The following is a 72,089-nucleotide window of genomic DNA, read 5'->3' on the forward strand; positions in this document are numbered from 1 at the left end:
AAAAAAAACGGTAAGCTGAACGGTCATAAATACGGATGGATATAGCCTATTTATTTTGGCAAGTGAACGCGCTTTCTTATTGTTGTTGTTGGTTTGGTTCATTTTACTTTGCTTTTCTGCCACATTTGTTTATCGCGGAAATGAGGATGAAGGGGCCTTACAAAGAATATCCATGTCAAGGCCGAGATTCGAACCCATCACAAGCGCGAATTCTTGTTCCTATGTGTTGTACTGTCAGTGAATAATGAAATAATTTGGAATGAAAAATGTTTCCCAGAATGTAAGAAGCCAAATGAATATTATTGAAGAAACTACAAAATAGTGTATTTTGTTTCCAGTTTATCCCCCCTTTAATATATTGAATTTTAGCCACCTCCCATTATTTTTTTTCTACCTGTATAGATTTAATAGCGATAATAAGTACCTTATGGAAGTCATGAGGGACAATCATAAAACAGATAACTCTAGACTCCGATTTTGCAGTGCCCTACAGATGCACTGAGAAGAAATTATTTGTATTTTTTGTAACTTTGCTCTTTCATCACTTGAAATAATTTCTGCCATGACAATGAACATAGATTCAATTAAACGAATAATGAGTACACAGGCCAGTGCTCGAACCCTGATTCTTCAGTAACGACATCGTAAGATGGAGGAATTAGGGAAATGAAGTAAAGCAATCTCTTTCAAAAAACATTAATCATATATAAAGATGGTGTTTCAAAAATCAAAGTGAAAAATACCACAGGAAAAACGCAGTGTGCTTTACCGATACCCACGTATCCGACTGTTGGCGCTTTTCTCTCGTTTTTGTTGTCGGCAGACGTCCGTGGGAGAGTGGTTATTACATCGCGCTACGACAGCACGGGTTCGAACCCCGAGCTGGTAATGTGTGTTCTTTGTGTGTGTCCTTTCATCAATTTTATCATATCATCTTCGCGATTAAACAAATGTGGCAAAATGCGACGCTAAGTAACAAAAATCAAATCACATCATCGACTGATTGTTTGATTTGGTTTATTTTACTTCATTTTCTGCCACTTTTGGCTAATCGCGAAGATGATACGATAAAATTGATGAAGGGACTCACAAACAACCATGGCCAGGCCAGTATTCAAACCCGTAATTTCTGGCTTAGTAGTCAAATCATTTTTTTCCTAAAGGTGGGGAGTTACATGTACTTCTTTCAATAGTCATTCCTTAATTTGCAAGCTTTTCCCGCCTTTGACGTTCTTTTTTTTAGGGATGGGATTGACCCCCATCAATCCCCCTTTGGGTACTCCACTGATTGCTACTCCAAGTGTCGACGTCACCGAAAGTCATTGGAGGTAAATTACTTATACAGAAAGAATATTGCGGTGTGTTTTATGTAACCTTGAAGTAAAAAAAAAAAAAAAAAAACATTAACACAGCCTAATTGCTTAGTTTAAACCAAGGCCTCCCCGATGTAGCAGTGGTATCGTCGTCGCCTTGTAATCAAAGGGTTCCGGGTTCGATACCCGATGGAAGCACTTGGCACAGTGGTTCGGATCTCATTTTAAACTGTAGGTCCAGTCCCGATTAGCCTTACTGTGCATAAAGTGGACTTAAAACACCAAATCCATAGTTTAAACCACTAAGCAACGAATATTATCCAATTATTCAATTACCACCTCTGAATTTATGAAAAATTAAGCTTTCATTTTAAGAGCGAAAATTATTATAAGGACATTTTTCAAAATTTTAGGTCAATTAATACCACTCAATTATTGAAATTAATAACTGGGAAAGCAGTTATGTTGCCATTTCTTTAAAATTTGTAATAGGAAAGGTGTAAAGAGAGTGATTTAAAGAACGAGGTAAAAGAAGTATCAGCTTCTCACATGTAATTCTATAATCAATAAAGGTTTTCATTTGGAGTCGTATTGTTTATTTACTGTATTAATACACGTCTTATGGTTTGCAGAGCAATACATTATTCCTGCATATGTTTTCTTCAATGTACAATCATTATTGCAAAATGCCCTGAAGCTCGACTTCTTAGCAGGCGAAATCAAGGTTCCTTTTGAATACCTGTAAAATTAAACAGGGTGAAATGGCAATCGTATATTGAAATTAGAGTAGTTCAAATTTACACTGGAATATAACTGAAAAAATATCATTTCTTCTTCTATAAGAACCATATTGAGACCCATTTCATTCATTGCTAAGAATGCTTTAAATTTTCGGACAAAATACGACGAACGTCTCTTAATATTTAATAATTTCATAGGATCATATAAGGTGAATAACAAATTTGTATTAATGTTTAGAAATATATTAGGTTTATATTATTTTGTCTCAACTTCTTAACCACAAAAGCAGTCATCTAATTACATGATAACATTATATTACATGTATAGTTATGTATAATATAAATACAATTTCTTACATAATAGAATGCAGCATTGAACAGTATTTATTGATTCGGTTTTAGCTTTTGGACTATTAATTTTCCCAATAGAAAAATTAATTACTTTCTAAAATAGAAGTGAATGAAATAAAAACGCAACATCATTATACAGGGTGGACCAAAAGTCGCAATACATAGGAACAATAAATATGTTGTGATAAGAAACAATGTATTCATATAATATGCTCTACGTGGTTACCATTGGTTTGCATTTCTATTCTCCCACTCTTGATGAACACGCATTAGAAAAGAACACGTTAAAATATAAATAAATATGGTAACTTATAAACAAAATTTTGTTTTGCTATGTATTGCGACTTTTGGTCCACACTGTATGTATGTTCTGTATATTTTTTTAGGGAAGCTTCAACAGAGCATTCCCTGGCATTCCTCGGCGGCAAGCAGCTCGGCATCAGAGTTTGCCATTCCCGGTGAACGGGGTTCGCGACAGTCGCACGCTACAGTCTGTTTTTTTCGCTCTCCCTGCCTTCGCTCTCTTTCCCTTTCTGTTGACGTTGCAGACTGACGCCAGTATAATCCTTCCTCGGAAGTTGCGTTGTGTCGTGTCCGTGTGTTGAAGATTGTGCCTTAATATGGCAGCACAAGAGTTTACATTACAACAAAGGATTTTTCTTCTCGAGTGTTACTTCGGAAAGAGGAATTGTGGAGAAGTGCGACGACGTATTGCAACGAAATTTCCTGGTGTTCCCGTTCCCCATAGGACCACTATATTAAACCTCGTAAAAACGTTTAGAGTAACAGGGTCAGTTCCGAATAAAAGTGGAAAGAAAAATGGGGAAATCTAAAAAATAAAGTATACGAAGACATTTCGCACACCATCCGTGAATTAAGAGAGAGTATTGTACGAGAAATCGGGAGAATTACAGTAGACGAACTTGCACGTGTAAATGCCAATTTCCTTCGGAGATGCCAGGAATGTGTTGCAGCAGAGGGACATCATTTTCAACACCTTCTGTAGTCAAGGTTAGTACACAATATGAAAACTGTAATTTTAATAGCCGACTCTAGCGACTGTCGCGAACCCCTTTCACCGGGAAAGACAAGCGCTGATGCCGGTCCGCTTGCCGCCGAATCTCGTAGCGAATGTCAGGAATGTCTGTATGTTCAGGTTTGTAAGAGACCGAAAAGGAAGGTCATCAGGAGTTGTCAGTAACCCTTACACTCTTGTGTAGACTTTGTTACGATAAATTACATTTTTGCTGTGTGGAATAAAACAAAAAATCAAACTAACATAAAGCTCTCATGAGCAAACTTTCGTTTAGCAGATGTCCTAATATTGTTCCAAAGTACGTTTCTAAGTCTCCTAATGTACATACTAAACAGAAATTTTTAAGAAAGAAGAATTTTGAAATGCCCCAAGCGTACGAAGAACTATTTTCGCCCACCATCTTGCTTTGCCACCTGTGGCGTAGCGCAGTTTTCGGTGCCCCCTTCCACAAGAAAAATATTGGAGGCCACTTAGTAAAAAAAATAATAATATAAAAAATGCTATAATGGTGTGGGCGGACATGCAATAGTTAGCTAGTCCACCTCTCCACCAGTTGTGCAAGAAATAACTCTTGTCCCCAAATACCGTGCCTGCCAATTTCTTTTATCAACTTATGTATCAGTGGTGTAGCTTCTGTAAGCTAAACCCGGATAGTACGAATTACTGAAATATAAATAACTTGAAGAAAAATTGGAAATATTTTGTTTTTCTTCAAAGCAAGCCAGTTTGGGGAGACGCTTCATGCGCCAAAATATGTAGTGCATCGCATGATATTTTGTATTCAGCCCTGAAAGCCACCCCTTGGGCTGGGCCAGGCCAAGATTCAACTGAAAAGTCGCTCCCATTCGCCCTAATACTATACAAACAGTGACTAATACGTGGGTTGTAAATTTCAAACTGGCAACACTGTCATGAAAAGTGACAACACCGTGCATGTGCTATCAGGCAGAGAGTAATGGCAGTCGGGGCCATGTCGATGTGTGGAGTGCCAAAAGTGGTCGGTGAAGCGAGTGCTGTGGTGTATGTACGAGGTTGAAATGAACACCATTTTGTTCACTGCCCTAAAACACGTTTGCCAAGGTAAGACAGCGATTTTGGATCAAAATCCAGGTGGTACGTGCTAACAATGCACGAGAATGGCATCAATACTTGCATGAACCCTGTAGCAACAACAGCTCGAACTGGACCCAGCCTGGTTAGCGTTAGTTACCCAGAAACGCGCACGTAGCAGACACGCCACTCGATTGGTCCGCCATCTTCACCGGGATCCCCCTTCCACAAACGTATATACACCGGGTTGACGCTCAGAATTATACAAAACTGGATCAGTGAATCGGTTAGTTCGTATGAACTTTCCAGCCTGATCATTACCAGTGCGTAGTTGGAGATCGGTTAGTTCATTGAACTCTCCAGTCTAATTATTGCCTATTTTTGTTGGAGCAAGAAAAGGTTTATTATCCATTTTGCCTTGACTCATCTCACTCAACAGGTCGCTAGGTGTCGTGGCTTGTCGCGAGTTGATAGCTTCCTGGAGATGAGGCCTCGCTCGAAAAGGTTTATTATCCAGAACTGCACTTCTACCCTGAAGATGCAAGCTCTCGAAAGCTTGGAATCAGTTCCACAACTCACCTGGTCGATAGCCCGAGAGAATCTGTTCATCATTCGTCGCCAAGAAAGCTTCAAGTCTTACTTCAATACGTTAATGGCTGCACAATGATGACAATTTCGAGAACCCGGCATAATGCAATTTTCCTCATCTTGAGGTTGTTCTTACTGACGCATCGCAACCTCATAGTGAAATGCACTTACCCATTTCGAGGGAGGGGTCACATGTCAAGCTACGCGGGCCTAATTTTGTCTGCGGGGGAGCAAGTACCAGAATAAACGCATCAATAATAATAATAATAATAATGTTAATAATAATAATGTTATTATTATAACATTATTATTGTTATTATTGATTTGCTTTATTTTACTTTGCTTCTTGTGCCACTTTTGGCTGATTTGCGAAGATGGGGATGATGAAATTGATGAATGAACACTCACAAACATCCATGCCCAAACCGGGATTCAAACCCGGGACCAACATTATTATTATTATTATTATTATTAATAGTAGTAGTAGTAGTAGTAGTAGTAGTATCAAAGATGTTACTACCCTTGTAAATGATGCAAAAAGGGGTAGAAGTTGCCGCTTAAGCATTTGTGTTCGAACTCAAAAGATTTCAGTTATTTTTCAACACGTTCAATTTAACAATAATAATGGATTGATTGATTGATTTGGTGTTCTAAGTCCACTTTATGCACAGTAAGGCTAATCGGGACTGGACCTACAGTTTAAAGTGGGATCCGAACCACTATGTGCCTTCACCGGAAGGGGATGACGCTTCCACTGCGCCATAGAGAAGGCCCTAATAATAATGGAAAACAAGCACTCAAACTATTTTTTGAAAGACAGAAAATGCTTGATGAATGCATTCTAAATATATTTTTTTATATACATTAACATGTATAACTTTCATGCACGATATATGTTTCACATATATGCAACATGGAGCGTATTCAAAGTTTCTTTAATACATATTACATACAACATATATTATTTAAATACATCACACAACCAATTCATCCGTCTCACAATAAAGCGACAGCAAAAATTACATAAATTGTTTCTCAATAGCTCCCTTTCCTGAAAACAATTTTCATGCATTTAAAACAAAAACAATTAAGACAGGTCTTATTTCTCTGTCTGGAAATTTACAATGCATTGGAGAGGACAAAAATAAATTGCGAGCGATGCGAGCAAGAAAATTTTTGGATCCAATTTTTTTGCAGGCTGAAATCAATATTGATTTAATACGGTGCAAATACTTTCACGGGACGCCAACGCATTCTCTCTTTTACAATTTTTGTGCCTCCCCGATGCTGTAATGGTAACATCGTCGCCTTGTGATCAAGGAGTTCCGGATTCGATACCCGGTGGAGGCACATGGCACAGTGGATCGGATCCAACTTTAAACTGTAGGACCAGTCCCGATTAGCCTTTCTGTGCGGAATTCAAATCAATCAATCAATTTTTAAACTTATTTTCATTTAGATCGTTTGCCACCCAGGGCCAACTCCAGCAGCCCCTATTTGCCCCGGTCCTGGACTTGATAAGACTAAGAAAAGCAGCCATCGCGAGAGATGCGAGCAAGAAAATTTTACGAAAAGTATTTTTATTTGCATAAAATTTGAAGTTGTTGGCGGTAATTGCCCCTGCAAGTACACTTGGCCGTCAATGTTTGCCCCCCTAGAACTCCGTCCAAGGCTGGGGGGGGGGCAATGCTCCCCGCTGTGGTTGCGCCACTGGGCTGAGCCAGTACACCTCTGCTTATTACTGCAAACATTGTCTTATGGCATGTTACTGGAAACCCGCTCTATCATTTCCCACATGTAATTCGTAAAGTCATTTGTGGTTCCCTTTAACTCCTGCAATACCACTAACTCTGTAAATAAGCAGTTTGCGAATTAACGGGCCGGGGGGGGGGGGATTTCCCTGCACAAGTAATTGTATCCTCGGCCAAAGAAAATTAATGTTATCCCTGCCATGTATGTTTTTATACACCCAAACAGAGAATGAAATTGAAACCATATAAAATACCATTTCTTAACAATGTAACAAATAGGGTGAGGAGGCAGTGAAATGGGAAGATTTAAAAAAATCACAAAAATAGAGACAGCAAATATTATTTTTTTGAACATGAATGTACTGTAGTATATGAGTTGAAATTACTAGTGTACCTAAAAAATGTTCATCTTTTTAATATGGTGTCAGTAAGATTGCGTCCTAGGTGTTGCATTGTTGGAGTCTCAGAGTAAATCCGCCCATTACGGTTCGTAGCATCTCCAACGGAATGTTGTGGATCTCTTGCCGAATTCGCTCCTTCAAATTATCCCTGGTTCTTGGAGGGTTGTCCTTGAATACTTTGGATTTGAGGTAACCCCAAAGGAAAGAGTCAGGAGCCGTCAAATCGGGTGAACGGGTAAGCCACTGAGTATCGCTGATGAGACGGCCATGAAATGCGAGTCTAAGCACATGCATAGACACTCTGGCAGTATGGCTAGTTGCACCATCTTGCTGGAAGAGTGTTTCTTCATCTGGGTCATAGTCATCGAGGACAGGCAAGAAAAGGTTACCAATATGTCAGCATAACGTCATGGGCGGATTTAATCTGAGACTCCGACAATGTGTGCAAAACCAAGGACGCCATCTTATTGACACCATATTAAGAAAATGAATATTTTTCAGGTACACTAGCAATCTCAACTCATGTTTAAAAAATAACTAATATTTGCTTTCTCTATTTTTTGTATCTTCCCGTTTGACTGCCTCGCCCTATACAATTGAAAAATCATTTGTGTCCATTAATGGTCATCAAGGATTCCCTGTTAAAAGTATGGCCTTTGTATCCTCGGCCAAAGAAAATTAATGTTATCCCTGCCATGTATGTTTTTATACACCCAAACAGAGAATGAAATTGAAACCATATAAAATACCATTTCTTAACAATGTAACAAATAGGGTGAGGAGGAGTGAAATGGGAAGATTTAAAAAAATCACAAAAATAGAGACAGCAAATATAATTTTTTTGAACATGAATGTACTGTAGTATATGAGTTGAAATTCAGAAGCACACCATTCTACAACTGAACAACTAACCAAACTAACACAACAGGAGACTGGATTGATTTTTGGATTGATTTGTTGTTTTAAGTCCACTTTATGCACAGTAAGGCTAATCGGGACTGGACCTACAGTTTAAAGTGGGATCCGAACCACTATGTGCCTCCACCGGGAATCGAACCCGTGACCCCTTGATTACAAGGCGACGACGCTACCACTGCGCCATTGGGGAGGCCAACAGGAGACTGTTTTCCACTCAAGTTTCCATGGCATAGTGTATTAAAGTCTTCACAAGAAACATGGACATTAAGATTCAATTTTGGCAACAGACATTTGGTCAAGTTTTTGGTGTTACTAGTTCGATAGCTCTTTCTGTGTATGACTTTGTGTATATATATATTGTGGAACGATTCAAGGGAGACTCTGTAAAAAGGTAAAATCTCTCTACAGACATCAGTGCTCGGTCAAGCGACAATTTACAACACAAGGCAACATGAGGTGCGACTAACTACCGAATTCTAGTGCCTTGTTCTTTTAAGCTGCTGGCAAATACATCCTAGCTGCATGGTCAGCACTTCCGTATTTGTCAGCCGATGACGGGTTTGAACCCAGTAGTATCAAAGAATGCCGTGTCTCCTGACATCATGTGTTTCCGCTATATGTGGAATGTTACCTTGTGTCGTAAATTGTCGCTTGACCGAGCACTGATGTCTGGGGAGAGATTTTACCTTTTTTTCCAGTCTCTCTTGAATCGTTCCAATATATACACACACACACACACACACACACACACACACACACACACACACACATACAGGGTGGCTCAGAGAAACGGCGCCAAACGTAAAATGCACGAATAATCACAGGAGAAAATACATTTAATGATGGATATGCATGTACATAGTATGCAATTCAGCAATGGTTGCAGGACGTGTGCTGTACACTTTACTTTTGAGATGTCCCCACACAAAGAAATCGCAAACACTGAGATCAGGGGATCTCGGAGGCCATGAAATGTCACCGTTTCGTGAAATGATCCGCCTTCCAAACAATTTGCGAATCGCCTCCATCGACTGAAGAGCAGTATGTGACGTGGCTCCGTCCTGCTGAAACCACATGTTGTCGGTGTCAAGATGTGCGTCGTGCAACTTCGGTGCAAAGAATGTTTCAAGCATAGCAACATATCGATCTGATGTCACTGTTGTTGCAATGCCTTCCTCACTTTCAAAAAAAATAAGGGCCGAAAACACCATGACTTGACACTGCACACCATACTTAACCTTGGTGCTATGTAATGGACGCTCGTGAAGCTGACAAGGATTTTCATGTGACCAGTAACGGAAATTCTGTTTTTTAACATAGCCGCCAAGGTGAAAATGGGCTTCGTCAGACATCCACAAATTGTTAAGGAAATTGGCGTCCTCGTTAACCTTAGCCGACGCCAATTCGCAAAACTTGTTACGCAACACAGGGTCTTCAGGATGTAATTGCTGCACAATCTGTAACTTACAGGGGTGAAACTTCATTTCATGCAGTATTCTTTGTACGCTTCTTCTACTACACTGTAGGGCTGATGCATGTTGTCGAACGGAGCGGCGAAGGCTCCTCTGAATGGTAACTCGAACTGCTTCAATATTCTCTGGTATACGTACTGTTCGAACTCTACCTGGGGGCTTCTTCTTCAACGCTGAACCGGTTTCTTCGAAATTACGCACCCATGTTGTAATCGCACGAGCCGATGGGACACGAGCATGACGTCCTAGCTGGTAATGCTGCCGAAATATTATTTGCGCTGCAGTCACACTATCACCGTTCTTATAAAAAGCTTTCACAGCGAAAGCACGCTCCGATGCTGCATCATTACTAAATGGCAAAGCAGGGAGTCGTAACGTAACGAAATGGAACGGTATATTTAATTACGGTTTCCGTTACGTTACAACCTGAAACAGAATAACTTTTTTCGTGAACAGAAACGTTACCTCAGTTATATGAACATTACGTTACAGGTGTGCATAACGGTACCGAACCATAACTGATCTCTAAAGGAGTAGGTCTTCACGTGACACTTTAACGTTACATCTATTGCCGGCAACCAGTAACGTTACAGGGTAAGAAAGAGGTTCGTCACGTATTGACTAGTAACTTTAGTGTATGTGGAAAGTGATAGTAACGTTACAATTAACCAGTAACTTAATTGAGGTCACGGCTGTAAAAACGTTACACTCCTTTTTTCAAAGCAACAACGTTATTTATAGCTGGTATCATACAGACGTTCCGATGTGCAATACCGTGTCCGATGCCGTGTTCCGGAGAGAATAACATAGGTCTCTCGTATAATTGTGCTCGTTACTTTTGTAACGTTACAGTTCTTTTCCTCCACAAAAGTCTGTTTCGAAAAAGTGATACACATATCCGTTACGAATAGCAAATACCGTTATCGAAGGCGTTTTCGAAGAAGCCTCATAATTATGATCGGCAGCATACTAACATTACAGTACTTTGACCCCTTGAAAGTCACTAAGTTATAATACGTATTTTCGTTTTGGATGTCAGTGAAAAAATTAAATTGTAAAACAAAACGTTTGAAAACATGCGTAAACAAGATTCGGCGTGACAAAAGTTCTGGTTATTGGTTTGATTTGATTTAGTTTATTTTACTTCGCGTTTTGTGCCTCGTGCCTAATTTGCGAAGATGGGGATGAGTGATGAAAGGATGAAATTGATGAATGAACATTCACAAACAACCAAGCCCGACCGGGATTCGAACCCGGGACCCTTGGCGTCGCAGCGCGATGTGCTAACCACTTTTTTTTTTTTTTTTTTTTTAATTAAAAGGAAAGCCCCCTAAGCGGAAGCTTCCCCCATCACATTCACTCATATCATTTCATTCACATTTCTATTTCAGGACTTTTTCAGGACAGACAATCACAAATACCCATGCCTTACCCGGGACTCGAACCCGGAACCCCTGGCGTTGTAGCGCGCTCTGCTAACCACTTCGCCACGGAGGTCGACACCACTCGGCCACAGGGTCGGGCATTCTGGTTATTGGAATGTACTATTAACTATGTATTTATCACAAATATATTTCTTTTCTGCATACTTAATCGCTTTATGTGAATTTGTTCTAATTTGATTATTTATGCAAGATGAATTTTAACATGTGCTTTCACTTTATACGATAGAAAAGCAAACGTTTGTTGAGGGAAAACGTTTATATCTATCTCTCTCTCTCTCTCTCTCTCTCTCTCTCTCTCTCTCTCTCTCTCTCTCTCTCTGTTTACATGGATTACATCATTTTTTTTAAAAAAAATACAGTTTTTTGGCGATGAGAATGATTCGTGCTTAGATTAAGTTGCTGAAGGACGAAACATAAAGGACCAACCATGGTCGAGCCAAAAAACATCCGTGCCACGCGTTCGTCCACCTAAGCGAGAGGCAAGTTTTCTCCTATCGGAAGACGAAAAATAATTGCTTGTTGCGCGACCTTGAGAAGGCGAACCGAACTGATAGCAGCAGCACCATGCAAAATCGGAAAATCTGAATCCTGAAACTTTGTACACGTGACCTTCGATCACGAAACATCCGAGTAGACAACGCCTTGGGGCTATATGAAAGGCACTTTTGTCAAGTAGAAAATGCGTAGAAACGAAATGTTAGATGGAATTGTTGTACGAAACAAACGAAACCGCGTTTGTGCAACAGGTCTTTAGCTAGACAGGGCCATTGGACTCTCAAGAAGGCAAGAATTGTATGGAAAGTGATTCTCAAAACTAAGCGAATAAAAGGACAGTATATTTTATCATTTACAAGGGCCCTCATCCGCTTACAATTTTGAAAATTACTTTCAGTAATTCTTGTCTTCTTGGACTGGAGGTGAATTAAACTTTTTGGTGTAGAAACAGACAGAACGCCCGCCTACCTACCACGTTTGAAAGAAGGGCATAGACAGACAAGAAAGTAATTTTCAAGAACGCAAGAACGGCAGTCGACATGGACATTGAGCAACGTGTGACTGAGAAATACAATCGGAACAAAGTACAAGATTATTCAAGAAACAGTAATTTTATAAAACTTCCTATCATTAACTCAAACTCAGTTCATCCTTTTATCCTCTTTTGTTTGTTATACTTTTGTATTATTATGTTTTATATCGCTTTTCTGCCACTTGTAGATAATCGCGACGATGAAGATGAATGATGCTCATATTAAATCTATGAAGGGATGCTTACAAAAAAAAACAGCCATGCCCAGATGTCTACTCGAACTTGAAATGTTTGGTACCGAGTGTATGAGTGGATCACTAAACGACTTCGGCCTTCGAGGCTACGGTTTCAGTTGCAACATGCAGTATAATTACGTTTCTACTACTCTGAATTGACCAAAGCATGTGGTATGTATCCTTCATTTTACTTAAAAAGCCCCCTTGATACATGTGATACTACAAATAATTTCAGGCATACCCTCGAATTCTGATTGCCTGGCACTTTTTTTTTAACTAAGTAATGAAGTGACGTTTATATTCATATTAAGCCTACGACTAGCTCGAACTAAAAACTCTTGTGAAATACTGTGTATATGTTATCCTTGGGAAGTGAGGAACTTCATATTTTGCTAAGAAAATATGTATGAAAAATTATATTTGTAGCTACTACTTGAAGAATTCAAATTATTATTATGTTGGAATTTCAATTTACGTATACTCTGCATATAATGTGTTATCGGAGAGGAGTTTTTGTCTCGCAGTCAATTTATTTTTAGTTGAGGAACTCGAGAGTAAGTTGGAAATATATAATGACCCACGTTGTGGTGTGCTGTTCGATTAATCAGAATTGGAGTGAGAGAAATATGTAGTTAACTTCATTCAACACGTCAATTTGTAACTGTGAATGCAAGTTTTCTTTGATTTAGCAGGATATCAGTTTGCTATTGTTGTAAGTAATAAATGGAAATATATATTTTTTCTGCTCGAGTAGGAATCCGCAGCCGTTATCCAATCAATCAGTTTCTGTGTGTGAAACTTCTGTCTAGGAAAGCTACATACAATTTGCTTTTAATAACAGCAGCTTCAAAATAACCTATCCATTCTTGTCATGCCAAGTAATGTTTGATTTTGATTTGTTATATTTAACTTTGGTTTTATGCCACTTTTGGCTAATCGCGAAGACGAGGATGGGTGATGAAATGACAAAATTGATGAAAGGACATCACAGAGAAAATAATGCACAGGCTGTGATCCGAACTCGGAACCTGTGGCGTCTTATTGCACTGTGCTAACCACTCCGCCACGGAGCTCTGCAAAGTAATGTTTGACCATACATTGTTCATGAAATAAAAACATAACATATACAGTGGCTCACATTAGTAATCAAATACGTAGCATCTTGCTGCATTTCTTCACAATATTTGAAAATTAACAACATGTACATAAATATAAACGATGGTGAAATATTTATACGCATTTCTTAAAGTTATATGTAACTTTTTTTTTTTTTAATTTTGGGTGCGTCAGCACTTAGGCTATTTTGCACCCGCCACGTTATACGGGGTGCAGCCCCTTACCATAACAAATAACATAACAGTAATGCCTCAGGTTAAAAGCTGAGGCTGTAAAGAGGCACTCAGCGCATATGGCAGAAAGCAGTAGAACACACAGAATTATACTGGCCATAGGGCCAGTCGCCAGAGTCTCGTTAGTCTGCAAAGAGCAGTCCAGGGTGTACTACGTGGAATGAAGTTGAGGATTGGATGTAATACGTGGAAGGTCACCCCCTTACACCCCTGTTACGTTTTCAAATCTGAAAATAGTTATTTATGTTTGGGTGTGAAAAAAGAGATCACTTTAATATTCAGACAAATCGTGAAAGCCTTCTGTTTCTGTTAAGCTACGTTTCCATTCTGACAAGTTCCAGACCCATGACGCGCAACATGTGCCGGCGCATGTTGCGCGTCATTCAGTGCACTGTTTCCAATTCAAAACTACTTCTGCAAAATACGCCCGCAACAGCACCGGAGTGCAGGACTTGAGTGTAGCGTTGTTCCCTTGTGCTTTAGAGTAGTCAGTGTTTCTTCTCTTGTATTGTAATAATTTGGTAGTGATTTAACTTGTGTAAAGATGAACAATACAACTATGGCGGGTTTTGTGGTTATGGCAGGCGCGTACCATGAACTTGTAAAAATAAGAGGCGAAAACGACCTAGATGGTGGATTAGAAGTTTTCTAGCGAAAAGAAATTCGGAAGGAGCATATAACTCGTTGATGAGACTTACGTCTTCAAAGTGGATACGAAAACTTTGTAAGAATGACTGTAAGTGATTTTGCATTGTTATTAAATCTAAATCTTGTTGGACCACAGATTGTAGTCGCGTCGTCTGTTTCTACTCTAGTGCGCATGCCCCAGGAACTTGCTGCAGGCTGTTTCCATTGTCCGCGGCGCATGTTGTGCGTCTTAATTGTTGAGGCAATTTTGTCCCCAGCACTTGCGACGCGGCATGTTGCAGACAGTTTCCATTTCAACAAATGCTTGACACATGCAGCGTCGCATGCCGCGCGTCATGTTGCACGGCAAATTTGTGGTAATAGAAACGAGGCTTTACATAGTTTTTTTTTACTGATCAACTACAGTGCGGGGAAGGAACAATTGATGCTACTTCCTGACTACATTTGTTACCAGTAGCTGCATTGCTCCCTGACTGAAGTACGAGAAAAATGGGTAACAAAAATACAACATTTGACGAATGGCAGCTATTTATTTTTACCGTACCTAACCAAAGGGTACAGGGAAATTGAAAATGGTAAGTAGTACATGTCAGCGTACCGTGGGTGATGCAATAAAACGTAATGAAAAGCAAAATGAGGTAGATTCCGTATCTCAGAAAATTCAACCAAGAGAAATAGGAGAACGAAATGAACGAGCTTCAGTATAAAAAATCAAGACCCTTTCCTCATCCCCACCCCCTTTCCAAACCAAGAGCTCCGAAAGCAGCTGTGCAACTTGGAGCAGGCATTGGGACTGCTGTACGGTTCAGTAGCGTTTCGTCCGAAAGCGAAATTTCTAGAAAAATGCTACAGTTCGTCTGCGACGGTTTAATGAGTTGCGTTTCGTTCGAGCCTGGCTGATGATGAGTCACACCTTGACTAACCACTGGCAGCGATGGAATTGGTGACTAGTATACCTCGGTTTACAACTTTTAAAACTACATTGCATAGACAGCAGAGTGCAGACTCAAGACAAATTGTCGAGAGAGAGGTCCCGGGTTCGATACCCGGTGGACGCACAAGTGGTTCGGATCCCAGTTTAAACTGTAGGTCCAATCCCTATTAGCCTTAATGTGCATAAAGTGGACTTAAAACAACAAATCAAATCAAAACAAATCGTCGAGAGGAAGTGAACTTGGATCTAGAAATTTTAGTCATGGCAGATGGCAACACTTTCTTACTATCTGACAACTACGAAGGTGAGATTTGCAATTTCCAAAGGGAAAGAAATATTAAAACAAAAAAAATATATTTTCTTCGATGGAGCATTTAAGAGTGTTAGCAAGAGTTTGCTTCATTAAACACTATTAGGATGGTAGCCCTCGGACGAAACGCTACTTGGTCAGGTAAGCGTAAGTTGCCTGTTCCTGGAATTCGGACGCGAAACGCTACGCCACGTGCTGTACACCTGGCGGTTCAGAAAGCGAAGATGAACATGAGCGACGAATGCTGAAACTCATGAAGGGACACTCACAGAGAACACTCATGTGCATGTCGGGATTCGAAACCGGGACCCCTGGCGTCGTAGTGCGCTGTGCTAACCACTCTGTCACGTAATATTTTTTTATTTACTCATTTTTAGCTACTTCCTTTTAAACTAACTAACTAACTAACTCTAGCTTTCTTAACCCCGAAGGTTCATGGCTGCAGCAACACAGGCCTTCATCTGTCCCTATATTGAGCAAGATCTATATATTCTTTTCCATCCCTACCGATTTCCTTTAGGTCCATCTCAACGTTGTCCCTCCATCGTCGTCTTGGCCTTCCTATAGGTCTCTTACCATCAGGTTTCCCAACAAGAATCCTGTAAACTCCTCTTTCCTCTCCCATTCGTGCCATATGGTCTGCCCACCTAAGTCTTCTTGATTTAATTAGTCTAATAACATCTGGACATGAATACAAATTATGTAGTTCTAAATTATGTAACCTTCTCCACTCACCTGTCTCCTCATCCCTTTTAGGTCCAAAGATTTTCCTAAGGACCTTATTTTCAAATACTCTCAATTTATGTTCCTTTCCTCTTTCAATGTAAGGGACCAAGTTTCACACCCATATAATACGAGCACTACATACAAAATTACTGTTTTGTATATTTTAACTTTTAGTTTCTTAGTTATTAAACTAGAAGACAAAAGTTTATGAAGAGAGAAATAACATGCATTTCCTGAATTAAGCCTACTTTTTATTTCCTCTTTAATATCATTGTCATTTGTTAATATTACTCCTAAGTATTTGAATTTGGAAACTGGTTCAAACGAGTTGTTATCAATAATTAGATTTTGATTATTACCTAACAATTGGTTTCGGCCTGTAAGCATATATTTACTTTTCTCTTTGTTAACTTCCAAACCTATCTCTTTAGCAGTTTTGAAAAGTATTTTAGCATTATTCTTAATTGTATTTATATCATCCCCTAATAAGTATACATCATCTGCATATGCTAACAACTGAGTCACACCATTTAATTTTAGTCCTTCGTTTGTTTCTGTTACCTTCCTAACAGCATATTCTAAGGCAAAATTAAAGAGCAATGGATATAATGAATCTCCTTGTTTTAACCCATCATGAATTGTAAATCTGTCAGACACATAAATACCCACACGAATTTTACTTTCTGTTTCACAGGTGCATACTTTTATCATATTAACAAGCTTCTTAGGTATTCCAAATTCGACTAATATATTATATAATTTATCTCTTTTGACCGAATCATATGCTTTTTTGAAATCAATGAATACCTGATGACATTTTGATTATATTCCCACTTTATTCAAGTGACTTCCTTTTACCTACGCTAAAAAAATAAATTTAAAAAAATGAATATTAGTCTTTTTTTCAACATGTCCATTGAGAAAGTAAATGATCTGTCCATTTTTTATTTTGTCAGGAAACCTTTAAAGTTTGACATTATAGTTATTGGACCTTTGTCGCCATTGCACTGAAAGTTTACATCATTGCAAAGGTTGATATATCTATCTACCAGATAGAACAATGGAATTGAATGAGATTAGGTAGTTGTTCTGTAATGAAGATAACACAATTCCATTATAACTTTGTCATTCGGTAAAATAATCGATTACTTTGATTTCACTATTATTCAAAATGTATCTATCTGTTAAAAGCAAAAGTAAAAACCGAAGTCCACCATGCCAGCAACACTACTACTTCTAAGCAGCTCCCACAATTGACTGAGGTTAGAATGAAAGTTTGTCTTGTTTTAAGTTCACTTGTATGCACAGATAGGCTAATTTGGAGTGGACCTACAGTTTAAAGTGGGAAATGAACCACTGTGCTTCCACCAGGAATCGAACCCGGTTAGAATGCAAGTGGTTTCTCATACTCAGATGGCAATTGTAGTTGATTGAGGGAAATTGTAGGCTGCAATTGTTTCATCTCTTATCATCTGATGTCTACATACAAGCAATTTGGTATATTGAGTGTGTTTTTCGTTCATCTACGCAATATGGCAGCAGCCACGAGAATGCAAACTCAAGACAAACACACAAATTTGGAAGTAGTAAATACTGTATAGATGAATGAACAGGGCAAAATTTAAATTAACACACAAGTATTGCTTTCGAAAATCTTAGCATGCTGTGGAGCAAATTGTGGTTTTGCATTAAAGGGAAGACACGCGAATACCACTACTCACTCGTGCATGCAGTGATCGAAGTGGTAGTTTGTAGTTAGGGTGAAACGAGCCTTGGAAATCGGTCGGGAAGTTGTTTGTTATTGTTTCACATAATTTGTAGGTAGTCACATGTAGTCTGAGAAACAGAAAAGTCACACATACAAGAACCTTGCTTGCAGGCCACGGATAATAATCCTGAGGAAGTGGCGCACCAGCTCCTATTTTCCAAATTTTGGCATGTTAGGTGTTACACTAGATGTGTCATTTGGGTATGATACATTTTTATTATAGTCCTGTGGAGATTCGAACAGTGTTCTCGGCTTGCGAGCCAGCTTAAATCGGCGTTAGCGTTAAATGTTTCGAGGGCATACATTGCTCCCATCATAAGGTAGAGAGCATCCTGCTTAGAGCAATGTATGCACTCCATTAGTTTGAAAAAATCTAAAATAAGAGGAATTCCTATCCCTGTTCTCGTGTTGATATTTCCTGGCAAATAAGAGGCTGTCGCGGTCTATTGCCGCGCTACACATTGAAGAAACAATGCTTTCTAACGACCGCCATGTTGGGCAGATTTCAGTTGTATATTGGCATTTATCTTATTTGTATATTTTCAAGTTAAGAACTTGGATTAAATTATTTATAGTTAATTGTTTTTATAATTCATGTATATATTACGTTTCTTTATATTTTATAATATTATTCACTTTTTTTTTTACTTTCTTTTTCGCGTATTTTTGCAACATTTATTCAGAATTTATAGGATCCCAAATAATATATGCAACGTTTTCATTGTTTTTGAAGCACAAGTTAAATACATTTCTTCTTAATATCGATTTTTGTTCAACAATGTACAAGATTGAAGTAATTTGTCTTCCTTATAAACTAAATCTGTATTTAATCATTTTTTATGTACAAGGGCAAATATGATTTATTTGATAAAATCAGTTTAGTTATTTCTATATAGTTTAATATTGTAATATTATAGCAAAGTATTTCTCCCTCGTTTTCAATAAAATATCGTATTCCTATTGGCTGTTTATGTTAGGAGTAGGGGAACCACGCTTCGTGTTCTTCTTGGCGATGTAAAAACTTCCACGTTGGCATTTTTAATTGTTGCTAACCTTAACTTTAGCTTACTATCGCTAATTAACATTGATGTGTTATATAAATTATCAGTTTTTCTTGTGTTATTTTATGTTATGAGTTTGTATTGTAAGTTAGAACAATCTGTTATGCTGCACCTCGCGCTTGAGGTAGCAGTCGAGGTCTTGCTATTAACTGTGAAGGCGGTGCGCGGACTCTCGTGTTAAATAAATTGCTTATGACTGCCTGCGAGCGTGCATGACCCAATAAATTATAACTTTTAACTTGTGCGAATCAGTATATACGCGCGCGATTCGTGATTAAAGATTTTGGACATTTTAATTATAAAGTATTTGGAATTTTATTTACTGTCACGTGTCGCAATTCGGTGGTTTTCTTTCTGGAGGAAGGGTGGATCGTCTTAATCCCGATCCCTGGGTGAGAACTGGTGCTCCCAACTGATCAGCCGGAGCAAGGAGCGGTGTGTTGCCAATTCGGCATAGCCTGGAGTTGCGAGTGGTGGCACGTTGCAGATTTATACTCCGAAGTCGATACCAAAGGTTCATGGACGTCTGCAGGATTTTCTTTCCAGGGAGGGGCAAGCAAGGTAGTTTTTTTTTCCGGGGGGGCAAACAAGGTGCATGTTCACCCATAACAGTGTTGTCTCCTCAAAAACCATTGCTTTAATTTGAAGTTATCATGTTCATGCAATAATTAACATGTATTATTATAGCTAAAATGCAATTGCGCGATATATATATAATTTTTGGTTGACTTTACTTTTCCAGGTGGGTCGTGCCCTTTCCTCTTTTTCGGACATTCATGCAAAGGTTCTATTTTTATTTCGCGTCTACCACTTTCAGTTAATCGCGATGATAAAGGATGTGATAGGTGATGGAAGTGGTATAAAGACAAGTGACCCATCCATATTTTCTAATCCGACATTAGACTTCGCAGTGTATTACGGTAACTAATTTGCCACGGGATCGGCTTCCTCGTGTTTGTCTGCTCATCAAATTATTGATTAGTTATTCAAACTATATAGGTAGCAAAGCTATATAAAATAACTTAAAATAACGAAACAGAAAAAAATCCACTTGACGTCTTGTAGTACTATCAACAACCTACAATTTCATGCTCTCAAATCCACACAGAAAACTTCTTGTGGCATTAGTTTTACGGAATGGCCTTCGGGAATAAAGATCGCCCATTTCCTGGTTCAGCTCGAAACAATTCAGGTGCCTTATCGAAGCTGCTCTTGAGCACGCAGGGTTTCTAACCTACTTCGCCGTAATTCAGTTGTTGTATCTTGTTTAATGTGATGTATTGTAGAGCCAACCGCAGATTAAATAGGAGGAAAAAGACTTTTTCCGACGGAAAATAAGTTGGCAATGCTGCGAACACCGAGGCATTCTTGATAAGACGCTTGAGGAGGGTCGAGAAAACTTTCCTGAAAAAGCGCAACCCCAGTATCGAAGGTCATGCTACACGTGGATTGGCAACTTTCGGGAGCATGCTGTCTGTCTACACAATTCTACCCAAATACCTGTTTGAAAATGAATCTTCTGCTCGCATTTTATTTTTCAAATGTAGTTCTGACATTGTAGTCATTTTGCAATTATTTTTATTTGTTCTTATTTTGCTTTGCTTTTATGTCACTTTTATAATTAATCGAAACTATGAAGATGGATGATAATTAGATTAAATTAATGAAGAGACACCTAAAAAAGATATTTACAGACCAGGACTCGAACCCGGAACCTAAAGCGGATAGGTTGGGGGGGGAGACCGTCAATAACTCCCGGTCACGAACTGGCTTATAATTTTTGTAATTTCTCAGGAGTATTTTTTGTTCTGTTCATGCATAATGCCTGCTTTCGGAAACTTAATTTATAAGTGACACACTTCGTTCGGTGGGGACAAGCCACGAATTGTTTGAGAGGAGGGACAAATCTCGTTCATATACTAGATACAATCATGGACTATACTTGAAATGGCCTCCCCAATGGCGCAGTGGTTGCGTCGTCGCCTAGTGGATACCCGGTGGAGGCACAAGTGGTTCGGATTCCACTTCAAACTGAAGGTCCAGTCCCGATTAACCTTACTGTGCATAAAGTGGACTCAAAACACCAAATCAATCAATCATATACTTGAAATGTGACGTGCTAAACACTACTTTCGGAGATCATATAGACATGGCAATTTTGATATACGAGTTGCACTTTTTCTACTTAGATTATTTATGTCCAAATTTTATCCTAATAGATAATCTCGCAACAACGCAAAATGTTTAAATTGACTCGAATTCACAATGGCTCATATACAGTGTGTTTATAAATGAACGGTGCTGCTTCAAAAATTAATAATAAATCTATTTATTACCTTACACGGGCAAAACTTACACCGTAATCAGCAGCTACTGTCCAAGTTTATATAACTTTTTTTTAAAATTGGTATAAAGATAAAAATCGAGAGGGGGCAATTGCCCCTCTGTGCCCCCTTGCAGGTGCTCTTGGCCGTCTGGAAGAAATAGTGCACGAAAGACGTGAAAACTAAATCCATCTTGAGTATCCTTTTGTCTTGCTAATCTTAGATTCTGCAACCTTTCTTTCTATAGTCCAATGTTTGCCTTCCTTACCTCCTAGAATTGATTTCTGAACAAGTTTGAGGGCTAATCTCCCCTGCCCCCTGTGGTTGTGCCACTGCACCTTCTTCCACCGTTGTTCCTTTGTGAACTTTCATCGGCTTCAAAATACTTCATTTATTTCAAGAGCATAATATCGTTTAATATCCGGCGATATGATTCGTCTACCCTAAATTTCTGGAATAAAGTATAATAATATAGGGGCATGGAAATCTGGAAGGGGGGCGAGGATGGCCACCTCTCCCCTTTAGAAAACGAATGTCAGCTAAAAGTATATATTTACCACGTATAATTTGATTTGTCATAGTAATTTACATTAATTATTATAATGGGGACGCAGGAATGCGATAATTTCGAATTCAAGTGGCGTTTCTTGCGGGGGCAACACTATTATCGGGTTAATATGCAATTGCATATGGCATATTTCCCTGCGTCTAAAATATCTAAAGATGCCCATGACGAGTAGGGGGCATTTGCCCCCCCCCCCTTTGCACCCCGTGCGCACGGCTATTGCTACTCATTTCTACACTAGTTAGAAGCTTTATTCAATTTCGAGCCAAAAATGTAATTTAATATCAAATCAGGGTTGTTAAACGTCCACGAACCCATAAATTCTAATGGTTCCATTGGGTTCCGCAAAAAGACCGGAAACTTTTTTATCGCACAGTTTAAATTCGGTCCCAAGTTGCGTATTCTTTCATTTCAATATGGAACTTAGACCGTCGTTAAATTGATCCGGATAGAAGGTCCCTGTTCCGTATTTCAATTGATCAGGAGAAAAGGTCCCTGGAACGAATTGAAATACATAAAGAGGCTCTTTACAGTCCAGATCCATTTATGCTGGCTAATATTCCCTGCTGAACCGGAATTGAATTGATTTAAAATTCCTGACCCTTTAACAACCCTGGTTGAAATTCATTCTTTTACAAACAACCATATTTTTCACGGCTATTTCACATTAATGCCATACGATATACTGAGTTATTTTTCGCAATGTTCCAATGAAAGGTAAGAGATTTTGGCTATTCCTTTTTCTTCCTTGAAGTTAAATAGATTATATTCGTCACGCGCCTATAACGTTACTAGCTAACATTTGTGAATTGTTCTTTCCTTGTAACGTTAACATCTACCATACTGAATTTATTTACGTTCCTTATGCAGATGGTATGTACCCAACTGCATTTTGTTCCGTTCCGCTACAGTGGTTTACATTTTGCTACATTCCTATGTAACGTTAATTAACCATATTGCCTTTCACTTCATTCCGTTTCGGAGGATTGCATTCATTACGTTCCTATGTACCGTTATTTACTACCATGTAGCATTTCGTTACGTTTTTGTAACGCTAGTATATACCATATTGCATTTCGTTACTACGTTCCTTGTAACGGTAGTATATACCATATTGCATATTACGTTATGTTCCAATGTGTTCATTTCGTTACGTTCCTTTATAACGTTAATATCTACCATAATACATTTTGTTACGTTCCTTGTAACGTCAATCTATAACATATTGCATTTCGTTACGTTACATGGGTACCAGCAGTTGAACCATACTCTTCCTCCTACAAAATGGAACGTACCGTGTAACGCAAATTGGGTACGTTACGACTCCCTGTGGCAAAGCCTCCTCAATGATGTCGCATCGTTCCCGAACAAATGTCGGGACAAATGTCCCGAACAAATTTCTGTACTAAAGTACTAAAATGTATACACCTAATATGAAATAGAAATATTTGACCACATGATTTGTATATACATAAACGCATGCACACACGACGAACTTACCTATTTCGGAGAGCCACAAATTCCTAGGCATGTTGGGAGGACGTTGCACTTAAAACCACCACAGCAGTCGATACCCAGACTTGGACCGCACTGGAATTTTCGAAATATGTATTACTCAAATTCTTTAAGAATGAAAATATATTTAGTCTCATGATTTCCAATACACTAGACATTAATTTGTTGGGAATTGAAGGGTAATTGTTCAACGTTCGAACATTCGCTTGTTAAGGCACGAACGAAAATGAAGCTCATGTATGGCGTGGCCAATCTTTTGCAAAGACAATTTCGTGTTGCTCAAACCTTATTTTCGTGACTAGTCTTGTATGCACATAAAGCCCCTCAGTTACTTATGTTCTATAGTATTTAGCGGTATAGTTTGTGCTTTTAAGCTGATTCTCAGCAACATACACAATATACACAACCATACATTTTTTAATCCCTGTCCCGAGGTTCAAGACTTGCAGTACCTGAAGTTCTGTGGATGCTAGTTTAGGCAGTAGACACATAGCCTACTTCTTCAAATTATAGCTTAAGGCCCATTTCCTTTTAGATATATATAGGTTTATTCATAATATATTTACAGAAGTTAATTCTTGGCCGTTATTCACAAAATTACATTCCGGTGTACCCTGTCCCCCCTTCCCGAAGAGAGTGTGTAGACTCGCGTAGCCAAAAAATATAACCCTCAGTACCAAAAAAGGTGGCTGAAGGTATGTGTGTTGTGTACCCGGTTTCCCACATGAAATAAACTATTGGAATAATGTGAAAAGAGCAAGTGTGTGTATTAAAAGAAAGAAAGTTAAAGTATCCGCCGATTCATAGTATCAAGAAAGATTCTTCGTTTCGCCCCATAGAGAAAAGACACCTCTTTACCTCGCCGTATTGCACCAAAACCTCTGAGGCCGACTGCTCCCTTCCCTTCCTTTTATAGGCCCCGCTAATGACCTAAACCGTTACTGGAAACTTACCGCTCCCCAGCGATCAAGAACTCAAACATACAGGAATACATAGACATACACAATTTATAACATAAAAAAGGATCCAGTAATGATCGCATCATTACAAGTATGCTAACGAAATTGCGATTAGCGTGTGCTTTTTATTCACATTTATTCATAAATAAACAGGGTGTTTTGAAATTTCTGAAAGGAACTCTTGGGTTTGTAGAGGAGTCGGGGAGGGGGGGGGGTTAGTAGACGCGGTTCTAAATAGGAACTCATGTCTGAAGGTGCGGACCCGCAACATTGCAATTTTTCCTCCATAATTTCTTTCATATTTTGGAACCATCCAAGCTCTGTCGAATCATAACCTTCTCTCCCTACGTTCAAGCGGGGTGGGTGAAACTGAGCATCCACACCTTCTTCTGCGTGTTGACAAAACATGCGACCCATCACCCTTACCACGGAGTAGCTAAGGGAAGCAGAGTTCGAATATAGAAACATGCGACCTTGAACCATCTAATGAGCGGCTATTTTATATGGAGGGAAACTCCCCCTCCCCCCCACCATCTGCAGTGTCTAAAATAACAGTCTGGTACCAGCAGTGAAGTCTACTGATGTACTCAAGTGTTACTAACTCCACGATCAAGTGTCCACGTATACTGCATGTTGCCAGCGTTGTAGAAGATTAACCAAGCAGGTTATAATTTTTATATTTTAAAATATACTACGAAGTTTCAAAGCTCAATAGAAATCAAGAAATATGATTGCTGACATACGTATAATACTCTACATGAAGATAAAGGTTTCAGAGCATTGGGTCTGTTATAAGACAGCGAAGACGTCCAGACATATCCACCAAAAATAGTTGGTAACACTCACTGGCCGGGGTCACACATTTTAAAAATACTTTGAGCGGTTAAAAATAAGCGGCGGTGGCTCAGTCGTTAGCGTGTGTGACTACCACGACCCGAGCTCGATCCCCGGCGAGGGAGAACCGGGATGTTGTCCACCTGTTCAAGTGCCCACCCAGTCGTATAAAGTGGGCACTTGGAGGAAACTCTGGAGGGTAAAGGCAGCCAGAGGCGTGGTGGTCTGACCACATCACCCCCCCCCCCCCTTCGGCCGAGATTAAGGAAGTGCAGGGTCCTAACTCCACGCCCCCTATACGCCTTCATGGCATGGTGCAAAGCAGAGGGGAGCACTTTACTTTACTTTACTTGCGTCCGTTTAGTAAGAAAGCCATCATTTCCAAAGGAGGGCCAATTCCATATATTCCTGAAGCAGGGAAATGTTACAAACTTTTCAAAACATTTCAAATAGTTGTGTCGACACCGAAAGCTTCAAAACTTTTATTTTGGCATTGTTTGCAGTTTCTCATGGGAAAAAAAACTACGTGGTACTAAAGTGATTTTGTGAATATCGCAATTTGCAAAAATCATGATAATTGTTTCAATCATCTACGTTCGTCTGTTGCATTAGATACGTTTGCCAACAAACAAAATGAAGTTCGAATTAATTAACGACTCCCCCCCCCGCGCCACTAGGACGTTCACCTTTCCCCTTCAAATAGTCAAGAGATTCGAGAACGTCTTGAGGTACTAGAGACGTCAAGGGAACCGTAGCATAAAGTGATCTTTATTTCAGTGTAACCTAAATTGCAGAAACAAAGAATTCTTGTATCTTTTTTTTTTTTTTGGAACTGCTACCCCAACGAAAAATCTCAACGCACGCCACTAGTTTTAAATATCCCACATTTCAAAGGTCAAAGACCGTTCCTCACTTGAACAAATGTTTACAGTTATTCTGTACGGAATGAGCCACAAATCGTAAACTTCATGAAATTTACCGCAAATTTTAGTATTATTTTCTTGAAAAAGATGCGTACAATTAATTAAATACAAAATTGATTAGCTATTAGTTTAGAATATTAGATGTACGAAATGTAAAAATATGAAGAATAGATCGCTCATGCTGGATATGATAATTCGGTTTATCGAGTTGTATTAAAGCTTTTGTTGTTAATTTATATTAATAATTCTATTTCATTATTACAATATCTGATTCAAAAGAACGCGATCTTAGGTGATTGTGCTTTGTTGTAAACAACTGAAGTAGCTGAATATATACTCGTTGCATGTTGTGTTGTTATTGTGTCCTTCAACTTTAATAAGTCCAAAATAATTTGTCTGAAGAAGTTACTGTAAAGAAGACTGTGTCCTCTTTTTTTAGGAAGTGTGTCACAAATCTTACAATTTGAGATATTTCATTAAATAGTTTCTCATTTCAACAGTAATTAACTAACTAACTAACTCTCTAGCCTTCTTAAACCCGAAGGTTCATGGCTGCAGCAACACAGGCCTTCCATCTTTCCCTATCTTGAGCAAGATCTATACACTCTTTCCCATCCCTACCGATTTCCCTTAGGTCCATCTCAACATTGTCCCTCCATCTTCGTCTTGGCCTTCCTACAGGTCTCTTACCATCAGGTTTCCCAACAAGAATCCTGTAAACTCCTCTTTCCTCTCCCATTCGTGCCACTTGGGCTACCCACCTAAGACTTCTTGATTTAATTATTCTAATAATATCTGGACATGAATACAAATTATGTAGTTCTAAATTATGTAACCTTCTCCACTCACCTGTCTCCTCATCCCTTTTAGGTCCAAAGATTTTCCTAAGGATCTTATTTTCAAATACTCTCAATTTATGTTCCTCTTTCAATGCAAGGGACCAAGTTTCACATCCATGTAATACTACAGGCAAAATTACTGTTTTGTATATTTTAACTTTTAGTTTCTTAGATATTAAACGAGAAGACAAAAGTTTATGAAGAGAGAAGTAACATGCATTTCCTGAATTAAGCCTACTTTTTATTTCCTCTTTAATATAATTTTCATTTGTTAATATTACTCCTAAGTATTTGAATTTGGAAACTGCTTCAAACGAGTTGTTATCTATAATTAGATTTTGATTATTACCTAACACTTGGTTTCGACCTGTAAGCATATATTTAGTTTTCTCTTTGTTAACTTCCAAACCTATCTCTTTAGCAGTTTTGAAAAATATTTTAGCATTATTCTTAATTGTATTCACATCATCCCCCAGTAAGTCTACATCATCTGCATATGCTAACAACTGAGTCACACCATTTAATTTTAGTCCTTCTTTAGTTTCTTTTACCTTCCTAACAGCATATTCTAAGGCAAAATTAAAGAGCAATGGAGATAATGCATCTCCTTGTTTTAACCCATCATGAATTGTAAATTTGTCAGATATATTAATACCCACACGAACTTTACTTTCTGTTTCACTGGTGCATATTTTTATCATACTAACAAGCTTCTTAGGTATTCCAAACTCTACTAATATATTATATAATTTATCTCTTTTGACCGAATCATATGCTTTTTTGAAATCAATGAATAGCTGATGGACATTTTGATTATATTCCCACTTTTTTTCAAGTGTCTGTCTGATGTGAAAAATTTGATCTGTAGTTGGTCTGTTGCATTTAAATCCACATTGATAATCACCTATAATTTCATTAGCATATGGGGTCAGTCTTGTTAAAAGAATGTTAGATAATATTTTATATGTTGTTGAGAGTAGAGAAATTCCACGGTAATTATTGCAGTTCATTTTATCACCTTTTTTAAACACAGGAACAATTATGGATTCTTTCCACTGTTGAGGGATTTCTTCTTTATTCCATATTAAACCAATTAATTTATGAATTTGACATATTAATGAATTTCCACCATATTTAGTTAACTCAGCTGGTATTAAATCAATGCCAGGTGCTTTGTTATTCTTTAGCCTTTTAATAGCATCTTTAACTTCAGTCAAGTTAGGTTCTGGAACTAAAGGTTCTGCTGTGTGTACTTCATTTACTTCTGATTTATCTCCTACATGGACATTTAAAAGTTCATTAAAGTAGTTCTTCATTCTATTTAGAATATCGCTTGGGTCAGCTAGAAAATCACCGTTTTTACCTTTTATCAAGTTTACTTTAGGTTGCCACCCTTTTCTAAACTCATTTACACCTTTATATAAATCTCTGACTTTTTTTTTTTGCTGTTTGTTTCAATTTCGTTAATTTTGCTTTTCAAGTAATCTCTTTTTTTACTTCTAAACGTGCGGTTAACTTCTCGCTTAGTCTATTATAATTGTTTAGATTTGTATCATCAGAGTTATTTAACCACCTAAGTCTAGCCTGATCTCTTATTTCTATTAGATTATGACATTCATTATCAAACCATGGCTTACTTTTTCTCGGTTTATGGTATCCTATACTTTCTTTAGCTGCTGATTCTATTGCATTACGTATGTGCTCCCAATTCTTATTTACGTCTGTTTCATTTATAGTTTCATCATCATTTAAATCCTGCAAAATATCAAATCAATTTGACAGTTTAATTTGGTAATCTTTCTTAATTCTTTCATCAGTAAACTTTCCTGTATCAAATTTTATAACTTTTAGATTTTGTTGCTTATGATTTATCACTGAGAGTCTTTCTCTTAATTTAGCAATTACTAAATAATGGTCACTGGCACAGTCAGCACCTCTATGTGTACGAACGTCAATTATACTAGTATGCCTTTTCTTATCAATGAGAATATGATCTATCTGATTATGAGTTTTACCATCTGGAGAAGACCAGGTATATTTATGGATATCTTTATATTTAAAAGTGGTACTTTTCACAATTAAATTCTTTGAGGTTGCAAAAGTAATCAATCTTATACCATTATCATTACTTAATTCATGAAGACTTTCTTTACCAATCGTGGGTTTAAATGTCTCTTCTTTGCCAATCTGTGCATTACAGTCACCTAACAGAATTTTCATATCATACTGAGAAAATTTATCAAAGACCTGTTCTAACTCTGTATAAAAATCATCTTTAGTATTATCATCTTTATCTTCCGTTGGTGCATGTATGTTTATTAAAATAATTTTACACCACCTACCCTGTAAAACTGCATATGATATCCTATCATTAATAAATTCTACTGTTTTAAGAGCCGATATAATTCTATTATTTATAAAAAAGCCTGTTCCAAAATTATGATTTTCAGTACCACCATCATTTCAACAGTAACGAAAATATTTACTGTGTTTGAATAAATCATTTACAGTTGTTTCCCGTCACGTGTTGAAGACAGATATGAAACTTCTATGTTAATCAAAACTAGTGAAAGATATTCATCAATATGATAAGATACTTTCAGAATTAATTATTTAAATGCCGGCCTCCGTGGCGGAGTGGATAGCACAGTTCGAATCCCAGGTAAAACATGGGACGTTTGTGCAGTGCCTTTTATGGTCGAGGCGTCCGTGGAGCGACGTCTGGCGCGTCGGTAAGTGGGGTTCGTTTGCTAGGATTTAGACCCACAGCTGTACGCTGACCTTGGCACTGTATGCATCAGTGCTTCCGTATTCAGATAACTGGTGTCCAGTTTGCACGTATTTCTCGTTCTGGCCCAAGTTCCTTTTGTTTTATTGCGATTTCATCATGCTACGAATGCAATTTTTACATGGTTCGATTTCGATGTGCGTCTGTTAACACATACAGACTGCGGAGTTTTAGCGATTACTTAAGGTTTTGTTCAATATATGCTTTCGTGGATAGGTTAGGCAGGTTAGGTTTGGTTCCCTTAGCATTAAAATAAAGTCCTTAAATGCATTCTACTAAGGTTCCGATTTACTTCTACATTCATTCCCATGCTTCTACGATATTTACTGTCGCTTGTCTTCGGAGAATTTCTTGTCCATGAGAAGTACATAAGGTAATTTTCAAGTTGTTTTTTTCAACATAAGTAACTATTTTTCAAGTCCAAACAGAGCTCATTACTTTAAGGAAGGTTCAAATTTCGTATGACAATGATTTCCAACATTCTACTATAATTAGTCTTTCTGCTAGGAGAACCGTTACCCTAGTTCTTTCCTTCAGTTTAATTATGCCACGATATCCGTACAATTTCAAACAAAGCATTTTTATGTACGACTCATTATGAATTCTCGTAAGGAAATTAGAATACGTTTTGAAGCAGAATTCCCAGATATTCCTGTTTCACGCAGAGACAATGTTCCAATACTTGTGAAAAAAATTTAGGTGATCAGGGTCTTTTCTTGATAAGAAGCGAAGGGCAAAACGGCGCGTGCTTAATGAGGAGAAACTAGACGACGTTGCATTGATTGATTGATTGATTTGTGTTATTTTACTTCGACTTTTCTGCCACATTTGACTAATTTGCGAAGATGGGGATGAGTGATGATATGATGAAATTGATGAATGGACACTCACAAACATTCACGCCCAGGCCGGGATTCGATCACGGGACCCCTGGCGTTGTAGCGCGATGTGCTAACCACTCTGCTACGGGCGCAGGCCTGGACGACCTTGACGTACGATCAAAAATCCCTCCGGAGCCTTGCTCAAGAAACAGACATTTTCATGACGTCTGCGAGCTCCCGAGCTTGTAAACCTGAAGCCATACATTAGAAGGATTTTAAGAAAATATCAGGTGAGAAATTGAAGCAATTTCGGATGAGGAACTCATACGTGTTATTGAAAATTTCCTATAAATATTGATTGATTGAGTTGTTGCTTTAAGTCCACTTTATGCACACTAAGACTAATCGGGACTGGACCTACAGTTTAAAGTGGGATTCGAACCACTATGTGCCTCCACCGAGAATCGAACCAGGGACCCCTTGATTACAAGGCTCCTATAAATATGCCGCAAATGTGTGGATACAGAAGGAAATCATTTCGAACCCCTCCTGTAACAAGGTACGTCCTAATTTTAATTGTAACTGTACATGTAATTATTAGAGCTTATTACATTAAATAGCCAGCGGTTCCAGTTACGCGGATGTTGCATCCAGTTTTCCGGCAGACGCGATCTTACTTCCCGTCGCGCTAGCCGCCTCTCCACGGACGCGGAGCCCGACCCTGTGGCCGAGTGGTTAGCACATCGCGCTGCGACGCCAAGGGTCCCGGGTTCGAATCCCGATCGGGCTTGGTTGTTTGTGAATGTCCATTCATCAATTTCATCATTTCATCACTCATCTTCATCTTCGCAAATTAGCCAAGAGGCACAAAACGCGAAGTAAAATAAATTAAATCAATCAATCAATCTCCACGGACGCCTTGACCATAAAGGGCTATGTATTTGTCAACAATGGGAATATAGAAAATTGAGAATTGATTTCGTGTTTTAAGTCCACTTTGTGCACAGTAAGGCTAATTGAGACTGGACCTACAGTTTAAAGTGGGATCCGAACCACTATATGCTTCCACCGGGTACAGAATTGAGAAGAATTGACATGTGTGAAAATCTGAGAAATAGAATGACGGGGGAAACTACCGCTTAGAGAGTTTTCCTTTTTAAAAAAGAAAGAAATGAGTGGTTAGCACAGCCAGTGGTCCACGGTTCGAATCTCGGTCTAGGCATGGGCGTTCTTCAATTGCCCCTTCATCAACTGCATCATACCATCACTCATTCGCATCGTCACGATTAGCCAAAAGTGGCAGAAAAGTTACGTTTAATAGCAAAAATTAATCAATCAATTAATTATATGTGACAATGAATCAGGAAAAATTTAAGATATATTATGTTTATTTATTTACCTTAGAATATAATATCCTTATAATAGAAAAGTATTTCATCGTCGATATAAAATTGTGAACAAAATAAATGTATGAGAATAGTCAAAATGCAGAAGATGAAAATGTATTCATTTAATAATAAGTAATCATTCTGCTGAAGTAATAAAAGTAATGTTCATAACACAACGCTGTTCATAGAAGGCTTTCAACGAGTGTGGAATGCTCTAAAATGGTGACACGAAGAAGAAATTAAACTAAAGTGCACAATGATGTTAGAAAAATTTAGATGCATTTTTACTGAACACGGAAAAAATTTAGAGTAAAACAATCTAATTCAGTATTTCATATAAAACTCCATGTATTCGATATGACTATATAAGATAGATAAATCCATATAGATATGTACAGTGGTGGAAAAAAGTTCTTTCCCATAAGACTTTAATGGCAGTAAATAATGCCGGAAGGGTAGGCAACACACATTGCACCATTAGGTGATCGGGTGATTCTGTCTGTCTCAAGAGCAACTCGTCTTTCATGCAATAGCCAACAGGCACAGGAAATGTAGGAAAGTCACGTGACTTGTCAGGTGGAATGTTGTTCGTCAGAAAATCTCCTTTTCTCAAGCCAGGTCGCAGAACCGACAAGAGCTACACGTTATATCTCAGAAAATGATTCGCCTAAAAACGTTGAACGAAACGCTAAAACAATTCTTGCCTTAATTACATAGGCTACTATACTATATGTGCCGAATTAGCTCAGTCGTTAGGGCGTTTTATTACCATGCGAGAGATCTGGGAGATCCCCGACGGGGGATAATCGGGATTTTGTCCACCTGTTCAAGCTGCTTCGGTGCCCACCCAGCGTCGTATAAAGTGGGCACCTGGAGGAAACTCTGGGGAAGGAAGGGGGTAAGGCGGCCAGGGGTGTGGTGCTGATCACATCATTCCCACCTTCGGCCTGATGAAGAAAGCGTGGGGCCCTAACTCCACTAACTCCACATCCCCTACACGCCTTCATTGCTTGGTGCAAAGCACAAGGTAGGACTTTGCTTTTTAATTTACTATACATCCCGATTTTGTCGGAACAGAACTTCCCAATCTCTACTTTTGCTTTCTTCCAAGTTCCGTAGGGATGTGAATAGGCTCCAATATTTCTTGACACAATTCATACATGTTATATTTCCTTATAAGAACAACAGCTGATATATTTTGTGTGAGTGTGTGTAGGGGGGGGGGGTATAATCCAAACATGTGAGATGATCCTTTTCTCACTACTCACTCCATTCTCAGAAATAAATTGCAATTCCAAACACTGAAAATGCAGCACTTTCTACATCTTAGCATGCAAATACCTACATAGTAGCAAAGTAATGTGTGGAAAGAGAAAAATTAACGATTTGTAACAGCACCCTGGAAATTTTGTTTATTTTTTTTCAATTTGAACTGACATTCATAACATTCATTAACAATCCCAATATTGACAAAAGAATAGCTTAATCGTTCTGCTACTTTCAATTCTTCATTACCGTAGTCACCGTAACTCTCTCTCTCTCTCTCTCTCTCTCTCTCTCTCTTCTCTCTCTCTCTCTCTCTCTGAGCCTTCCCGATGGCGCTGTAGTAGCGGAGTCGACTTGTAATCAAGGAGTCCCCGGTTCGATACCCAGTGGAGACACAGTGGTTAGGATCCCACTCTAAACTGTAGATGCAGTCTCGATTAGCCTTTGTGTGCATAAAGTGAACTTAAAATACCAAATGAAAATAAAAATAAAAATCACCGTAACTCTCTACAAAGCCAGAGGATCCAGGTTCGAAACCTGTTGAGGCTTAGATGTAGCATTGCATTCGTATCATTACCCATCATCTTCATCGTCGCGATTATCGCAAGAGGTAAAAATGCGACACAAAATCAATCTCAATATTGGTTACGTTGTATAAGTGGTAGAATTGTTTTAAATATCACTTCCTGTGATGTAATAGGGTTTTTGATTAGAGACCATTTGCATAATACATATCGTTGTTGCGAACAATAAGTAGTTTCACGTTCACCACACTCTTCGGTTGTTTAGAAATCGTAAAGAAGAAGGATCTCTAAATTTCCGCTTTCACATGTCAATGAAACTTTAAAATAAGTTCAGCGTAGGTCACAAAAGAGATTTACATATTGTTATGATATCTTTTAAACAACACGAAATCTAATTCCAATAGAATACGATACTACTCCTTACGTTCCTATAAATGTTCACCATTAGTCTGGCGAAAAAAAGTAACGAAGATTTCCGTGTTTTCTTGAGGAAAGATAAGGCGCCTGCTTGTAGCAAGCAAGCACTAACTGCTTCGATCAGTGCCCTTCACTGCCAGAGTGACTCACAGATGGCCTTCCCTCGTTCCAGTGTGCGTATAAAACAGGTATTTTATTTCGTTCGTTCAAATCTACAGTTATATCAAGCTAACATTCTAATATTTTCGTAAAATATGTAGTAAACAAGTTGTATACATTATGGTCTTCCAGAGTGTTGTTGCCTGCTATTTACACGCGGGAGATGGGGGTTTTGTAAACATTTCTGAACCCAAAGGTCGAGTACGAAGGAAAAGTTGTGTAATCATTGGAGGTAATAGCAAGGTAATAGAAGTTGAAGGAAATGCTGGAATAAATTATATCAGAAATTGAGTAAAAACAGTTCACATCACACATAGGGCTATCAGATCACTCTTCAGCGGAAAGTAGGACAAAATGTCTGAAAATGTTGGACACGAACGTATTTGCAGTAAATATAATAGGTTACTAGGACATCTTAGCATATAAGGAGAATATGACACATCTTCAGCTGAAAAATTAATGTTGAAGGGAACGGTTGAGTTCAAAATTCCTCAACCGCTAATTAATAGCACGGCCGTATGTGATTTCAAATTGTGTATGTAAGACAGAACGTTTTTCGTCGATGTGGTGCCAGGAAGAGAAAACAATCCATGATTTCGGGAAGGAAAAAGTTCACAATTTCGTAAACAAAGTCTGGAAGTTCTTGTTTATTAATATGTAAAAAACTACTATACACTGGGAAAAAACAGAATTGTGTGCCTTATTTCTCCATAAGGAGAATAATTACTTCTTACTTCGAACATATTACCGACACTTATATCGATAAAACTTCACAAAGTAAGCATTTTTATACATATATCCGGACTTTTACGGATCTAGAAAATCGTGAAGTAATTTCTGAGCTGGGATTGTAATTGCTTTTCCAAACATCCAGTTGCAACCATGCACACTCTTTGATTTAAGCATACTTCTCCAAGGAACCACGTTATCTTAGACTCCCCTCAGATTATCTGTTTCTCCATCTGATTTGAAGTTATGTGATGCCCAAAATACGTATAAGACATTTGAGATTTCTTTCAAATTCCTTCCGGAGGCCAGACACAACTATAAAATGTAGGACACGTCCGGAAATAAGAATGATTCTTATAAGTCTTTTTATTTTCTTATTTAGCGTCGTTTTTCTTTCACCTCTTGCTAATCGCGACGACGAGGATGAGTGATATGATGAAATTGATGAAGGGGCACTCACAAAGAACACCCATACGCACGACGGGATTCGAACCCAGGACATCAGACATCGTAGCGCACTGTGCTAACCACTCCGTCACGGACGGAATTCCTATAGCCCTAATCGTTCCTCAAGCATTTTTCCTATATTTAATTACACACGAAACATAAAGAACAATCTAAATAAACAGGTGCCAGTTCACACTAACCGTAAAAAAACATATGCATGTGAAAATGCAAAATAATATTTGTTATTAGGTAGTTGTGATTTATTAATGTATATTAAAGAAATATATTAGTGATAAAATGATGGAAGTAGAGGATCATCTCCAATGAAACACTCATGCCTTATGGATATTTGTATTTCTTGCCGAATAAGGTTCCGAGTTCGAGTTCCGACCAAAATGGGTTCATTGTGTATGTTCATTTTATGTATTTAATGTAATCATAAATCGTCGTCATGTATAATTTAACTTCAGAGGAAGAAAACTGAGGTAATTACTAATAAAAACAATAACAAAACAAATTTGATCTTAAAGCCCTGGCTTTGCGCTACATATTCCATCACGGGGATCATAGGCGTGTGCCCAGGGAGCCAGGGGGAGGGCAAATGCCTCCCTAATCATGGACGTCTGCAGATTTTTTCCACGAAGAGACAAGCAAGGTATTTTTCCATGGGGCATATTACCCCGATAATAGTGTTGCATTATCGCATTCCTGCATCCTCATTATAATAATTAATGTAAATTATTATGACTGAAATCAAATTATACATGTGAAATCGTACTTTTTGGTTGACATTCGTTTTCTAAGGCGAAGATGTGGCAGTCTTTGCCCCCCTTCCAGACATCTATGCACCTATATTATTATATTTTCACCTAGATAGATAGGATAAATGAATCCTATCGCCGTTATTAAACTATATTATACTCTTAAAGAAAATTAAGTATTTTCAAGCCGATGAAAGTTCAAAGCAACTACGGGGGAAGGGGGTGCAGTGGCGAAACCACAGCCCCCACAACCTTGAACGGAAATCAATTTTAGGGGGCAAACATGGAAGTAAAGGAAAGCAAGAGTAGCAGATTCTAAGAGTAGCAGGACAAAAGGATACTCAAGATGGATTTTGTTTTCACGTCTTCCAGACTGCCAAGAGCTACTGGGGGAGGGGGCAGGGACAGAGCTGCAATTGCCCCCTTGATTTCAAATTTTATACAAATATAAATACATTTTGTAAAATTTTCTTGCTTGCTTCGCCCGCAATGTCTGCTTTTGTTGCAGTCTAGTCAAGTTCAGAGCCGTAGCTAGGGGTCGGGGGAGTTAACCCTGGACGCCAAACGATCTAAATTTAAAAAAATGTAAAAGAGAATAATATGGCGCTCCATGAATTTTTTCCCCATATTAAATCGACATTGTTTTCATTTTGCAAAAATTTGGATCTGAAAATTTATTGGTCGCTTCGCTCGCAATTTGTTTTCTGTAATGCATTTTAAATTACCGAGGAGAGAAATTACTGCTGCTAAAAGGTTTTCTCTTAAGTGCATGAACAATTGTTTGGAGGAAAAGGAACGCGCAGATTTGAGAGACAATTTATATGATTTTTACTGTTGGTATATATGTATGTGTGTGTGTGTGTGTGTGTGTGTGTGTGTGTGTGTGTGTGTATGTGTGTATGTTGTATATAAATGTATGTATGTATTTATATGTGTGTGGGGGCGGGGGGAGGGGTGTATATATATAAACACACCCATCAATGCAATAAAATTTAAACAGGTGAGATGAAATTACGTTATTCTTTTCCGTACTGAACTATCATCAAGGCTATCCCCCCCCTTAATCAGAGGGTAGTAGTATTGATCCGCGCCAAGGACTGTTTGTGCCCTCGGGCGTTTAATATTCGCAATTTATTCGCATGTACTTATAACTAATTTGCACGGGTTTTAATTAATTCGCATGTACTTAGAATTCATTTGCATGTACTTAGAATACTTTACATTTATGTATTTGCATGTTTATAACTTTTTATGAATATATATTTATTTATTTTATGAAAAATATGTATATAGAAGGTAATTAGAGGTACTAAACGGTATTCATATGGTTTTATATTCATTACTGCAAAGTATGTAATGTATAAAATGTTAATATTAATGTTTATAATATTGAAAATAAGTTTTCTATGGTTTATGAACCGCTATGAACGGTGGTAATGGTACGAAAGAAGACGGTCCCGGTACTCGAACCCGAGATATGTAATATTATTAATTAGTACTATGTAATAATGTATGTTATTATGGTATGAAACACGATGGTCTCAGACGCCAGACAGAATACTGTCTCAGAATTTCGACTCCGCTCTGATGCCAGACAGAGAGAATGAATTAATATTCCACGCAGGTAGAGGAGAAAGGAATTTTGGGGGAAGTGCGTTCAAGGTCAAATGACGTCAGAACGCCAGAACAAAGAAGGAATCTGATTGACCAATCAGAGAACGCGTCGGTAGATTTTCAGAACCGGTTTTTTCAAGGTTAACCAGTACGCAAGAACAGGGGAAAGCTATGCAATGCCGTAGGGCATAGAGGGATTGAACCAGACAACAAAGCATGTCTGGAAATGCACAGCAAGGGTCAAATGTTTTGAAACTGCGCGTCGCTTGCATGCTAGAACATGTTTCTGTCAAAGTATGCCAAGGTTACCGAGAACACTAGAACAAAGGATGATGGGAAGAAGTTCAAGGTGAACCAGACCACAAGAACAAAGAAAGCGTCGGTTTATATTTCAACCAATTAGAAAACGCGTCGGTTTTATTTCAACCAATCAGAGAAAGCGTCAGTTTTGTTTATGAAGTATAAAAAAACGCGTAAAAGCGAAAAGAAGTTAGTTTGAGAAGAATTTCTGAACCATTGTGTCAGAAAAGATATCAACTTGTGATTATTGTCTGAGATTTGAAGACAAAGAACTCAAAAGAAGCTATAATTAAGGTAAGTGTTTTTATTATATGGTGCTTTTAAATAATGCGTAAATGCAAATATTGAATCGAATCAAAAAACAAATATGCGTTATGTGAACAAGTACTACAACTATTTTTTCTATTTTTTACAGGTGATTCTATTTTCTGTGTGCGTGCGAGTGGAAGGATCTATTACTGAAAATGGCGTCTACAAGCTCCACAAACGAGGCTAACCACACTGCGGTGAGTACTTCGAACGAAATTATATGTAATTTTCATTCTGGAAAGTATACTTCCCCACTAGAACTTGTTAACGCATACTATGATATGTGTGACAGAGTTATTTTCCACGACGATATCCCCTCATGTGATCCGACTTTTTTCTGCGAGACAGTGCAAACAGCAATGTGTCAATTAGGGGTGGGGGCAAATCAATTTTCTATTGTGGATGAAAGAGAAAGATATTTTAGACGATTTGGAATGCTAGGACGGGAGGTATCCATTGAAATACCTAATCAGGTTGTGGGCGACCCTGAATATTTGGTTGGGTCTATGTTCCAATTTCTAATGAAAAAGATTTTCTTTGATGTGGCACCGGACAGTCAGGTTGGTTTGATTATTTTTGGCAATGAAACCAATAAGGATATTTATATCCCTTGGCGCCGTCTTTCGGCATTAAATCCTAAAATTATTCAACACTATGTGACCAAAGTGCTGAACAGCAATGAATCTTTTTTTGTAGATAATTCTTTGAAATGCATGGCGCATATTGTTGAACCCAAGCGCGGTAGAGGGAGGAACAAGTACCCCCTTTACAGAAAGTACGCCCCTTTACTATCAATAAACAATCCTAACCAGAGACAGACTGCTTTTACTATTATGACTAACGATGACAATTTGTGCTTGCCACGCGCTATTGTATTTGCCCAAGCCAAAGTCGATAAGAACACAAACAAAATCAAATCTTTTCAAAGATACGATAATAAACTCAAAGAAGCCGCTCTACGGTTATGCTATGAAGCAGGCGTTGATCCAACCAATGGGTGCAGTGTAGAGGACATTATTAAATTTCAAAACCAATTGGGACCAGAGTACCAAATTGTTGTGTTTTCAATGAAAGAGGGGGAAAGGGAGTATGAAGTTATTAGGTCAACACCGTTCGCCCCTAAACAGATTAATTTATTGTATCACGATCAACATTTTGATATAGTTAATTCTGTCCCCACACTTCTTGTGAAGAAGTACTACTGCCCCAAATGCCAAGTCGGATTTAATAATAAATATCAACATACTGAATGCACTAGGTATTGTTCATTATGTGAATACACTCATAGTGATGAATCCACTAACACTATCCCCAGAAAATGCACTGCATGTAACAGGAAGTTTCTGTCCCCGGAATGTTATGAAAATCATTTGCGCACAGAAGGGCGGAAATCCAGTGTTTGTCAATCTATACACCAATGTAACGTTTGTTACAAAGTAGTGAACAAGAGAAAGCGCAAAACACCACACAAATGCGATGAATTCTTTTGTAAAAGCTGTAATGCTTTTGTTGACCCAGCACACAAATGCTATATTCAGCCTATTAAGCTCGAACCAAGTGCAAAGTTTCTTTATATTTTTTATGATTTTGAGTGTATGCTGGTAGAAAGAGAAAATGACCAGAAACACGAAGTCAATCTGGCTGTTGCTAAGCAAGCTTGTCATGTCTGTAAAGACACTGATGCAGATTTCTGCGAGACGTGCGGTCCCCGTGTTCATATTTTCCCTAATATTCAAGAATTTATGCAATATATACAAACTCCGAGGGAAGGGTTTGATAAAATCGTGTGTATTGCACATAATGCAGGACGATACGATTCACATTTTGTTTTAAATTATTTGATTACTAAAGAGAATATTACCCCCTCTGTAATTATGCAGGGTAGGAAAATAATAGAAATGTCTATTACCAAGAAAATAGTGTTCAGGGACTCCTTGAATTTCATGCTCATGAAATTGAAGGACTTGCCTGCAAGTCTGGGACTAGCGGAAGATTTGCAGAAAGGCGATTTTCCGTATTTGTTTTCCACTCCTGCAAATCAGAATTATGTTGGTCCATTCCCTGATATTCAATATTATGATATAGATTCCAAGTCCCCCAAAGAAAGAGAAGAGATGCTAAAATGGCATGAGGAAACTGTCCAAGCAGGGAAAATTTTTGATTTTCAAAAAGAGTTGCGCGAATACTGTATTAAAGATGTGGAAATTCTTGCTGCTGCATGTATTAAATTTTCTAATCTGATCGAAGATCTGACTGGAATACAGTGCTTTGTTCGTTGCGCGACTCTTGCGTCGTTAGCGTCTTTGATATTTAGAAGTAAATATCTTAAAGAAAACACTCTTATTAAAGTTCCGCCATTTGGATTTCGGGAACAAGACCAACAGTCTCTAATTGCATTAAAGTGGTTAAAGTGGGTAGAAAATACTGAAAAGATCACTCTAAGACACGCAGGGAATCTGGGGGAGGCTAAAATAGGACGTTATAAGTTGGACGGGCTCCATGAAGAAAGCAAAACTGTTTATAGTTTCCAAGGGTGCTACTACCATGCTTGCCCGATTTGTCTTCCTGAAAACAGGGATAAGCCTCTTAACGAGACTGGCGAGACCCTAGATCATAGGTACGAACGTACTGTTACCCGTAAAGAAATGTTAGAGCAAATGGGGTACAAGGTTGTAGAAAAATGGGAATGTGAATTCAATGACGAAATTAAAAAAGATCCAGAATTACGCAAATTTATTGCTGAGAATTGTTATTCCCTGAATAACCCACTTATCCCAAAAGAAGCTTTTAATGGGGGACGCACTGAACTTTTCAGGGCAGTTTATGAAAAACAAGAGAATGAAAATACGAGCATGAAACTGCTAGATGTAGTTTCCCTTTACCCTGCAATGATGAAGCAAAGAAAAATGCCTACAGGGAAACCAGTGATTTACACGTCAGAGTTCCCTACCTTGGATAATGTGTTTGGGGTTGTAAAATGTGATATTCTCCCCCCTAAAGATTTTTATTTACCAGTACTGGGCATGTCATGCAATAACAAATTAATGTTTGCTTTATGCAGAACTTGTGCACAAAGCGAGAATCAAGAACAATGTACACACGCAGATAAAGAAAGATACTTACATGGCACCTGGGTATCGGAAGAACTGAAACTGGCTGTAAAAAAAGGGTACAAAATACTCAAAATATATGAAATTTGGGATTTTCCTTCGGCTAACCAGAATGATAATGTGTTCAAAGACTATGTAGACACGTTTCTTAGACTGAAACAACAGTCTTCAGGATATCCTTCCGGCTGCAGTTCAGAAAATGACAAAGACAAGTATATTCAAGATTATTTCGATCGTGAGGGAATTCAACTTGTAAAAGATGAAATTACACCTAACCCTGGACTTCGTTTTATTTCCAAAATTCTGCTGAATTCAATTTTCGGGAAATTTGCCCAAAATCCTTTAAAAACTAAGTCTATTTTCGTAAATACAGAACAGAAATTCCATGATATAGTGTTTAATCCACAGTATGAAATCAGTAATGTTGTTCCTATTTCCGAATCTTGTTTATTAGTGAATTATATTGATCTGGAAAGCAAAAATGAACCGTTAGTACTTTCAAATGTACTTGTCTCTGCGTTTATTACTGCTTATGGAAGAATGCACTTATATTCTTTTATGGACAAAGTCAAGGAAAGTATTCACTACGTGGATACGGACTCTGTGTTCTATGTAGAAAGAGAACATGAAAAACTTATTCCTACAGGCTCATTTCTTGGTGAAATGACGGATGAGATTAAAGAGCCCTACCAAATTACATGCTTTTTGGGTGGTGGTCCCAAAAACTATGCATATAAGATGGTAAACAAACATGATCCTCAGGATGAGAAACATGTTATTAAAGTAAGGGGCATTACCATGAATTACAGAACTCGACTCCAGATTAATTTTGATTATTTTAAGCAACTGGTCAAAGGGGAAATTGAAAAGCGAGTTGTTGAGAACCCACGTAAAATTAAACGAAAAGCCAATTTTGAAATTGTTTCTGAATCTGAGCAGAAAACACACCAAGCAGTCCACACGAAACGAAGAAAAATTGAAAATTTTGAGACCGTGCCATATGGTAGCTAAATAAAAAAACGAGTGTTTTTTATTTTTTTATTGTTTTTTTTTTTTTACAGCCCCAAAATTGTCTGCAAAATTTCAATTTGTGTATTTATCCAGGGGCACTCCCCATCGATTCTCCGTCTTCTGCAGACACTACATCTCCCCTCTCTTCTTCGCCTCTGGCGCGACGAGGGAGGGGAGACCGGTCGAAGTCGGTGTTCAGCCCTCATATGGTCCATAAGGGCCTTCTTCCCCCTGAAGCCCGTTCTCCAACAAATTTCGCATTCCTGTTTGATCTCATCCTGAAAAGAAAAGATAAAATTAATTTGTGGTATATATTTGGGCCATTGTGTGTCTGCGCTTCAAGCAGAGAACGTGTGTTGTTCAACATGGAACTGCGTTTTACACACCCGTTTGCTATAATGGTTTGTGGGCCCTCACAAAGTGGAAAAACCACTTTTGTGGATAAGCTTCTATTTTATAAACATAAAATGTTTACACAAGTTCCAAAAACAGTAATATGGGCGTATGGTGCGGTTCCTCCCAGATTAAAATTAAGCCAAAATACAAATATTCACTTTATTGAAGGAATCCCTGATGTAGCAAATATGGATATTGAAACTCCTGGATTAATAGTCATTGATGATCTAATGAATGAAAGCAGCAAAGATTCCGCTGTTGCAGATATATTTACGAAATATTCTCATCACAAAAATATAAGTGTTATTTTTATAGTACAAAATTTATTTCACAAAGGTGCTAAAATGAGAGACATAAGCCTCAACTCACACTATCTTGTGATATTCAAAAATCCACGTGACAAACACCAAATATACCATTTAGCACGACAATTCAAACCTGACAATAGTAAAAGTGTTTTGGAAGCTTTTCAAAATGCAACTGAAACACCCCACAGTTATTTAATGTTCGATTTAACACAAAATACACCTGAAATTTTACGTATGAGGGCGCATATTTTCCCTGATGAACAAATGGCTATTTATGCCACTGGAAAGCATGTCAACAAACCATTTCTTGTGCGAACGTCAGAATGACATCACAACTAAAAGAACATGCTCCGGCACTTAAATTATTGTGTAAATTAAAACCTATTCAACGGAAACGCCTTTTGCAACGAGCAACACCAGGACTAGTTCGTGTACTAGGACAATGTGCAGCCAATACAGTACGCGGTAATATTCCACTTTCAGGGGTACAAAAAACTAAGCTTCAAAAGTATAAGGCCAGTTTGCGTAAACTAGCGGCGAAGGGCACTTCGCTCAAAAATAAAAAGAAAATATTAATTCAAAAAGGCGCCGGCTTTTTGCCATTTTTAATCGGTCCGATTATATCAGCATTAGGTAGTGCATTGTTTTCACAATGAGCGTGAGAAAAATGATTCTTGTTCCCGAGGACTTTGCCACTAATATGCATGCCTCCGTTGAGAAAGCTCAGAGACACGAATCAAGATTAGATTCTAATATTCGTACAATATTAGCACGTGAAGATATAGGGGAAAGTGAAAAATGGAAACTTTACCAACAGGCACTTCGACAATTTGTTAATTTTACTAAGCCTATTCCCACACACCTACCATTGATCGAAGAAGAAAATAAGCTGCCACAAATAAGTGAACCAGTGCAACAAGACGACCCCCCTCCTAGTGTTACTCTCAGGGAAGAAATTCTTGCTTCAGTACCGAAAACTGTTCAGAAGAAAACAGAACTTTTACTTAAAAGACTATTCTCTTCTCAATATATAAATTGGGACGCATATGGAACAGTGTACATAAATGGAAAAAGAATTCAGGGTTCAAATATCATAGATCTGATTAATGATTCTGTTCGCCCCCGTAAGAAAAGTAGAGATCCTGTCGGGAGAGATCAGTTCCAATCTATCCTTCATTCTCTAAACATACCCAAAGAATATATAGTTACACGCACGCCCCCACCCCCTTCAAGAAATAGGAAAGCTGAGTTTATATGGGAAGATATACAGGGTGTTTCTAAAGGTCGTTTACAACGCTTGGGAGGTGATTCCTCACACGAAAACAAGCAAAAAGTCTAAGTTCCATTTTTACGACTGAGGCTTCGTTTCCGAGATAGGAGCCTCGCAAAAGGTGACAAAGTGAACGTCACACCTGACTGGGACGAATACTATAACAGATAGAGAGGCGGTTCCAAGGGAATCATAAAGGAATCGTATGTGCTCAGTCCGGAAGTCACTATGAAAAGTTCACTGCACGCATGCGCAATGGAGTCCTCAAAGGAATTGGGGATTTCCAGCAAGAACAATGCATGTAACGCAGCAAGAAGGACCGTGACAATGAGAAATGCGTTAAAGACAACACATCCCGACCTCAAACATCAAAACATGAGCACCGAACACAAAATCCGAAAAGTTGAGCACGGTTGCATACCCCAGTTACACGCGAGGAATGAACGAATCATGTCATGTGGCATACGAGAGACACATTACTCCACCAGGAGGAGGGAAAGAAAAACACAATATCAGATGATTGCGACAACGTGTATTTTTACACGCGACAACTACGTAATATCCCCCCCCCCCACACACACACAACAAACAACAAATGCTACAATATCTTACGCACAGACAGTCCGTGTCACTGTACACCAACTGAAGATGTCACTTTCACCACACAAAGGGGGTGGGGAGCAATACCAAAAGTGTTCGCACGCGATCATTGTGACGTAAAAGAGACCAGTTTTGGAAGCGCTGCACAGGCAAGTCTGGCTCTCGTAGTCTACGTTTGACCTTCATGACTGCTGTTCCCGCGAGAGGAGCTCGAAGGGTTGGTTCTCTCCGGCAGTCGTCCCAATCGTGTTGCAGGTGCTGGGATATGATCAGCAGTTCGCTCGAGGTTGTCATACGCATTGAAGAGTACTAGTATGTTGTATTGAAAGAAGTTGACGTGGTGGAGTGGGCAAGTCAAGTATCGCAACAATTGGTCTGTGGTGTTCTTACGATGATACGGCCAATTTGTGCAGTGTGCCAGTGTTAAACAAAAACAATACTTTGCAGTTCCAGCTCCCTATTACACAGATGACTGCGTATACGACCCAGCAGCTAGCAGACATGCATCTCATGTATGGGGAGGCACGTGGTAATAGCCGTGAGGCAAGGCGTCTTTATGGAGAACGCTTTCCACATAGACGTTTACCGTCTCACACCTTCTTTCAGGTAGTGGACAGTCGACTGCGTGAAACAGGGTCAGTGTTACCACCGCGGCAAGAAGTTGGAAGACCCCGAAGTGTACGCACATATCGGTTTGCAGAAGATGTGTTGACAGCGGTAGCAGAACATCCCGGCACCAGTACGCGAGTGCTCGCTCGGGCCCGAAACACGTCTCATGTGAATGTTTGGCGAGTGTTGTCAGAGGAAGGAATGCACCCTTTTAAACTGCAGAAAGTACAAGAACTGTTACCTCGTGACTTTCGCCCTCGTATGGAGTTTTGCCAATGGTTGTTGCATCAGCTGGACACAAACCCTCACTTCGGGGCAAACGTATTGTGGACAGATGAAGCCATTTTCACCAGGATGGATGTCTTCAATAGTAGAAACAGTCATGTAAGGGACTTTGACAACCCACATGCACTTTTTGTGGCCCATCACCAGCACAGGTTTTCAGTGAATGTGTGGTGCGGGATAGTACATGATCATTTAATTGGACCATACATTCTCCCTGTTCGCCTGAATGGTCGCACGTATCATGCATGTCTTAGTGAGGTTCTGCCTGAACTGTTGGAGACCGTACCTTTGGCACTGCGGCAAGGAATGTGGTACCAACACGATGGTGCACCAGCTCATTTCGATTGTAATGTACGACATTTCCTGCATGACGTGTTTCGCAATAGGTTCATTGGTAGGGATGAGCCTGTACCTTGGCCACCGAGGTCGCCAGATCTCAACCCTCTCGATTTTTTCTTCTGGGTAGAAATGAAAACCCTCGTATACGACACACCTGTCACATCAGCTGAGGACCTCGTTGCTCGCATCAACGTCGCCGCCGCGACGGTAGCAGATACACCTGGCTTGTTTGCTCGTACTCGACAATCCTTGATTCGTCGCTGTCATCTCTGCGTAGAAGTAAACGGCAGACATTTTGAAAACCGTCTGTGATTATTGCCCTCGGCAAATACCAGTGAGAACACTCTTGGTATTGCTCCCCACCTCCTTTGTGTGGTGAAAGTGACATCTTCAGTTGGTGTACAGTGACACGGACTGTCTGTGCGTAAGATATTGTAGCATTTGTTGTTTGTTGTGTGTGTGGGGGGGGAATATTACGTAGTTGTCGCGTGTAAAAATACACGTTGTCGCAATCATCTGATATTGTGTTTTTCTTTCCCTCCTCCTGGTGGAGTAATGTGTCTCTCGTATGCCACATGACATGATTCGTTCATTCCTCGCGTGTAACTGGGGTATGCAACCGTGCTCAACATTTCGGATTTTGTGTTCGGTGCTCATGTTTTGATGTTTGAGGTCGGGATGTGTTGTCTTTAACGCATTTCTCATTGTCACGGTCCTTCTTGCTGCGTTACATGCATTGTTCTTGCTGGAAATCCCCAATTCCTTTGAGGACTCCATTGCGCATGCGTGCAGTGAACTTTTCATAGTGACTTCCGGACTGAGCACATACGATTCCTTTATGATTCCCTTGGAACCGCCTCTCTATCTGTTATATTATTCGTCCCAGTCTGGTGTGACGTTCACTTTGTCACCTTTTGCGAGGCTCCTATCTCGGAAACGAAGCCTCAGTCGTAAAAATGGAACTTAGACTTTTTGCTTGTTTTCGTGTGAGGAATCACCTCCCAAGCGTTGTAAACGACCTTTAGAAACACCCTGTATAAAGTATGGATCTTAAAACATTGTATTATACACATGAACTACCGACTTCATTTTCCAATACTGAAAAATTATCCAAACATTCTACGCAATCACGAAAGAATATTTCTGAGTGGCTATCAAAACAAGATGCATATACTTTACATGTTCCAGTTAGAAAAAAATTCCCACGTAAACGTTACGAAACCACTTTTCCCCTGGAACTTATGCAAATGGATTTGGCAGATATGCAGAATATCGCCAAGTACAATGACGGTATGCGCTATATACTTTGTGCAATTGACGTGTTTTCAAAGCAAGCGTTCTGTATACCAGTGAAAAGCAAAACGGGTGAAATTATGGCAAAAGCAATCACTAAAATTATAAACATGTTAGAATATCCTCCTGTTTACTCCCAGACAGATCAAGGAAAAGAGTTTTATAACGCTCAAGTGAAAAAAGTGTTTGACAAGTACAATATTATTCATTATAGCGTTTATTCAGAACTAAAGGCAGCAGTAGTGGAACGATTTATTCGTACTTTAAAATCAAAATTGTATAAACACTTCTCAGCCAATAATACGTATCGTTATGTAGATATTCTCCCCCTTGTAGTAAAATCATATAATCACTCGTATCACCGTTCTATAAAAATGGCTCCTGTTGAGGTGAGCGAAAATAATGCGCTGCAGGTCTGGTCTCAGTCTAGAAACAATACAAGTCAAAAAACCAATAATATCAAATTTAAATTTAATATCGGTAACTACGTAAGGATAAGTAAAGCCAAAATGAAATTCGAGAAAGGATATCTACCTAGTTGGACAGAGGAAATTTTTATAATTAGCGAGCGTATGAGTACTGATCCCCCTACATATCGTATAAAAGACTGGAGTAACGATCCTGTCAAAGGCATTTTCTATGAACCAGAATTACAAAAAATTACACTTGATCCAGACAAGCCATTTACTATCGAGAAAATTCTAAAACGAAAGGGAGACTTTGTTCTAGTAAAATGGAAAAACTACCCCCTCGGATGTGCAAGTTATGTACATAAATCAGATATTACGCGTGTTTAGGTTAGTTGCCATTATGCCGCTGGACGAATTCTATGTTACATTACCTTCCAATGTAAACTTGAACTTGTTTCCTGATAATAAAATAGCACATTACCGTACTAAGCTGAGCGAACCAATAGAATTAAATGAACAATGGGTGGTGGCGGCCACAGAGCTTCATTTAACTTGGAGTTTTTATAATATTGTTTCCGATACAAATAGCATTTCATATCAATTTAAACCGAAAAAGAAGGACCAGATTTTTTATAGTGAAAGTATAGTTCCTAAAGGTTACTACTCCAATATTCAATTATTATTAAACAATATTCCCCCTTCAAAAAGAAAACTGCTTGCTCAACATGTCCGATTTGGCTATACTTTGTCCACGCATAGTATGTATACACAAACAACGCTAGAGGAAGATGAAATTATGAAATTGTATATATCTCCACAATTAGCTCCAGTGTTTGGTTTTTCGTTGGATACTCCCAAATCAGAAATATCTATACATTCGGTTATTGGTCCAGGTACAGCAAGATCAAGTTCTATTTATCCTTGTAATTTAGATTATCATATCCCCCGTGAAATCAACATATGCACAGATATTGTCAAATATCAAGCAAATATAGGTCCCGTAATACGAACGGTTAGTGTGGTTGATTATGAATATGGAGCAATAAAAAGTTATATATTTGAGCCCAGGCAGTATCTAAAAGTAGAGAAGCGTTACTTTGAAACAATTGAAATTATATTAAAAACAGAGCATGGAACTTTGCTTCCATTTGAGTTTGGAGCGTCAAGCGTTACATTACATTTTAAAAAAGTGGAATAATGATTTCTGAAGGCAGTGATAATGATTACTATGTTACTTTGGTTTCAAATGCATCCAAAAATATTTTTCCGACTAATACACCTTCTCATTTTTTAACTAAACTTTCTAATGCTGTTAAGCTCGAGTCTGGAGGCTGGTTAGTGGGTCTGTCTGAAATTCATTTCACAAACAGTCTGTTTAATATTCAAAAAGGACAAAATGAAATTATGTGGACTTATTATAACCAAGACTCGGATCAATCAAGTAAACAGAGCGGTAAAACAATCGTTCCCCCTGGATATTATTCAAGTGTGGAGTCTGTTTTACAAGTTTTAAATCAAGATCATATTGGAGAAGGGCTTTTTCGATTCGGTTATAACCCGTCCAGCAATATTGTTGAGGGAAAATACAATGCACAATTATCTACACTGAACCTCTCTGATATTTTGGCTCTGCAGTTAGGATTCGAACCAAATAGAAATCTTGTTAAACAACAGCATAGTTCGAAACAAACCAACCTAAATATCGGTTATCCCCAGCAGGTTTTAGTATACACTAATGTACTCAGTTACCAGTTTTTAGGAGATACAAAGGCACCTCTTTTAAGAATGTTTACATTTTCTTCGGTGCCTTATGGCCGGTCACAATCTATAATATTTAACCCCGTTCATTATATGCCTGTATCGAAATATTTATTTGATACAATAGAAATAGTTTTAAGAGACAACACAGGTCGTAAACTCTCATTTGCTTTCGGAGATCTGAGTGTTAAACTACATTTCAAGCGACAATGAGATACGATAGACGACAGTTGTATCGAGATTATTATCTCAACCCGGCGGGAACAGGTTTACCTTATTTTTCCGGTCCTCCCTATCAAAAATGCCACGGAGCCCTCGGTTCAATATTTAAAAGCTTGTTTCGTTTTGCGGCGCCTTTATTAAAACAGGGTGCTAAAGCAATTGGCCAGCAAGCTTTACATTCGGGAATGGAATTTGTTGGGGATGTTTTACAAAACAGACCTCTCAAACAATCTTTCAGAGATCGCGTAAATCAGGCGGGAGAAGCTCTTCGTGAAAAAGGCGAGAGAAAAATTTCTCAGATTCTTTCAGGTAAAGGCAGACAAAAAAGAAAAGCTAAAAGTATAAAATTCGAACCACCCTTTATTACCTGCCAGTCACGCAAAAAAAGGCGAAGGGTACACAGAGATATATTCGCTAATTAACTACCATGTCGTTAGTAAACTGTAACTCATCGGAATGCACAAATACAGAATTGGATTTGTTTTCTCTACCATTAACTCAAACTAGCATTGAAAATTCTTGTTTAGTGGAGTATCGTCCCATTTCATCTTTAACTAGTAACAGTCCAGTCGAGTTTGCCATTACTGGAGACAGTGGTGAATACATTGATCCAGCACACATTTATCTGTACCTAAAATGTAAAATAACTAAACCAGATGGTACGGCCTTAGCTGCCGATAACCTGGTTGCCCCCGGAAACAATTTTCTACATACAGCATTCAGTCAGGTCGACGTTTCGTTAAATGACAAATTGATTTCGTCCTCTGCAGGGTGTTACGCTTACAGGGCATACATTGAAACATTACTCAACTATTCTAATGAGGCTAAAAAATCTCATCTCACTGCTGCTCTCTGGTATCGCGATACGCCTGGGAAATTAGAAAATCTAACTGAAAATAAAGGAATTGAAAAACGAATGAGTCTTGCTGCGCAAAGTCGGTCATTCGACATGTACGGGCGACTGTATTCTGATTTTATGTGCCAACCTCGTCTTCTCTTGAACAATGTGTCCATGAGAATTAAATTACATAGATCAAACGATGCATTTTCATTGATGGCCGCCGAGAATACTTTGTATCGTGTAGAAATACAGGACATTTCTCTTTATGTAAAAAGAGTTACTGTATCTCCAGATATAGGTCTTGCTCATGCAAATGCTCTTGAAACTACTACAGCTAAATACCCAATTACACGCGTGGAAGTAAAATCAATAACTATCCCTCAAAATATTACTTCTTATAATCTAGATAATATATTTTTAGGTACTGTTCCTAAACGTGTAATATTAGGTTTTGTTGAAAATTCAGCTTTCAATGGTCAAATACATAAAAACCCCTTTAATTTCCATCATTTCGGATTGAATAAAATTCAACTCCAAGTTGGAACTAGAACCATTCCAAACCAACCTCTCTGCCCCAGCTTCACAGACAAAAATATTATCCAAGCATATTACAATTTATTCTCTGGAACGGGAATACATTACCAGGATACAGGAAACGGTCTCTCCCGAGAAGATTTTGATAATGGATTTGCTTTGTATCCCTTTATTCTTTCACCCACAATGGAAATTGACTCTACTTGGGACATATTACGCGATGGGAGTGTAAGTGCTAAACTGTCATTCTCTGCGCCGTTGCCTACGGCAGTCACGTGCATTATTTATGGAGAGTTCGATTCTCTGCTCCAAATCGACAAACATAGAGGTGTTTTCCCAGATAATACAAAATAATAATCAGTTGAGTACCAGCCAGGAAGGAGTACGGATCACAATATGAGGGCTTCCGTTGATTTTCAAGGATTCCGAGACAATTCTGGCAACTTTATTCCTAAAGTTGCTATAGTCGATGCAGACTCAGATAGTATGCAATCATGGATATTTCTACCACCTTACGAATGGGATACTTTAGATATTGGAGCAAAAAACGAAAATATGTGGCAAACACAAAACAAGCATTCTCTCGAATGGCCTATCGGTGAACTTTGCTATTCGAAATTGGTTTCTGTACTTTCCCAGTACACCGAAAACGCATCAGTTATTTATTCTTTTGGAGCTGATAAATGCAAGTTTCTGATTAAAGTACTTCACCGCACTGTGGTTAACCTCGAGGACCTAGGATGCCCTAAAGCGTCACTGTTAGCCTTCCCTGCACAAAATTGCTGTCGCAATTATCACAGATTAAGGACAATCAAATGTGCTCTTAGAGACGCACATTTATACGCATCTTATCTCCGTAGCTTCATGCTTCAACAACATATTATAGGAGAAGCCACAAGGACTGCACCTAAACAGAACACCTCAACATCAGACAGTGGATATTCTTCATTAGCTTCGTTTTACAACGACGCATCAAATGTGTATTACTTATCCGAGCAAAGTTGCTCTTCCAAAAATAGTGCATTTTCGGATAGTGAACAATGAATAACATTGAAATTGAAAAAACTGTTCAATCAGACAAATGTCTGTCTTTTATTTTTCGAGGTGTTTTTGCTAATAATACATTGCCAAAAAGTGTGCAATTGCCTGCTGCATTGATTATTAACACCGACAATGAATCTGGACCTGGGATACACTGGACAAGTTTGTTTGTAAACAGTGATAAGGAGGCCATGTACTTTGATAGTTTTGGTCAGCCTCCTAGTGCAAATGTACTAAAATTTATAAAAAAGAACTGTATTTCATGGTGCATCAGTGAAACGGTGGTTCAAAACCCGAACTCATCCATGTGTGGAATTTATTGTATTATGTTTTTACATTATATGTGTCGTGAGTTACCCCTAACCTATTTTCTGTCATTGTTTGGAACAAACTTAAAAAGAAATGACAGAATTGTATGGACAAAATTCTCAAGTGCCTTTAATTAATTTACAGTGTGCCTGCAGTGAATACTGCATCGAAGACCAGTGTCTTATTTTCTCTATTGCACAAGCAATAGTAGAAAATTATCCCAAGCCTACATGTTCTGAATGTGAACTTGGCGAACCAAAAGAAGAACTTCACAAATGTCTAAATCTTGAGTGCATAGAAAAAGAGAAAATGGAACAGTTGATCAAAACTTACAAGGGTGTTTTTTGCTGCTACTTCCAGCAGGCTCATAAAAGAATATTTATACGTGACAGAAAGGCGTTCGATGCAAAAGTGGACAGTGTAGATATCGAACTAGTTATGAAACTGTATACTAAATTTCTGCATAGTACATTTTTCTACAATAATCATCATATTGCATATACATGCAATGATTTGTGGGCTCCAAACAAATCAAAAACAGAACAAAAAGGTGTAATGTATATAAATGAATTTATCACCTGTAATAATAATAAAGTGTACTTTTCTGGGGCGCCAGTACAGACATTACGCAGAAGAGAATTGTACGGTAATCCCGTACGTCACTGTGTGTTTAAATATAATGAAAAGCCAACAAAAAAGTTTCACTTTTGTGGGCAGGGATATATGTATATACCAGAATGTATATGTGCGTTGGATTCGCACCGGTTTCACTCATATGATTTTTCTTTGGAGAACAAGTTCTGGGAAGCTATTTGTTCCACAAAGTAACAACTTAAAAGCATTGTACTTTGAGTAGTTATAATGTATAAATATAGCAGCGTAGTGTTAAAGCTGTATGAGTTATGTAAAACTCATTATATATAAATGTATATGTACAATTTTGCTTGAGAAAATATAAAGCGTTGTGTGAACGCTATGTATTACAACATGTGTACAAAATGACTTATAAAAAACTGTAAAGCGTTGTGTTAACGCTATGTATTCTGTATATGTATAACCTGACTTATAAAAAACTGTAAAGCGTTGTGTAAACGCTATGTATAAATAATTTGTAAAATTACTTTGACTCTGTATTTATTTTGTAGTAGATTAGTTTTAGAACAATAAACTTGTATGTAGTAGACTTGTGCGTTTTATTTCTTTTAAAAAATAAAAGGTTTATAGTTATATGTAGAGTAAAAAAAAGCTAATATTGTTGGTGCAAACGGTACTAGGTTCGATCCTTGTTACGGATCTTGCACAAATCTCAAATACATTAATCGCGAGTGTTACTACAATTCACTTTTATTCCGTCTCGCCACGCTAAACACTTTGCCGCTAAAACACAACCGAGATAGAACTTGACAAGTTAGTTTGTATTTAAAATAAAACACTAGTCAAATTCCATTCTCGTATAACTCTTGTACTTAGATAAAAAATGCAATACTTACAATATGGATCATCATCTTCAAAACAGAAAACTCAAAAGACAAACACAGCAACAAACACCGTAGAAAAAATAACAAAAATGTGCGGACAAATTCGGATTCCCAAGTTTAAATACCCCACAATCGGGCCTCCCCTATTTTCCATACTGGAAACTAACATTTCCTTTAAATTCACGCTGCCTTGTTAACTCTACGAGTCCAAATTTAAAACCCTCAGCCTCTCTTTCCATTAGATAAATTCCTTACATCCACCCGCCTTGAATTATATCACCTTCCACTCATGTCCTTTTAACTTAAAATCCTTTTTTTCGTCCAAATTCTGTACCTGCCTTGGCGATTACTATTTTAAAGTCCGTATCGCCCCACCACACCCACACAGAGAGGGAGTTTCCGCTTAGCGGGAGACTTTTAAAAAATTAGCATTTTACAATCTTTTGTTTTCTTTCAAGGGACACAATCACCCCGTGATACATTTTCTTTTTCCACCTGAAATCGAAGCGGTTCGTTTCTCTAACCAATTTATTTTCTCCAAAATAACTTGTCGTGTATTTGCCCCGTCACAACAACAACATCCCGTCTCATCCACAACCCTTTCGCCTTGACCTACGTTAACAGAGGCTTCATTCTTGATACCTGGGCGGAATATTAATTTATTCTCTCTGTCTGGCATCACCGCGCTTCCCCAAAATTCCTTTCTTCTCTACCTGCGTGGAATATTAATTCATTCTCTCTGTCTGGCATCAGAGCGGAGTCGAAATTCTGAGACAGTCTCCTGTCTGGCGTGTGCAACCATCGTGTTTCATAATATAATGCAATTATTGCATAGTACTAATTAATAATATTACATATCGCGGGTTCGAGTACCGGGACCGTCTTCTTTCGTACCATTACCACCGTTCATAGCGGTTCATAAACCATAGAAAACTTATTTTCAATATTATAAACATTAATATTAACATTTTATACATTACATACTTTGCAGTAATGAATATAAAACCATATGAATACCGTTTAGTACCTCTAATTACCTTCTATATACATATTTTTCATAAAATAAATAAATATATATTCATAAAAAGTTATAAACATGCAAATACATAAATGTAAAGTATTCTAAGTACATGCAAATGAATTCTAAGTACATGCGAATTAATTAAAACCCGTGCAAATTAGTTATAAGTACATGCGAATAAATTGCGAATATTAAACGCCCGAGGGCACAAACAGTCCTTGGCGCGGATCAATACTACTGAGGGTCTGCACGCCTATGACGGGGACTGACACTTTACGTAGGTGAAGACACGCTTCGTACAATTTGATGATATAGCGATTACGTAATGGATGTGCAGCCACTTAACTGAACCCCCCAAAATTCACATTTTATTACTAAATTCTAAATTAGCATAATATCACATAGTTTACCTATTCATAATATGCGCCGTTTTGGGTCACTTTGTGGATTGTGCATTAATCAACATCAGGTTAATCGCGGCAGGCAAAGTGGAGAGAAAATGACAATGAAGCACAACGAGGGGGCCCTTGGTTCCCGATTAATGAAACTTTGTCTACATGCAACTGAGTCGCTGCGTGAAATCGATGAAAATGTCATTTATTGATTTATTAATTTTGCTTATTTTATATTGCTTTTCTAGCACTTGGCGTCCACAAAGGCGATGAGGATGATTAATGAAGTTATGAAATGGATGATAGGACATGATGATCCATGCCTTACACAAAATTCTAAGTTGGGACTAATGAATATCGATTCGTCTTATCATTTGTCAAGTAGTTGTTTTTAACTCCAATCTTTTTCAAGGACTTCTGGGTTGACAGCATGTGTGTTGCGCGATGATGATTCGATGAAAACCACCATTTCAGTGAACTTTCTTGACAATGACTCTAATATCAGTAAAGATAACATTTTCTTACGAATCGCTGTTGTTAAGAAACCAATTCCTGTGGTCTCACAGCACCCAGCTGTTGTTTGTTATGGCTAGGCCTGGGGTTATGACTCACGCTGCTGTCAATACTTAATCATTCCCGAGAATCCAGGTCCGCCAGGCAAACCCAAGCGACAATTTTGTTATTTGGGTTGCATAGACAACAGGCTTTAAGATGTTACGATATCGTAGGTCTCGTGGCCCAAGAACTACTTTCCCTGACTGTACCACCAATATAATTATAAGTCGATGAAAAAAACATTTTCTATCATGTGTTGTTGATTCTTCTGCTCTTATAATACTATAGCTTAATTGTAAATGAACACTAACTAAAGTTAATAGTCATATTTCGTAATGATCTCACCACAGACAGGTTTCCGCCACAAGCAGTCACCGTAGTAACTGAAATAAGGAGAGCGCAGAGTAGAAAAACCAAGGTAGACGCTTCCATGTTTGCTTCGCAGTTTGTTGTATGAAGCTCCCGAATGTTCCCTGTATATATACTTATTGTTAAATGGAGTTTCTTTTTCTACAGAGGAAACATTTTAGAATGAACGTATATTGAGGTCTTTATAATCTACCTACGATCTGTGTACAGCGCAGTATTCAGACAATCACTATTATATATTTTCTGGGTAATAAGTATTTATGGAAATTATATCCATTGCTCTTCCCTGGAGTTTACTGCTGTACGTATTCTTTCATCTCCACGTGTGGATCATTTTGCCGTCCCCCATATTGTCAATGTTTATTGCAGGAAGATATTGTCATTATTGAGGATATATTATCCACCATCCTTGAATGCTGGATATAATGGGAATGCTTCCTCTACACGTGTAGTGCCAGAGAAACAACGCATGTCCTGTTTTATGGGTTGACGTATCTGTACAGGATGCAAAAGAACTCAAACGAAACAAAAGCTTACTGTCACATTAGTTTATACTTTGCCATGAACCTCTAGAGAATCTCTCAATAAAACCTTGCTGGAACATGTTTGAGAGGGTGCCATAACATATTCGTAGTTACAATTAGGAATGGCCAATCCTTATAGTAAAATCGGCGAATCCCGATTTCGAAGGGAACCATTATAGAAAATTGTTTGATTGATTTGTTGTTTTAAGTCCACTTTATGCACAGGAAGCCTAATCGGAACTGGACCTACAGTTGAAAGTGGGATCCGAACCACTGTGCCATGTGCCTCCACCGGGTATCGAATCCGGAACCCCTTGATTACAAGGCGTCTACGTTACCTCTAGACCATCGGGAAGGCCCCCCCATTATAGAAAAGAACCGCGAGCGAAGCGATCAAGAAAATTTTTAGATCCAATTTTTTGCAAACTGAAAACAATATTGATTTAATATGGCGCAAATAATTTCACCAGGCTCCATGGCATTCTGTTTCACAATTTTTTCATTTAGATCTTTCGGCGCCCAGGGTTACGATACTATAAGAAAAGTAGACGATGCGAGCGAGGACATTTTACGAAATGTATTTTTTATTGTATAAAATTTGAAATTGATCAAATGCCTCTCTGTGCTCCCTTCAGCTGCCATTGACCGTCTGGAAGAAGAAATGAAAGAAAAAATTGAAAACTAATTCCATCTTGAGTATCCTTTTGTCCTACTACTCTTACATTTTGTTAGTCCTGCTTTTTATTTTTACTTCAATGTTTGCCCCCCCCCCCTTCAGCTCATAGAATTGATTTTCGTCCAAAGTTGGGAGTGCAAAGCCCGCCCTCCCCTTTGTGGTTGCGCTACTGATCTGATGACATGATTCATTATAATTTTATACGATTATTTTGTTATTGGAGCCGCGGTAGCTAAGTTGTTTGTCGACCTCCGTGGCTGTGTGGTAAACACAGCGCGCGCGCTGCGACGTCAGGCGTCCCGGGTTCGAATCCCAGATAAAACATGGATGTTTGTGCTTCTCCAAATGAAAGAAACTGAGAATTGAGACGTGTGAAAAGTTAGAAAAAGTTAAAAACGGGGATACCGCCGCTTAGGGGTTAGTCCTCCTTTTACAAAAAAATCGTTAGGGCGTCTGACTACCATGCGAGAGACCTGGGTTCGATTCCAGCGAGGGAGAACCGGGATTTTTTCCACCTGTTCAAGTGGCTCCGGCGGCCACCTAGCGTCGTACAAACTGGGTACCTGGAGGAAACTCTTGGGGGTGAAGGCGGCCAGAGGCGTGGTGATGATCACATCAGCCCGACCTTCGGTCGTGATCAAGAAAGTGAGGGGCCGTAACTCCACACCCTCTATACGCCTTAATGGCGTACTGCAATGCACAGGGGAGCATTTTACTTTAGATTATTGTCATATTCCAGAATCTTGTACATTTATTTACTCCCCTTCCCCACCCCCACCCCCCAAAGAGGAAAAAAGAAAACGTAAGTTTATTTCTTGCTGATGTTCATGTGTGCAATTTTTTAAAGTCCGTTTTATGCCTATGAAAACTAAATATTTTTCACCAGGAATCGAACATACGACCCCATAATTATAAAGGTTTAACGCGTTAACCCCTTCAAAATCGGACAGGACGACTTGCTTACATGAGATTCAAACCGTTTCCATTTTAAAGGGAGTGTTTATTAGGTGCAGTTTTGCATGTACTCCCCCATAGTAATATTTGGGGTCGTTAGTAAATATTCATCGAGAACACTGTAATGCTTATAAGCTGCGATTGCACCAGAGGGGTGGACGCCCGGCTGTCAGCAAGTCCTCCCCACAAATAGACAAAGTATGATTTCTCTTCCTGCTGGTTTCTTTTTCACTTTGTCGCAATATTATCCATTAAGAACATCACAAGTGGGCTAGTTCATCTTGACTAGTTATGCGAAGTATCGATGTCAATATCGTTCGTTTTTACCCATTCAAAACAGACATGCATCATGCTTAAAGGGAAAAGTCTTTCTGCGATTATCGAATACAACGCAAAATGTGCGTCCTCAGAGCAATAAAATTCACTTGACGTCTGAAAACTGACTCCGCGATTTGGTTGTTGGTTGTTTTTGTGTTTTAAGTCCACTTTATGCAAAATAAGGCTAATCGGGACTGGGCCTACAGTTAGTGGCGGCCGGAACTGGCTGCAAGTACTGATCTTGAAGGCAGCAATGGATAAAAATGAGCTTAATTCGCCTGGCGACTATGTAATCATCGGAGACGATGCATTTCCACTCCGTTCAGATTTGTTGAAACCCTTTTCTTGGAGAAACCTTACAATTACAGATCGCATTTACAATTATCTCTTATCACGCGCATGTAGGGTTGGGGAAAATGCCTTTGGCATTTTATCTGCACGATTCCGAGTATGTGGAAAGGTGATCGACCTAGATCTGATGACTGTGGATTTGATTGTTCAGTGTGCATGCACGCTTCACAATTGGGTCCGTACCACATCCACTGCAACTTACTTTGAAAGAGGGAGTGTCCAGATTGAAGATACAGAAGCGGGAGTTATATATCCTGGAGCCTGGCGGTCTACCAACACAACGCTACCATCCTTGAACAAGGATCGCTCAAGAAACACTTTTACAAAGAAAGCATCTGATAGAAGGAACAACCTTGTCACCTATTTCATGGGACCTGGGTGTGTACCTTGGCAAATGAAATCTATTGGTGCTGAGTAGTTTCTACGAAGGACAATACATGTTTATTTTCTGTGGCATACTTATGTAGAATTTCCTTGTAAACAGCTTAAGTTCTATGTAACTGTTCATGTTTATTAAATGTAAGTTTCTATAATTTTTAACAACATATTATTAATTGACAATTGTATAGTGCTTAATAAACCTTACCTTAAGATTTGAAGTTCTTGTTATTACCACCTCTATTAGAAAAGAATCAGCCACATTAAAGCATGATAATTTGGGCAAGTCATCAGTACCCTTTCCGCTTGATTTCGATTCAACAACTTTAACAAATTCTTGCCTGTACTTTGCTTTGATTGATTTAATTTTATATCTCAAGAAAGTAATTCCTGGTAGCACAACATTCTGCTTTAAAACTTCTTCCCTCCAGGGGTGCCCATCCCTCCCCCCAGACCCATGTCGCACTCCTCCCAAAAAGGTAGAACATTCCCCCCGTTTATGCCCAATTAATTACTCAAATTATTTTTGTCAAACAACATTTGAGGAAAAACATAACACCAGAGGTGTTACCACGAATTCTTGTCCGGTGGGGGGGGGGGGGTAGTACGTACCAGGATAAACGTATTAATAATAATAATAATAACATTATTATTACTACTACTAGTACTACCAGTAGTAGTAGTAGTAGTAGTAGTAGTATCAAAGTGTTATTATCCTCATAAATTACGCAAAAAAGGGAGTAGAAGTCTGTGCTAAAGTATTTGTTTGGAACAAACGAATTGAAATATTTTTACAACACCGTCAAATTCACCTTAGCTAATAATGGAAATCAAGCACACAAACTGTATTTTTCAATGGCAGAAAATGAATGATAAATGCATTCCGAAGATACATGGATGATCCATATTTTTATGTGACGTCACAACTTTAAAATATGTCACTGATATATTATACTTTTATGAAAGGACACGTAAATGTTGTGTTATTATATGTAATATTGCTCCTTGTTTGTAATGGATATCTTTTGTTTAATGTTTATTGTATTTTATGCTCTATTATGAGTAGTTTAATGTATCTTCATGTTTTCGAGAGTGCACTATGTGAATTTTATTTCTAAACATGTGTAGATGTCATTTTTGTTGATAGATCCTTTTGTAGATAGTGAGTGATTCATCTGTACTTGAATCTGTGTTCTCGAAAATAGTATAAAAGCGAGGATATCGCGTAAGAAATATCACACTTCCGCCACGGATCGACGGCACAATGCTGCAACCATTCTACGTTAGATAATAAAGTTAGCCTAAGGATTAATTTCGAAATAAAAGGCTAGAGAGCAAATATTGGCTCAGTTATATATTGCATATCTCTTGGTGTGGTAGTTCGGGGCGCAAGCTAGGTCTATGTGATCATAGGCATGCCGATAGCCACGCATAATTGCCATATATAAAGAATAAACCTTTTAGTTTATCTACTGCAGCAATGTGGTTTTATTTCTCTGTGCTGTGAATATTGTATTTGCCTAACACTATCCCTGTACCTGAGAGGAGACTGTGTACTTCACCCAGTCTCATTGTTCACCGCTGATTATTATTAAGTTACTATTAATAAATATAATAATACGTTTAATAGTATAATAATACAGGCTTGAACGTTACAAATGGCAGTTCAACGTGTTGGCTCGATATTGTAGTGTACAAAGGGCAAGACAATTGTTTAAAGTTGAGGTTAATTGTGCAAGAGCACTGAACTTTCCTAGTTGTAGAAAAGCAGAGAGCTATTTCGTTTCGAAATGGAAAAGAATCATTTGCGTAGCGCAAATAAAAATCTTACCTCGAGTTTAGGACTTAATGTTCCCGATTGTTGTCGGGACATTGATAAAGATAGAACTACATTTGTGTGCAAGAAATGTACAAAGTTTCTACATTATGAATGTTGTGGCTTAGATGTTCGATCTGAAAGCCACGAAGCTACCGATTCGGTTTGTAAAAATTGTGAATCATTGTCTACAACTATTTCATCTGATCCGTTAAATATGTTTGAAGCTTTAAAAGCCATGATTGAAGGAATTTGCAAGCAGCAAGTTCAAAGTATGGAAACATTACAGGCTGATATTAAACAGCAAGCTGATTTCATTAACAACTTGAAGGCTGATATTAGCAGACAATGTGCGCTATTAAAGGATGATATCGGTAAGCAGCACGCTGAATCTATGAAAGCTTTAAGAGCGGAAATAGGCGAGATGGCATGTGAAATACAACTAAAGTCTGAGAACGAGGAAACTAGGGCCCGATTCTCTGAAGAAATCCGGCAGGCTAGAGAGATGGACTTTGATGAGTTCCGACGTAGCTTGGCAGCTGATGTTAATAAAGCCACGGAAAGTGTTGGCATCGATGTAGAGGATATTAATTCGAGATTCACTGAGGAGTGCAATAAGATTATCGAAAAACAGCTGACAATGGAACAGATATTAGCCGAGGCCGAGACTGACAAAATACGGTTCCGATCTGAGGTTCAAGAAAATATTGTTCAGATTTCCGTGCTTGTATCTCAAAGAAGTAAGGACGTTGAGGAAATAAATACTCAAGTAGAACAGCTTACGAATCAGTTAGAGACCATGCACGTTACCCGCCAAACGGAAACAGAAACTGGATCTCGAACAGCTGGTCATCCGTCTGCAGTTGCTGAGAGTGCAGCGTTGCCAACCATAAACATTGAACTAAATGAAGCGATGGACAGAGCCGGTGGAGAGAAAACTAGAGAAGACAAACAAGTCTGTGGCCCACAAGTTACTGCGGATTCAAGAGCTAATGAAGTGGCTTCTGCTGTTCCACCTACCTTTAGTCTTTCGGGCGATGACAGAGGTTACAGAGAGCGTGAATCTCGCAGGGCACGGCATCGTCCTTATGAAGAAGGGGCAAAGAGGAAACATCCGGAAAGGAAGAAAGATCGCAGTTCCTCCTCTTCCAGCACCAGCTCTGACTCTCAATATCAAGCAAAAATCACGAAACGAACACGAAGGCATGGAAATGTGAGAAGCGGGTCAGATGAGTCACCACCGCGAACTCAGCGATCAACGACGACAGGAACCCCAAGGATGGCAGACCTCAATTCCTTGTCCAAGTTCAAGGGAGACCTGGAAGCCCAGAATGCTGAACAGTATTTAAAAGAACTCAATATCAACTTTGATTTAATGCAAGTTCCATGCGAATACAGATTGGAAATTATTCCTCAGTTATTCAAAGGCCAGGCTGAGCATTGGTTTCGAGCAAATCAGTTGGAGTTCAGGTCCTATTCTGATTTCGGCCGCTGTTTTCACAAGCAAAATGCTTCTGAAGAGGCCAAAGAGAGGCAGCTGACGGCAGTGAGATCTCGCAGAAATTCAAAGCAGTCTGATATGAGTATGGAAGAATACGCATGGCCCATTTACTCAACCTACCGAATTCTGTCTGCCCCTTATGTAAAACCAGAGATAGTGAACTTAATAATCTCTCAGCTTCCATATAGAGCCCGTAGCCTGAGTTTGGATAACTGTACGACAGAGTGCTGATTTTTTAAAAAGATTCGAGGTGCTTGAGGAGCAGGACAGTTTGAAGTCTGTGTGGAATAGAGAAGGTGCTGGCCAGGGAAATGCTCCCAGACAAAATAGAATTGGAAACCAACAACCCAGAGTCAGACAAGTTATGCAGAACCAGAGGAACGAATATTCCAATTACAACAGGCGACGTAATCCTTCGAGAAGAAATGGCAGGAATAACTACGCACGTGGGCCGCGTCGTTCCAGATCTGATCCAGAAGACCATTCCCGTGACTCCTCACGTAACGCCTCTGAACCCAGTAACTTCAGAGCGACGGCGCCTCCATTTGAACCTTCTGCTTCACGTTTGACTAACGAGCAGCGGCAAAGCGTCGACATGACAAGAGACTTTTGTCGGACGCCATCGATTAGTGCTAATCCGAGTAGTATGCGGTCGGATTTAGCCAGTCGTCCAACGTGAATTCTTCGTTCCCGATCACGGTTGGGCTAAAATCTTGGACTTCTCTGGGAACGGATGACAATGTTATAAATAGTGAAGATAATCATCTTTTTGTAGTGCTCTCAATGAAGGAGAACAAAGTTTAGATAGAGCACTACAACAGGCAGTTAGAAAGGAAAATTTACCCAGGGCTCCGTTAATTAAAGCAACTGTAACAGGCATCGATTTTATTTGTGTTCTGGACACTGGCAGCGAATGTAATCTCATGTCCAGATGTTAGGCTGACTGATTTCACTGGGAGAAACAAAACTAGAGTTGTAGGATGTAGACAAGTATATCTAGAGATTGCTGGAAGAAATTTATTGGAGGACATGTTTGTCTTGAAAGGTCTCGAATCTGACTTTATTTGGGCTACCCATTCCCCAGGAAATATGAAGCAGGAATTGACCTACAGCGCGAGAAGTTATCCCTCACCGTAGACGGAGTTCCGGTAGAGCTCCGGTATAGCAGGACCTCGTGAATAATGGATCTTCGACAGGGATATATGTAAGAAAAGTCCGTGAAGATTCCCATGTCGATCAGTGGACGGCTAGTCCTGACGACATTTTTCAGAAGGTCAATGCGAATGAGATTTTATGCGAAAGGGGTAAAAGTCAATTGAAGGAAGTCTTACTGAAGCAGAAAGAGGTATTTTCCGAGAGACCAGGTACTATTAAAAACTTCCAGTGTGAGATTGAACTCACCACCACAGAACCTGTGTATCGATCTCCATATCCCATACCAAAAGCCTAAAGATAACTCCTGGTAGAAAAATATCTGGAAAAAGTGGCAACAATGAGATGTTATTATGCCTTGATATTCTTCTAGTATGTTAGTAAGCCTGATGGTAACATACGCCTGCAGTCGTTTGGCTGATTAATTATTCTATTTCTGAGACTACTGGATATTCGCCTGATGAACTATTCTTCAATTATCCTATACCCAGAGAGATCTAACTCAATTCAATTGGCCCGAACGGGAAGAAGCCCAACCGGATTGGAAGTCCAAATTATTCTTAGCTCAAGTCAGGGAGAAGAAGAAGCTATCAAAGAATATAAAACAAAGGGGAAACGCCAAGCCAGTGACAGTTGGAGACTTTGTGATGGTTAGAACCCACTCCTTAAGCTCCTACTAGATAGGACCATTCAAAAGTTATATATGTTGTGGATAGAACCTTATCTAGTGAACAAAGTGGAAAATAATGTTGTGACATTGTTAATTCCAAAGACTAAAGAATTATATGGTAAGGTTAACTTGGATAACCTAAAAATGGTGCACTTTTCGGAGGATAAAAAGAAAGAGTTTGTACTTGAAGACTAAGTTTCCTCCAGGTAGATAACTTCCTTCCTGAAACTTAGTTTCCGAAAGGAAGGGGCAGATTATATGATCCATATTTTTAAGTGACGTCACAACTTTAAAATATGTCACTGATATATTATACTTGTGTAGTGGTTGTGCTGTCTAATGTGTTTGTGTTCATCTTGTGTAGAAATTGTGCTGTCTAATGTGTTCGTGTTTGTCTTCTGTAGTAGTACCTCCATTCATATTGGGGGTTAGGCGTAGAGCTGACAACTCTGCACTGTAAAAAAAAATGTCCAGAAACAGGAATATAAGGCCATGGATGTTCCCAAGGTAAAATATTCCGGAGGTAAAATAGTCCCCCCTTCGGATCTCCGGCTGGGGACTACTTTGGGAGGTCCCTGGACTAAGAATAAGATCTACGTTAGGAATAAGGATATTAAATTAGGCACCTGGAATGTTCTGAGCCTTTACCGGCCTGGGGCATTTCAGTGTACAGTTAATGAGATAGTTAAGTATAAATTAGATGTAGTAGCTGTCCAGGAAGTTAGGTGGCCAGGAGAAGGGAGTAAAATTAAAAATTATACTTTTTTCTATGGTGGTACTGAAAATCATAATTTTGGAACAGGCTTTTTTATAAATAATAGAATTATCTCGGCTCTTAAAACAGTAGAATTTATTAATGATAGGATATCATATGCAGTTTTACAGGGTAGGTGGTGTAAAATTATTTTAATAAACATACATGCACCAACGGAAGATAAAGATGATAATACTAAAGATGATTTTTATACAGAGTTAGAACAGGTCTTTGATAAATTTTCTCAGTATGATACGAAAATTCTGTTAAGTGACTGTAATGCACAGATTGGCAAAGAAGAGACACTTAAACCCACGATTGGTAAAGAAAGTCTTCATGAATTAAGTAATGATAATGGTATAAGATTGATTACTTTTGCAACCTCAAAGAATTTAATTGTGAAAAGTACCACTTTTAAACATAAAGATATCCATAAATATACCTGGTCTTCTCCAGATGGTAAAACTCATAATCAGATAGATCATATTCTCATTGATAAGAAAAGGCATACTAGTATAATTGACGTTCGTACACATAGAGGTGCTGACTGTGCCAGTGACCATTATTTAGTAATTGCTAAATTAAGAGAAAGACTCTCAGTGATAAATCATAAGCAACAAAATCTAAAAGTTATAAAATTTGATACAGAAAAGTTTACTGATGAAAGAATTAAGAAAGATTACCAAATTAAGCTGTCAAATAGATTTGATGTTTTGCAGGATTTAAATGATGATGAAAATATAAATGAAACAGACGTAAATAAAAATTGGGAGCACATACGTAATGCAATAGAATCAACAGCTAAAGAAAGTATAGGATACCATAAACCGAGAAAAAGTAAGCCATGGTTTGATAATGAATGTCATAATCTAAAAGAAATAAGAAATCAGGCTAGACTTAGGTGGTTAAATAACTTCGATGATACAAATCTAAACAATTATAATAGAATAAAGCGAGAAGTTAACCGCACGTTTAGAAGTAAAAAAAGAGATTACTTGAAAAGATAAATTAACGAAATTGAAACAAACAGCAAAAATAAAAATATCAGAGATTTATATAAAGGTTTAAATGAGTTTAGAAAGGGGTGGCAACCTAAAGTAAACTTGATAAAAGATAAAGACGGTGATTTTCTAGCTGACCCAAGCGATATTCTAAATAGATGGAAGAACTACTTTAATGAACTTTTAAATGTCCATGTAGGAGATAAATCAGAAGTAAATGAGGTACACACAGCAGAACCTTTAGTTCCAGAACCTAACTTGACTGAAGTTCAAGATGCTATTAAAAGGCTAAAGAATAACAAAGCACCTGGCATTGATTTAATACCAGCTGAGTTAATTAAATATGGTGGAAATTCATTAATATGTCAAATTCATAAATTAATTAGTTTAATATGGAATAAAGAAGCAATCCCTCAACAGTGGAAAGAATCCATAATTGTTCCTGTGTTTAAAAAAGGTGATCAAATGAACTGCAATAATTACCGTGGAATTTCTCTACTCTCAACAACATATAAAATATTATCTAACTTTCTTTTAACAAGACTAACCCCATATGCTAATGAAATTATAGGTGATTATCAATGTGGATTTAAACGTAACAGATCAACTACAGATCAAATTTTTCACATCAGACAGACACTTGAAAAAAAATGGGAATATAATCAAAATGTCCATCATCTATTCATTGATTTCAAAAAAGCATATGATTCGGTCAAAAGAGATAAATTATATAATATATTAGTAGAGTTTGGAATACCTAAGAACCTTGTTAGTATGATAAAAATATGCACCAGTGAAACAGAAAGTAAAATTCGTGTAGGTATTAATATGTCTGACAAATTTACAATTCATGATGGGTTAAAACAAGGAGATGCATTATCTCCATTGCTCTTTAATTTTGCCGTAGAATATGCTGTAAGGAAGGTAAAAGAAACTAAAGAAGGACTAAAATTAAATGGTGTGACTCAGTTGTTAGCATATGCAGATGATGTAGACTTACTGGGGGATGATGTGAATACAATTAAGAATAATGCTAAAATATTTTTCAAAACTGCTAAAGAGATAGGTTTGGAAGTTAACAAAGAGAAAACTAAATATATGCTTACAGGCCGAAACCAAGTGTTAGGTAATTATCAAAATATAATTATTGATAACAACTCGTTTGAACCAGTTTCCAAATTCAAATATTTAGGAGTAATATTAACAAATGAAAATTATATTAAAGAGGAAATAAGAAGTAGGCTTAATTCAGGAAATACATGTTACTTCTCTCTTCATAAACTTTTGTCTTCTCGTTTAATATCTAAGAAACTAAAAGTTAAAATATACAAAACAGTAATTTTGCCTGTAGTATTATATGGATGTGAAACTTGGTCCCTTGCATTGAAAGAGGAACATAAATTGAGAGTGTTTGAAAATAAGATCCTTAGGAAAATCTTTGGACCTAAAAGGGATGAGGAGACAGGTGAGTGGAGAAGGTTACATAATTTAGAACTACATAATTTGTATTCATGTCCAGATATTATTAGAATAATTAAATCAAGAAGACTTAGGTGGGCAGGCCATGTGGCACGAATGGGAGAGGAAAGAGGAGTTTACAGGATTCTTGTTGGGAAACCTGATGGTAAGAGACCTATAGGAAGGCCAAGACAAAGATGGAGGGACAACGTTGAGATGGACCTAAGGGAAATCGGTAGAGATGGAAAAGAGTATATAGAACTTGCTCAAGATAGGGAAAGATGGAAGGCCTGTGTTGCTGCAGCCATGAACCTTCGATTTTAAGAAGGCTAGGGAGTTAGTTAGTTAGTTAGTTGATATATTATACTTTTATGAAAGGACACGTAAATGTTGTGTTATTATATGTAATAATGCACCTTGTTTGTAATGGATATCTTTTGTTTAATGTTTATTGTATTTTATGCTCTATTATGAGTAGTTCAATGTATCTTCATGTTTGCGAGAGTGCACTATGTGAATTTGTATTTCTAAACATGTGTAGATGTTAGTTTTGTTGATAGTATCCTTTTGTAGATAGTGAGTGTTTCATCTGTATTTGAATCTGTGTTCTCGAAAATAGTATAAAAGCGAGGATATCGCGTAAGAAATATCACATTTACGCCACGGATCGACGAAGCTATTAAACTTAAAAAGAACTCCTCGGTGTTATGCATACATCTTGGTATGGTAGTTCGGGGCGCAAGCTAGTCCTATGTGATCATAGGTACGCCGATAGCCATGGATTGATGCTATGCACAATACTGCAACCATTCTACGTCAAATAATAAAGCTAGCCTAAGGATTAATTTGGAAATAAAAGGCTAAGGAGCAAATATTGGCTCAGTTATCATTGCATATCTCTTGGTGTGGTAGTAGTATGATTTGTGATATTACTGGGTCGATAAATGATGAGCCCCCCTGAGGCAGATTTGGCTACACTTAAAACAAGCTCAACATGCCTATATGAGCTTATTGCTCCAGTGTGGTACTCTGTCTAATCCAAGATTTTTGTAAAAATGCCCTCGGGAATTTCCCGTGAAATGATGACCCCCCTCAGATTGATTTGCCTACACTTATAAAAGGCACTTCTGTGAGATTGTTGTCCATAAATTTGTTAAAAATATGCCCCTCTTGATATTTTTTTTTGGATACACTTAAAACTAAGCCAAGATGCTCATAAGAGCTACCCACATACACCCACACACACATATTTACTTCCGGTCCACTTCCGGTTTAAGTTCAATTGGGCACCAGGCTCAACTTGCATATCTAGTTCTAAGACAATGTATTGTGCAGAAACCTTCTAGAATTGCTCTGTGACTCTCTCATTTCCTACATCATAAACATATGATTTTTCACCTATGAGAATAACACTACATATGGTGTCATCAGGGAGTGTATCGTGGAATTCACAGATAATTTTAATGTTTGTCCTGTCATTAACCACAACTTGTTTTCTTTTTGAAGTGTTGATGACAAACATGGGTCTCTGTGCTTTGAATTCATCTGGTGTGTAATACATATCAGTATTGCCAGTAGTGACCCTTTTGTATGCTGTAAATGCTTCATATAATTTAAGGAAATCATCCTTGGACATGTCTAAATTATAATTTTCTCTGGGGAACACCTCATTTCTGCCATTTTTAAGATATATGTTCTTGATGTTGCAGTTATCAAATCTACTTGAATTTTTTTCCTGATTATTGTGTCTTCCAGTCTGAAACAGTACCACCACAAAATCCGGCATGTCATATTGTATACTGGAGAATGAATTTGTAGCATCAAACTCATAATAAGTACCAGCGGCAGGCTTCTGTACACATTGATATGTATAAAATTGTAAAGGTACTTGTGGATTTTTTATTATATCTGCTTTGTATTTAAGAGCATAACTGGCTTCATATTCAACAACTGGGATTCTTAGCTCCATAGTCTGAATAATGCATTTGCCTTCATCAGGTAGGGTATTGGGCAGAGCTTCCCCTGTAGAGTTTAATGTGCTGTACCTCATCAAAGCATTATTATCATTGGCAGCTCTTCTAAATGTAATTCTTAAACCACCCTTCCACATAATATCTTTGTAATCTGAGAAGAATCCTGGCAACAGGCGCATGGGGAACAGCACTGTGTGGCTCTTCGATATAATTTTATCACCAGCCTCAAATCCACCTATTTTGTAGTATGATGCCTCGGTTTTGGATAATTTTAGTGTGGCCAAAGCTGTAGAGGTAATGCCAGGGTAATCTACTCTGTTTATAACAACACCATGTTTTCTGATCTCAATTTCAGAGAACAGATGTGGCACAAAATTGTCCACCAATCTTATATTTGAATTTGCCGGATAATCTGTACCATCGAGCTTTACAACATCAAATTTGATGTATAGATCTGCTCTGTGGGGGTGTATAAAGCCATCCCCTACATCAAGATCAACCTCAATCTCTGTGTTGGGTTGATTTAAATTTGCAAATGTCCTCCTGTTTTGGGGGGAATGATTGTAGCTCATAACTCTCAATATTTTCCATTTTTTTGTATGTATTTTTATTTAAATATTAATCTCTATGATTGCAGTTGTTGTGGCTCCAGCAAAATCAACTAATTCTTCTTTTTCATTAGTGACCACCAATTCAATGTTATCTATTCTATTATGGCACACAGGAAAATATAATGTTGGGGATGGAGTGTAGATGATGGGCTCCATAAATTCAGAGTTAGGTTTGAATGTTGCAATGATGCCAGTTTGTTTGTGAGTGCCTATGCCATTTGATTTGGTGATCATACCCTCGGCCACATTGCAGTGAATATTTAGAGTCTCTATGGCTAAGAATTTAGGTATATTAATAGCAGTGTGTTTGATGGCTGGTTCAAGTTTTGTGTTGTTCTCAAAGCCTAACAGCTCTCCTATAGTACCCAGATCCACTGTTTCTGTAGCAGATACAATCTCTACTCTGTGAGTGACAGAATTTTGAGTTAATACTATACCTCTGGGTAATTGAGCATTTAGAGTGGACAGAATATACTGCCCTGGAGTGATGACAATTTTTTGATCACCAACTGCAATTTTGTTGTTGTGGTGTGTAATATTAGGGATCAAGTACATGCCATAAAATGCTCTGAGAGCTATTGTTTTGGGATATACTATATCATCATGTAATCTAAGTTTCAATATTGAATTTTGGCTGGTGAGATGGAATACCCCCATGATGTTTTAAATACCACAAGGCTTTTTGAAAATTTTCAATTCATGGTTTATTTATTTGAGACAGATATCTAAGAACAGATAAACACAGATGTCCACAATTAACATCTTTGAAATTTTGAACACGGGCATTATTGTAATAAAGATTAGTTGATTTTAGATATTTTACTAAATTTTCAGGTGGAACACCTCCAAATGAATCAAACACAAATGCCTCATCTTTTAAATATTTAAGATAACAGATCCAGTGTGTGCCCTGATTTTTGTACTTATCCAAATTAACTATGCCACACTCTTTGTTGAGTGGTTGTTCTGGTAAAGAATCAGACATGTACACACCTCTAAAATTTTGATGCCCAGTGGCTTGATTAAAGCTTCAATATCTTGGTTTGTAAGCGGCTCTTGTTTTTTTAAGCTTATTCATGGCTCTCTTAACACCTTTGCCTTGTTTTTCCATGGCCAGGTTATGGCGCTTCATTTCATCTAATTCTGCCTTATTCTTCTTGGCATCTATTACTGTTTTTGCTATAGCAGCTTATCC

The 72,089-nt window shown here is 38.3% G+C and overlaps 1 long non-coding RNA gene across 1 annotated transcript; it reads right to left on the bottom strand.

Moving 5' to 3' along the window:
- Positions 1 to 1,897: 1,897 nt before the first annotated feature.
- Positions 1,898 to 56,866, bottom strand: LOC145985709 (uncharacterized). The gene is made up of 3 exons (XR_014441433.1): positions 56,734 to 56,866; positions 23,514 to 23,603; positions 1,898 to 2,052 (listed from the first exon to the last, which is right to left on the bottom strand). It is a non-coding gene; the product is annotated as an uncharacterized LOC145985709 (long non-coding RNA).
- Between the last annotated feature and the right edge of the window lie 15,223 nt (positions 56,867 to 72,089).

Source organism: Lepisma saccharinum, chromosome 3, assembly GCF_977018435.1.
Source record: "Lepisma saccharinum chromosome 3, izLepSacc3.1, whole genome shotgun sequence".
Classification (NCBI taxonomy): domain Eukaryota; kingdom Metazoa; phylum Arthropoda; class Insecta; order Zygentoma; family Lepismatidae; genus Lepisma; species Lepisma saccharinum.